The sequence below is a fragment of the Geotrypetes seraphini genome, chromosome 8 (genome assembly GCF_902459505.1).
Source record: "Geotrypetes seraphini chromosome 8, aGeoSer1.1, whole genome shotgun sequence".
In the NCBI taxonomy this organism is placed as follows: domain Eukaryota; kingdom Metazoa; phylum Chordata; class Amphibia; order Gymnophiona; family Dermophiidae; genus Geotrypetes; species Geotrypetes seraphini.
The window spans coordinates 155,761,623-155,823,371 of record NC_047091.1 but is presented as its reverse complement, the minus strand read 5'-3'; the positions used below and the strand labels follow the sequence as shown (position 1 = coordinate 155,823,371).

Here is a 61,749-nt window from a genome sequence, read left to right as displayed (position 1 = left end):
TTCCTAATCCTCAGGCTTCCCTGCTTGTCAACGGGACCCGCTCAGACTCTTTCCCTATTCTTCATGGTACCCAACAGGGTTGCCCTCTTTCCCCTCTTCTGTTTCTTCTTTCTTTGGAACCCCTGTTATGCACTCTTAGGGGGTTTGCGGAGGTCAGAGGTCTCTCGGTTGGCGACTTTGAACTTAAGACTCTGGCGTAAGCGGATGACATGTTTTTAATTCTTACCCGGCCTGAAGACTCTCTCCCAGCAGCTCTGGATCTCATTTCTGAATTTGGTTTTTATTCGGGGCTATCTCTTAATTTAGATAAATCATTGGCCTTACCTTTTCCACCAGATTTACGAACTTCGTGGAGGGGGGCTTTTCCTCTTCGTTGGGCTGACTCCGCTTTACGGTACCTGGGGGTTACCATTCCGCTGGATCTATCTAGTTTGTACCGGTTAAATGTAACGCCGCTGTTTCAGGCTCTGCAAAATAAGTTACACCTTTGGGAAACTCTTCCTTTTTCGCTTCTGGGTCGAGTACACTTGTATAACATGCTACTAGTTCCCTGTTGGCTTTATGTTTTTCAGGTCCTTCCACTTTATTTGACTGTTCGTGATGAGCGCAGACTAGAGCGCCTGGTCCAGAAATTTCTTTGGGCTGGGAAGAGACCCCGTTTGTCGTATAAGCGGGTGGCGACTCCCTGGTATAGAGGTAGTTTGGGCTTATTGAATCTCCGTTATTTGACAGTTGGTTGTGGCATGCGGCATATTAATGATCTCTTTAGGGGTACTTCAGCGTTCACTAACACTTCTCTCGAACTTTCCTGTTTTCATTCTACTCACTTTAGTGCCTATCTTCATTCTATCCCTTCTCTTGCACCTGAGTCTCTTTCTATGAAAGTATTACATCGACCCTTGCGGAAGGTTTGGCGTTGGGTCTGTAAATTTCATACTCTTTTTTTCTCTGTCTCTCCCTTTCTACCTCTTCGCTTTAATGGTTCTTTTCTGCCTGGGATTGATGGGCCGAGTTTTGTTCGGTGAGAAACGAAGGGCATTCATTACCTGTTTCACTTGGTTAATGATGATGGTACCCCTAAATCCTTTGCTCATTTGCAAACAGAATTTGATCTTCCCCCTACTGACTCGTTTGCTTACATGCAAATCCGACATTACCTTTCTTTCTTATCTCCTAGCTCATTGCAGGCCTCCTGCCAAGAGTCGTTGTCCACGGCTTTTACCATTGGTTCACAAGAATCGGTCCCCCTCAAGTTCCATCATCGCCACTTGAAGGATGAATGCCCTTTGTTTGACCATTCTAGGCTGCGAGATGCTTGGTCTTGTGATCTTGCTGTGGACTTGCCTTCGGACATACTTCTTCAGGCTGTCCGCCGTCTGCCAGCATTTCATAAATATACAACCTTTTGGGAACAACATTTTAAATTGATTTTTCGTTTATATATATCTCCTAAAAGGGCTTATTTATCCCACTTCCGTCTTGACGCAGCCTGTCTTCGTTGCCAGGCTCCGGAAGCCGGTTTGGGACACATGTTTTGGACTTGTCCAAAGGTACAACTTTTTTGGACTACTATCTTTGCTTTTGTGGAGAATCTTTGGCATGTTACCATTCGCAGCTCCCCATTGCTCTTGTTTGGGACTGTTCCTCACTACTTTCCACGTTCTAAAGGAGTTGCTGCCTTCCTTAAGTGGACTGTCCAAATTGCTCTGAAATGCATCCTGCTGAAATGGCTTGAGGCTGAGGCTCCGGACTATCCCCTTTGAAGATGCCGCATGATTTCTCTTTTGATGTGGGAGCGGAGGGATGTGACTGATTTGTCTTCTCGCCAGGGCTGCCTTTTCCAGTCCACTTGGGAACCTTTTTGGAACACTTTGACCCCTCTGGCTCGTAGCCGGATACTTAATTAATGATCCTGTTTGTATTTAGCTTATGGCTTCATTTGGTGTATTCTTATTTTGTTCAGTTTTGTTCCTATGTATTTGGAAGGAGGACCCTGGGGTGGGATTGCGGGTGGGTTGTTTTGGTTGGGGTTTGAGGGGGGAATTTCTTTTGGGGTTATTTCATACTCTACTGAGCTGGTTCTGTATTTGGTTGTATTACCTGTTTCTTTTCTGATTGCTCAATAAAAATATCTTTAACATAAAATGACAATTGTCAGAGGAGAAGCTTCCGCCCACACACGCGCGACTACAGGGCGGCATAGGCAAGCTTCGCCAGCATCAGTTTCTTTTCTAAAGCGCCATGAAGGTAAGGGGGAGGGAGGGAGATAGATTTGGCCGGAGGTAGGGAAGGGGCTGCGCGTTCGATCGGTGACTGCACACCTTCCCTCCCTTAAATTTCTTTATGTTACGAAGGTAAGGGGAGGAAAGGAGATTCTCGGGCCACTGAAGGGCGGTGAGGTGGCGAAAGGGAAGGGTGGATGCTGCGGGGACAGGGCGGTGAAGAGGACAGTGGGTTCAGGGACGGCGGGGATAGGGCGGTGAAGGGGACGATGGTCCGATGACAGGGCAGTAACGGGGACAGAGTTTGTTTCCCCCCCGTGTCATTCTCTAATTCAAAAGACAAAGGTCTTTTATACTGGGTGTCGACATCTAGTATAAAAGACCTTTTGTCTTTTGAATGTTCTGCCGGGTCTAATGTACACAAGCAACTTGCTGTTGTGATACTTCTGTGGATGCTGTGGCGTCGTCTTAGATTCTGACCTCATTTTTTTTTTTTTCAATAATTTTCATAACTAATACACACAGGAATCATTAAAGGCTCCTTTCTCAAAGGTGCGCTAGCATTTTTAACGCATGCACTGGATTAGCGTGTGCTAGCCGAAAAACAATGCCTGCTCAAGAGGAGGCGGTAGCGGCTAGCACGTGCAGCATTTTAGCACGAACTATTCCGCATGTTAAGGCCCTAACGCGCCTTTATAAAAGGAGCCCTAAATGTACAAAAAATTCAGTTCAAAACAAACCATTTGTTGCAAAATCCAGTATCTCCCCCCCCTTCCTCGCATCCATATTTTCCAAAAAAAGTATATTCCCTCCATTGAATATATATATCCCATACTTTATGAAAATCTGGCATGCTTCCCTTCCTGTGCACCAGACATCAGACATACAGTACATCAGACATACAGTACATAATCCATCTTAGACTACAATAAAGCCATATCAGGAGCCTCTGGTGTCTTCTACCCCTTGGCATTTACCATCCTGACAGCCGTAAACACATGTATTGGCAGGCAATAGGTCTCTCTTGGAATCCATCTTAGAATACATTAAAGCCATATCAGGAGCCTCTGGTGTCTTCCACCTCTTGGCATTTACCATCCTGGCAGCCGTAAACACATGTATTGGCAGGCAATAGATCTCTCTTGGAATCCATCTTAGAATACAATAAAGCCATATCAGGAGCCTCTGGTGTCTTCCACCCCTTGGCATTTACCATCCTGGCAGCCGTAAACACATGTATTGGCAGGCAATAGATCTCTCTTGGAATACCCTGAACAGGGAAGTTCAATAAACAATGCTCCGCTCTTTTAGGATAAAAGAGGGAAGTACACAGCTGAAGATTTATCAGAACCTTAGTCCAAAAAGCAGAAATTTTGGGACAGTCCCACCAGATATGTATGAAAGAACCCGGCTGCCCACAGTTATACCAACATTTTCCATCCCCAGATTTAAACATTTTGCGTAATTTCAGAGGTGTATAATGCCATTGGTATAAAAGTTTATAACAATTCTCTACCAAAGGAGTGGAAATAGTCAGGTTTAGCAATCCTTTATAGGATCTCCCCAGATTGGCTTCCCAGCGAGCAATATATTTAGAGAGATAGGGTTAGAATATATTAAAGCCAAATACAGGCGAGAAATCCCACCCATTCTCATACCAGTCAAGAAAGCTGTTTCAAGAGGATGTTCCTCCAACCCAAGATCTTGCCTTACGACTCAAAAAATCTGTAAGCTGTTGATATTGAAAGAAGGAGTTATTTTAAATACCAAACTTCCTGCAGCTCAGCAAAGGAACAAATCTTTCCCTTCTGCCAGACTTGTCCCAAAGCACATAGCAAATTAGTAGCTCATATTTTATAAGTATTATCCCTGGGTCCTAGCTCAAAACCTGGAGCAAATTGGATTGGCGTGAACTGAAAGTATTGTCTCCCAGGGAAAATCCGAACTCTCCATTTCATCCATTCTTCCAAATGACATTGCACATACCTATTCATATGAGGTGTGGTTTGATGTAATTTGGACGTGGATAACCAGCGAATCATCCACAAGGGAAGAGTCCCCGCCCAGGACTGTAACATAGGCAACCATGGTTTATTTTCTCTATGCCACCAATATGAAATCCCCTGTAACAGAGCGGCCTAATGATTATAGCTGAAAATTTGGCATTCCCATTCCCCCACAGTCTTAGATTGATATAACGTACTTCTATCCACCCAGGAAGGTTTACGTTTCCAAATGAACGCAAAAGCTTTCCTAGTCAGGGTATGGAAATAACTATGGGGCAAAGCCATCGGAATTGCCATATATAAGTATAACAATTTGAGCAATATTACCATCTTAAGAGCCTGTACTCGGCCCACCCAGGACATATGAAGGGGTTCCCACCAATCAAGCTCCTGTAGTAAAGTGCACAATTGGGCCCCAAAGTTAAACTTATAAAGAGATTCCTTATAATCGACTCAGTTGCCCACCTAAAGGGAAACGCCTACTGAATCAGGGAGCAAACCCTTTTGGCCACATTAACACCCAAAATTTCAGATTTCCCCAGATTTAAGCGGAATCCAGAAACCGCTCCATAGGCTGTTAAAATGTGCTGTACCCCCGCAAGAGAAATTTGTGGCCGGGGTCAAGGATAGCAGGCTATCGTCCGCAAAGAGCATCACCCGATGTTCCATCCCACCCCCAGAAATTCCCGAAATTTGAGGATCAGTCCATAACAACTGTGCCAGAGGCTCAATTGTAAGCGCAAACAATAAGGGGGACAGGGCACACCCCTGCCTCGTTCCCTGAAACAGTTCCATTGTCTCAGAATAGCCACCATTGATCTTTAAGGTAGCCAAAGGCTGTCTATACAAGCCATAATCTGATGCAGAGAGGGCCCCGACAGTCCAACTTTCTGCAACACTGCCATAAGAAAAGGCCAATATACCTGCTCAAAGGCCCTCTCTGCATCCAAGGAGACCAGAAGAGCAGCCTCACCCCCCTGTTTAGCTTGTTCCAGCAAATAAAGTGCTTGCTTAGTATTATCAAATATGTGGCACCCTTGTATAAACCCAGATTGATCCTCATGCACTAACCGGGGAAGAACCTGTTGGAGGCGGGCCGCCAGCAATTTAGTAGTTAAATGTATTTTATTGAGCTCAACAAGTAGAAAAACAAAGGTACAACGAAATATAGAACAAGCTCACATTATTATTGTCAGAAGAAAAATCCTCCCTCCCCCATCAAATCTGCAACCCCAACCTCAACACCAAATTCCCTGAAAGTCCCATGACCAGGTGCCCCAAAGGAGCAGACCAGGAACAAGAAAGGAGAATACAGTCCAACAGTGAAGACAAGCTCATGAGTAAAGCAATACTAATCAACTCCCACCCCAGTGCTAAACCCCCCACCACCGGTCCTCCTTAAAGTCCACCCCAAGATACCAAACGGGTTGGAAATACAAAAAATCCCAAAGAAAGCAACAGGTGCAAGCAGCAGCCCCAGACAATAGAGCAATGGATCAACAGTTCAATAAGCGACTACGAGCCCTTGGGGTCAGGGTGTTCCAAAAAGGCTCCCAGGTCCGTTGAAATATACGTCCAAGTAGGGAAGAAAAGTCAGTTATGTCTCTTTGTTCCCACTGCAACAGGGTGATCAGGCGACAGCGCCAAAGAGAATAATCAGGACTCTCTGCCTCTATCCATTTAAGCAAGATGCACTGTAAGGCTATCGTTACTGTCCACCGGAGGAAAGCTGCAGTTCCTGGTCGTCGAGGAGAAAAGTGAAGAGGAACCCCCAAATAGGAGTAAAGGGGAATGGTGGATGCGTATCTGCCTGATCCGTTCCACAAATAGAAAAAATGGCTTCCCAAAAAGCCTGAATATCAGGACAGGACCAAAACATATGACCCAAGCCTGCTTTAGGAGCAGCACAGTGGAGACAGGCAGCAGATACTCTAAACCCAGAGAGGTAAGCCCTTTTAGGGGAGATATACAGTCTTAAGACCAATTTGTAATGTTGTTCCCAATAAGTAGTATATTTACAGAAAACAGGTTAACTTTTTGACAGCACTAAGAATAACATCATCAGGCAACTGTATGGAAAGATCACGAGCCCACACTGCTCGCAATCGGAGGTGATCTAGCAACGGGGATTCATCCTTAAAGTGCCTATGGTGAAATTTGAGAGGAACAAGGAGCTGGGAGCCAATAGTGAAGGCCATGGACAACAGTTCCCGGCGAGCAGCTGTGAGATGGCAAGGGGGTAGGGAAACAATATAATGATGAAGTTGCATATAAGCAAAGCCATCAGTACGGGGAAGATAAAATTCTGCACACAACAGATCAAAGGATTTGATCTTCCCAGCATCATCCACCAATTGGAACAATTTGCCATCCAGCGAGCAAAACTGGCCCCATCCACCCTTGGGAGAAAGTTCCCATTGAAACGCTGAGGCAAAAAGGGGGAAATAGTTGAACTGATAGTGAAATTTACAGACCCAGCGCCAAACAAGTAATTTAATCAAGTTTGCAGACGACACAAAACTATGTAGGGCAGTTGGGTCACAAAAGGACAGAGAAAAACTCCAGAGAGATTTGAACCAGCTAGAGAAATGGGCAGAAAAATGGCAGATGAAGTTTAACATAGAAAAATGCAAAGTGATGCACCTGGGTAAGAAAAACAAGGAACATGAATATAAAATGTTAGGTGTAACATTGGGCAAGAGCAAACAAGAAAGAGACCTGGGGGTACTGATAGACAGGACCCTGAAGCTGTCGGCACAATGCGCAGCGGCAGCAAAGAAAGCAAACAGGATGTTGGGCATGATAAAGAAGGGAATCACGAGTAGATCGGAGGACATCATAATACTGCTTTACAGAGCAATGGTCAAACCACACTTGGAATACTGTGTCCAACACTGGTCTCCCTACCTAAAGAAGGATATAACCCTGCTGGAGAGGGTGCAAAGACGAGCCTCGAAGCTAGTTAAAGGTATCAAGAACTTGAGCTACAAAGAATGCCTCGGAAAACTGGGATTGTTCACCCTCGAGAAGAGAAGACTGCGAGGGGACATGATAGAGACTTTTAAAATACTAAAAGGATTCGACAAAATAGAGCAAGAAACATCGTTATTCACATTGTCCAATGTGACTCGGACAAGAGGTCATGGACTAAAGCTGAGGGGCACCAGGCCCAGGACAAATATCAGGAAATTCTACTTCACACAACGAGTGGTGGACGCTTGGAACGCACTCCCGGAGGAGGTCGTGATGGAGACCACCATTCCGGGATTCAAGGGCAAGTTGGATGCACACCTTCTCGCAAATCACATTGAGGGATACGAGTAAACAAGGTTTCTCAACAGGGAACACCTGGCTTGGCCTCCGAGTGTGGGTCGCCGTACTGGATGGACCTAGGGTCTGATCCGACGAAGCCATTTCTTATGTTCTTATGTAAACGTTCCTCAAGGGTCCATGTAAAACCGTGAGAGGGAGAGGCTCAGGGAAAGCAGAAGGAACAGAATGAAAATAGGCACTAAAGTGAGTCATAGAAAAGCAAGAAAGTTCAAGGGAGGTATTAGTAAAAATAGCCATACCCCGATAGAAATCATTAATATGACGCATTCTCCTCAAAACAATGAGCAATGAACTGTAATATTTTTGCAGACGAGTAAAGACAATGGACAAACTGAGTAGACCACAGTATCCTTTCAGCTTTGTAGAACAAGTTGTCCTGGGTGTGATGATTGCTGGGTATTAAATTCCACAGTGCTTAAGGACAAAGAAGTTCCTTTTTTCTGAGTTCCAAGGGGTGTTTTTGCTGTAAATACATTTTATAAAAGGGCTCAAAGCGAGTGGGCTAGAAAACATTTTTCTGACTATAAAGGTAACTATTACAAGGTTGTTTAGTTTTTTTTAAGCAATCTCGTGTCAAATAAGTAGATTTGTATGTTTTGATTTCATTAGGTTTGACTTTTCAAGTCTGCAGCTAAGATTTGTTTTAGGTCCTGATGGGAATTTTGTAGGATTCTCAAAGACCACTAGACAAGTCTTAGGGCTATCTGCAGGAGTGTGATATGCAGCAGACATGTGCACGCACTGACTTGATTATATGCATGTGTGTACAGCTTATATGTTCATTATAAACACCCTACAAACCAGAAGAATAGTTTAAATATGTTTGAAAGCATTTTTTAGTAGTGGTCAGTTTGAGCAAAGTTGTTGAGAATGCTTGATATATTTTCTGTGACCAGTCCAGGCGACATGGTGATAACAACATAGACTCAGTAAGTTTGTCCATGGAGTACAATGATTAAGGGAAGGTTTGTTTGTCCTTAATATTCAGTCTCTCATAAAGCAAGAATTTAGTATAGTTTTGCTCATTGTCAGTAGAGTACATTTTTAACTCTAAAAGGTAATAAAACAAACATAAAATATACTTTTTTTATTGGATTAACTTAGTTTATGATTAGCTTTCGAAGGTAACCCTTTCTTCCTCAGATCAGAAATCTGAAAGAAAACTTAAGTCTCAAATTTGGGTGGATTAGGCTCAGTGGCCTTTTATTCTGCAAAATTGGGAGGTATGTTAAGATTTCTTGAGGGGGGGGAGATGCGTAAAGGGTGCTCAATATAGTACACCTTCCAGTACACCAGTCCAGACTCGGGGATTGAGTCCTAGATCTAGAGCTGCCAAAATCTATCTAGGTAAACAGGACGTTTGCTGGAAAAAGCCAAACCATTCAAGGTTATTCAAGTGTTCCATCTTTTCCCAATGTCCTTGACTGTATCTCTCGATCTCGAAGATAAACCAGCTTAAATTCAACTTTAGGCCATTGATCGTGTACATATAATGCAGGTATTAATATACAGACCTTGTCTAACCATTTCCTTCTCTTCTCCAGGGCTTTTCAAGAATATGACCACAAATACTAAGTATGAATTTTATTATTTGACTTTTGCATGTGAGAATCTTAGTCAATATCCAAAGTTTGTGTTTCTTTTAAATTTGAAAAAAAAGTTTGGAAAGGTATCTCTGATACTTGACTGTGTAATGCATATTAAATGTATGTCATGTTCTTCAGACACACAAGACAATCCTGCTCCCAGGAGCTTACATTGTGGTGAAGAGAGAGAGACCCCCAAAAATGCCAAGTCAGACCCTTAATTGTACAATAGGGGCTTCAAGCTCTCTTTGTACTCTAGACAGACTAAGCCTCTAGTAATACTCGGGTTGTGCAGTAGGGAATGACACAGGGACAAACTTTTTTTTTTTTCCCGTCCCGGCGAGTTCCTGACCCATTCTTTCAAGCTCTGCCCTCATCTGCACAAGCCTCAAACCCTTTAAAATCATAAGTAGCAACATTCTAGAGCTCAGATTGTGATGTCATAATGCCTCATTCCACCAATGCCTAAGCTCTGTCCTCATCTGCACAAGCCTCAAACCCTTTAAAATCATAAGTAACAACATTCTAGAGTTCAGATTGTGATGTCATAATGCCTCATTCCACCAATGCCTAAGCTCCGTCCTCATCTGCACAAGCCTCAAACCCTTTAAAATCACAAGTAGCAACATTCTAGAGCTCAGATTGTGATGTCATAATGCCTCATTCCACCAATGCCTAAGCTCTGTCCTCATCTGCACAAGCCTCAAACCCTTTAAAATCACAAGTAGCAACATTCTAGAGCTCAGATTGTGATGTCATAATGCCTCATTCCACCAATGCCTAAGCTCTGTCCTCATCTGCACAAGCCTCAAACCCTTTAAAATCATAAGTGTTTGAGGCTTGTGCAGTTAAGGCAGAGCTTATAGGCATGGGACAGGGACAAAACTCGCGGGGATGGGATGAGTTAAAATTTGTCCCTGTGGCACTCTATTGTGCAGTAAACAGACCCTTTCCAAGGAAATGAAGCATTAGAATTAAGAGAGATGCTCCTGAGTCTACCTCTTTGCAATTTCACATCAACACTAGGAGATTTGTTTCTACAGAGAGCATGGTGGAAACAAAACAGTGATAGAATTCAACAAGTGGGAAATTGTGCAGTGCATGGCTCGTGAGATTTCTTTCCAGCCTGTGTGTGCATATCTTGGTTGTGTGTTCTGCATGTGCATTGCATGTGTTTTCTGAGGGGCATTAGCTGAGAATGGTAGTGCAGTTTGAGGAGGTTGGGGCTAGTTTATGGGTTGTTGAGGCAATTGCAGGTGCTATGGGGGGGAAGGCCTTTGATGGAGCAATTGGGGTTAAGCAGTATTTTTTGGTGTGGGGTCTGTGTGTAGGATGGTGAGTCAATTACATCCCCAAAATCTACCTCCTGCAGTTTGGGATGATGTGGTGGGGGCTGTTTTTTTTCAGAGTTTGGGGCAAGTTTCAGGGGATAGTTTTGGGGTAGAGGTAGTTATCAGGGTGGTGGATAATGGCACAGTGACTCTTACCTAGGGGGAAAAAATCAACTGGTTCCCGCAGGTATGGGGACAAGGCCATTCATCCTACTCTCTCCTCTCTTTATGACCAGTTTTCCTCTTTCTTCCTTTTCCCATGTTCATGCCCCCTCCCTTCCATCTGTGTCAGGTTTGTGCCCCCCTCCCTGTATGTAAGTAGCTGCCCATCCAAAGAAGCCGTCACTGCCTCTGGGGATCCTGCCTTCCTACCTGCCACAGATCCCTCCCACCCTGCCCGCCTGTCCCCCAAAGCAGACCCAGTTCTTGTTCAAGCCACACTTGCTACTTCAGTCTTCAGCAGCATCTCCTTGCAGGGATGGTGCAGGCAGCGATTCACACGCATTTGGCTGACCCACAAGCCTTCCCTCCGACATCGGAGAGGTTTCCAGGTCGGGTACTTACGTGCAGCATGGAAATCGCTGTCTGCGCCGGAGTGAGTGCAGCTTGAACAAGAACTGGGTCTGCTTCGGGGGGGGGGCAGGGAGGGAGGATCCCCAGCAGCAGGCAGGAAGGTAAGACCCCATCGACTTCTATGGACGGGCAGGAATATCCTCCGCAGTGGCCAAGCTGCATACCCTGTTTTGAGAAACACTGCCTTAAGTCATAATCCAACTTTATTTCAGATAGCTAGCCACAGTTGTGGAGTACATTAATTATGTAAGAATGTTTTTTGCGATATATGAAATACTAGATTAGAAATTGAGCTGTTCTTTTGTTTATCATGCAGGAGCTGAGGAACACTCAAGTAGTGGAAATGTTTCCACGGATGGTAATGCTGGCATTTTATCTTCTCTCACTTATGTTGTTTTCATGGGTCTTATTCATACGACAAGACACCAAGCCTTTAATGAATTCCAAAGAAATGAAAGCACCAGAGCTGAGACTCAGGTTTTGGACGTCTAATAAAACATCCAAATGCCTGCCCAATAATACCACACTTGCCAATCCAGCTGCAAATCTCCCTGAATTGCATCGTGTGTTTTTGCTCTACAAGCACTGTCGAAACTTTAGAACTCTGCTGAAGCCCAAGAGATGTGAAAGTGACATATTTTTGCTCTTGGCAGTCAAGTCCTCGCCTATCAATATAGATCGCAGGATAGCAATAAGGAATACCTGGGGCAAAGAACAAATCACAAGAGGCAAAAAGATTAAACTTGTTTTCTTGTTAGGGCAAACAGAGGTGAAGGGTCAGGTTCAGTCTCTCCACCAGTTGCTGGACTATGAAAGTAACGAATTTGGTGATCTCATCCAGTGGGACTTTGTGGATACATTTTTTAACCTGACTCTAAAGGAAATTCATTTTCTCAGGTGGTTCAAAAAAGATTGCCCTCAGGCTAAATTTGTGCTCAAAGGAGATGACGATGTTTTTGTTAATACGCACAATATAATTGAGTTTCTTCATGAGCTTAACCCAGAAGGAGATCTTTTTGTCGGGGATGTGATCAGGAGGGCCCTTCCCATTAGAAACACAAAAGTGAAGTATTTCATTCCCAAATCTATGTATGCCAATAATTATTATCCTATGTATGCTGGGGGAGGTGGCTACTTGATGTCTAGAAAGACCGTGGAGCGCCTTAAAGACGCTGCTGAAGAAGTGGAACTTTTTCCAATCGATGATGTGTTTGTTGGAATGTGTATGGAAAAAATGAACGTGACCCCAGTGAATCATGCTGGTTTCAAAACCTTTGGGATCCAGAAGCCTTTTAATGCCTTTGATCCATGTCTGTACAAAGGGCTAATGTTGGTGCACAAGCTAGAGCCCACACAGATGTGGGTCATGTGGAGCTTGATAAAGGATGATGGCCTCAAGTGTGCAGCATCATTGGCTAGATGAAGGCTCTTCCAATGCTTATTCCATCAGTACAGCAATATTAAAAACAGACCAGGAAGCGAGCATTTACTCTTGATACAGGAACTTCTTGATGTAGTTCATAAGAGACACCTTTATTTTCGATGACGGGTCAAAAGTGCGCGGACAACTGAGCGCAGGGCTTAATCACGCTGAAGAAAACCCGTATTTTAAAGGGCTCTGACGGGGGGTGTGTGTGGGGGAATCCCCCACACTGCTTAATAGGGATCGCGCTGCCATGTTGGGGTGTTGGGGGTGTAATCCCCCACATTATACTGAAAACTTCCCTTTTTTCCTAAAAAATAGGGAAAAAGTTAAGTTTCCAGTATAATGAGGGGGGGTTACAACCCCCCACAACGCCAGCACGATCTCTATTAAGTAAAGTGGGGGGGGGTTCCCCACCAACACCCCCGTCGGAGCCCTTTAAAATACGTTTTTTCTTCGGCGCGATGAAGTCCTGCGCTCGGTTGTCGGCGCGCCTTTGTCCTTGCGCACTTTAGACTATGAACCTTTTTTCTTTTCAGTGACAGATGCCACAAAACCAATATTCCCCATTTATGTTCAGTGCGCTCATCTTAAGTTCTGTTTCCTGTATGTTAGATTATCTGGGGGAGGGGGGGGTCATAATTTGTACTTTTTGCACCATATTTTCAGGGGACTTCTAGTATGGATGCTAAAGTGTGTTTTTAAAAGCAAATGTTTTTTGTATTATGGGAGTAGAAGACTATAATCCAATCCAGCCAGCAGTCATCCTTAAAGAGAAATATTCCAGATGCTTAAGCATCTTGAGCTGTCTAGCCCAGGGTTAACATCCCGCCTCTGTTAATACTGTGAGACTGAGCTCACTGCACAACTAAGCTCTTAGGATACGAATATTGTGCACCTACAGTATAATTTAGCTGTGGAAACGGTGGTAAATAAATCAGTGAAAGACTTTTTTTTTAATATCGGCTAAAATACATGAGTATAGGAGGGGGATTTGAGTAAATATGCTGCTATTGATCATATGGTTCCAATATATGTCAACTAGAAGAGTATATGTGCCCTCATGTGTGATGCTGTTTACTTTTAAATTTTACCAGAAGCTGATGCTACACATTCATGTTTCTGTAAGATTCAAGCATGGCTTAACACACGCTGGTTTGGCTGACTCTCTTTTTTGTTACTATAATTTCTGATGGGGTTTTAGGAGACCATTCTAACATAGGTTTTTAAAATATGCCTTGCTGAGCTTTACAATGGGCAGGCCAAGAACAGAAGGTTGTGCCAAGCAAAGTTGCTAGTCTGACCAGTAAGGCTCTCTAACTGGCAAATACCCTCACTGTTAATAAGTTAACTGGTTAAAAAAAAAAAAAACAACAAAAAAACCAACCCAAAACACACTTGACTATGGTGCCAGTTTAAATAGTAATTTTCAATTTGTATGTTTGATTTTACATTTTGGTAAAATATCTTCTAAACTGGAACTTATGCCTAAGTGTTAGAGCTTGATTTGAAAAGAACATGGGAAATTTACTGTTAAATAAAAAGTTAAACAAACATTTTTGCTTGATTTTTTTTTAATTGCAGGGCAGAGCATGTTTAGACTTGCTTAGTGGCATGGTAGCCATTGTTGTGTTGAAAAGGAAGTATCCTTTCTTTGTTTAAAGATAGGGGGGGAGGGAAGGCTTTAGAGCAGTAAACTGGTCCTGGGAAACACAAACCTGTTGGGTTTTCAAGATATGATTATACATGAGAGATATTTGCATATCTACCACATCCATGTCATGCATAATCATTATTGTTCTATTTAAGGTCCTCAGCGGGCCACCACACACTCAAATCATTTCATTGTGTGGGGCTTTATGCTCCCATTCGTCATTGGACCCGTATATATAACATCAGTTTTTGTGGAAAAAATTTTTTTGTAGAAATACTAAAAGTACTTAGCTTATAGATTTGACGCTAGCCGGGAGGGTAGAAACATCAGCCACCAACATGTTTCGCCCATACAACTCTAGGGCTTTATCAAGGCACCCTCCCCCTATACAAAAGTAAAAAGACATACCTAAGTATCACTACTACCATAAAGCATATAATCAATCAAAACTAAGTGCAAACTCTTACCGTTCATAACCGGTTTACTCCCACCATCGCGTCGTAGACGAAATGGCGGTCACGCTCGTTATCAGCTGATTTATACGTGACCCGGACGCCAACGTCCCAAGTGATCAGGGACGTCAGGGTCTGACGTCAACACTTACAATAGCCAAATCAACATTAACTTTATATCACGTACATTGGTTAACATAGGATGATAAACAGAAATTCCCAAGACCCAGCCTCATATTAAGGAAGCCCACTCCAACTCGTTATTAAGTCCATATGGGACCACCGTGTTAAGACGACAGATCCAGCGTTGTTCAATATGATTAAGTCTACCCTCCCAATCCCCTTCTAGTTCTTTCTCAAGTATATGGTCAATAACCCTCCATTTAATGTGTTCTATCCCATGGCCCTTATCCAGCCAGTGTTGGACTATGGGGGCTTGTACTGCCCCAGTATTGATACGAGATTTATGCTCGTTCAAACGCACACTGATAGCTCTTTTAGTGCGCCCCACATATACAAGATTACACGGGCACACAATTATATATACCACCCTCATAGTTTTACAAGTTGTATCGGCCCTAGATCTCACCAGGTAGCCTAATTGGGGGTCAGTCCATTGTGGCCCTTCCAACGTTAATTCGCACCATTGGCAATGATGACATTTAGTGTGTCCAGAACCAGTCATGCTATCATACTGGTTATCCAGTTTTCTAAGGGCCTGATCAATGGTTTTACCCCTACGATATGAAAATAGGGGAAGCTCAGTAAAGCCCTGGTGAAGGTTCAGTATATGCCAGTGTTGTTTGATATAAGAAATCAATACCCCTGATGCTCTTGAAAAAGGGAGGACCCATACAAGTCGCCCTTCCTCCTGTACCCTGGGATTATCCATAAGGAGCAGTTCCCGTTGCGCATAACGAGCCCTTAGATAGGCCTGTTTAATAGAACTTTTAGGATAACCCCGCTCTTGGAAACGCCCCTCCAACTCCCTAGCTACCTTTTTAAACTCAACTAACGTGGAGCAGACCCTCCTGGCTCTCAGGTATTGGCTAATGGGAAGGCTGTACTTAAGATGGTAAGGGTGAAAGCTGTCAAAATGTAAGAGGGTGTTGCGAGCCACCTCCTTTCTATATAAAGTTGTTTCAAATATCATATGGTGCCTGCTTATGAGTATGTCCAAAAATTCGATCTTGTCAATACTATAATGGGGGACAAACTGCAGATTAGGGTTCTTAGTGTTGATCCAACCAAAAAAGACCTGCAAATCTTCCTCAGTTCCTTCCCATATGAAGAAAATATCGTCCAAATAGCGTTTCCATAGGGGGATGTTTTTAAAGAATTCTGAGGGATATATAAATTCCATCTCAAATTTACCCATATAAAGGGTGGCTATAGAGGGAGCCAAAGTGGCCCCCATAGCTACACCCTCTACTTGTTGAAAAAAGCTCCCATTATATTCAAAAAAACTGTTCTTCAAAACCCACTGAGCTAATTTATTCAAGAAAGAGTTAGGTATTCTGAGATGTTTGACTCTATCATTCATTACCCCTTCAATAATAGTTAAAGCCTCATCCCCCCTCAGGATGAGGCTTTAACTATTATTGAAGGGGTAATGAATGATAGAGTCAAACATCTCAGAATACCTAACTCTTTCTTGAATAAATTAGCTCAGTGGGTTTTGAAGAACAGTTTTTTTGAATATAATGGGAGCTTTTTTCAACAAGTAGAGGGTGTAGCTATGGGGGCCACTTTGGCTCCCTCTATAGCCACCCTTTATATGGGTAAATTTGAGATGGAATTTATATATCCCTCAGAATTCTTTAAAAACATCCCCCTATGGAAACGCTATTTGGACGATATTTTCTTCATATGGGAAGGAACTGAGGAAGATTTGCAGGTCTTTTTTGGTTGGATCAACACTAAGAACCCTAATCTGCAGTTTGTCCCCCATTATAGTATTGACAAGATCGAATTTTTGGACATACTCATAAGCAGGCACCATATGATATTTGAAACAACTTTATATAGAAAGGAGGTGGCTCGCAACACCCTCTTACATTTTGACAGCTTTCACCGTTACCATCTTAAGTACAGCCTTCCCATTAGCCAATACCTGAGAGCCAGGAGGGTCTGCTCCACGTTAGTTGAGTTTAAAAAGGTAGCTAGGGAGTTGGAGGGGCGTTTCCAAGAGCGGGGTTATCCTAAAAGTTCTATTAAACTGGCCTATCTAAGGGCTCGTTATGCGCAACGGGAACTGCTCCTTATGGATAATCCCAGGGTACAGGAGGAAGGGCGACTTGTATGGGTCCTCCCTTTTTCAAGAGCATCAGGGGTATTGATTTCTTATATCAAACAACACTGGCATATACTGAACCTTCACCAGGGCTTTACTGAGCTTCCCCTATTTTCATATCGTAGGGGTAAAACAATTGGTCAGGCCCTTAGAAAACTGGATAACCAGTATGATAGCATGACTGGTTCTGGACACACTAAATGTCATCATTGCCAATGGTGCGAATTAACGTTGGAAGGGCCACAATGGACTGACCCCCAATTAGGCTACCTGGTGAGATCTAGGGCCGATACAACTTGTAAAACTATGAGGGTGGTATATATAATTGTGTGCCCGTGTAATCTTGTATATGTGGGGCGCACTAAAAGAGCTATCAGTGTGCGTTTGAACGAGCATAAATCTCGTATCAATACTGGGGCAGTACAAGCCCCCATAGTCCAACACTGGCTGGATAAGGGCCATGGGATAGAACACATTAAATGGAGGGTTATTGACCATATACTTGAGAAAGAACTAGAAGGGGATTGGGAGGGTAGACTTAATCATATTGAACAACGCTGGATCTGTCGTCTTAACACGGTGGTCCCATATGGACTTAATAACGAGTTGGAGTGGGCTTCCTTAATATGAGGCTGGGTCTTGGGAATTTCTGTTTATCATCCTATGTTAACCAATGTACGTGATATAAAGTTAATGTTGATTTGGCTATTGTAAGTGTTGACGTCAGACCCTGACGTCCCTGATCACTTGGGACGTTGGCGTCCGGGTCACGTATAAATCAGCTGATAACGAGCGTGACCGCCATTTCGTCTACGACGCGATGGTGGGAGTAAACCGGTTATGAACGGTAAGAGTTTGCACTTAGTTTTGATTGATTATATGCTTTATGGTAGTAGTGATACTTAGGTATGTCTTTTTACTTTTGTATAGGGGGAGGGTGCCTTGATAAAGCCCTAGAGTTGTATGGGCGAAACATGTTGGTGGCTGATGGTTTCTACCCTCCCGGCTAGCGTCAAATCTATAAGCTAAGTACTTTTAGTATTTCTACAAAAAAATTTTTTCCACAAAAACTGATGTTATATATACGGGTCCAATGACGAATGGGAGCATAAAGCCCCACACAATGAAATGATTTGAGTGTGTGGTGGCCCGCTGAGGACCTTAAATAGAACAATGAAGTTATTATGAAAGAAGTTTTGTAAGCAGTGGGATAACCTCTTACTGTTGTTGGTTGCTATATGTGAATGTTCTTCTTTCAAAAGTGATTATTAGTGTGCCTAGAGTTTCATGCATAATCATTAGACACATCTTGAAAACCCAATTGATCACTAGTCCCTTAGGCCAGATATGAGAAGCATTTGTTTAAACTATTTGTAGTGGTTTAGTGTTGATTTTAAGCACCAGCAAGACATTAAGGCCCTGATTCTACAAAGTGTGTCCCAATTTTAGGCAGCTGTAGGCGTCCTACAGCTGTCTAATCAGCCAATCGGGATGCACGTTTTTAAAAAAAATGCTCCCCCGGGAGCCTAGGGAGGCCCGCAAGACGCCTAAGCTCCCCTAAGGGCCTTAGGCGAACCTAGGCGTCTCCCTAGTAGAGGAAGAGACGCTTACAATGTAGGCCAGCAAAATGCTGGTCTACATTGCAAGGGATCTCTCTGCCGCTATAAGTATAGCGGTCGTCTTTCTGATCACCGGCAGGAGGGTGCCGAACCGCTTCTGCCAGAATACACCCCCCCCAAACTCGTAACCGCTGGCAGGAAGGTGCCCAACTCCTCCTGCTGGAACTACAGAACCCTCTCCCCCCCCAAACTCGTAATCGCCAGCAGGAGGGTGCCCAACTCCTCCTGCTGGAACCCCCTCCCCCCAAAAACTCATAATCGCTGGCAGGGGGGTGCCCAACTCCTCCTGCTGGAAAGCCGTACCCCTTCCGAACCCCCCAACTTGGTCAGCTGGACGCGTTTTGCTGCCTTCCAGCCGACAGGCCCACCTCATCGAAATGAGACGGGCCCGCCCCTTCCCGGCCCATCCCCTTTAAGTCTAAAGCCCGATTGGCCCAGGCTCTAGAAGCCTGGACCAATCAGGCCATAGGCATAGCGGGTCTGCCCATCCCCACTAATCCTAAGGCCTGATTGGCCCAGGTGCCTATGTGCAAATGATATGCATGCTTAATTCATACTAGTAAACAAAGCAGAGGGAGGAATGTGTCTGGCACATTTGCATTGTTTTACAGTAAACATGGCTCTTGTGTGTATGCTGAGACAGAAAACCAGAAATGTAAGTATGTAGCAGCAGCTCTGTGCCTATAAATGAGCCTTTTCAAAAATTGATTTGCACTTAATGTTTGAAAGGCTCTGCCAAGACGTTTTTGGTTTTTTTTAACTTTCACTTTTGGCTTTGCTTAAACTTGCACACATTTGTCTCACTAGGGCAGTTAAACTTGTTTAGGTTTCCTTCCCCTTGCAAAAGAGGTGAACAAACTCAGAATTTTAAAGTGCGCTCAAATTTAGGCACTGGGAAAAAGCACTATTCTCTACAGCAGTTTATCACAAACTATATGTGCCCCGAGATGCTGGCAAGGAGGAGAGGTGCTAGCGCACCGCTTACAGGACTTGTCTCTCATAGTGAGAGGTAGTGCTGCCCGATTCAAATCAGGTGAATCGATTTGTTTTTTGCTATAAACCGGACTCACCCATTCAGCTGCAAGACGATTTTCACGCCGCCAGCCGCTGGACTCTACCCATCTAATGTAACTTCCGGTTTTGCAAAACCGGAAGTTACATCGGAAGAAACAAAAGTAGTGGGAGAGTCAATCGGCGAGCGAGCGGACCTCGTGCAGCAGACACCGGCAGCAGCAAATTCTATATTTGACTGGCTTTCCCTGCATTTCTCTCTGCCCTGCGATTTAATATCCAGTCCAGTAAGTAAATGAATCGGAATGGGGGCTGGTGAGTATTAGGGGCTGGATGGAAGCTGAAATCGGCAGGGGGGCTGGGGATGGAAACTGAGATTTGGAATGGGGGCTTGTGAGTCTTGAGGCCTGGGGATGGAAGCTGAAATCGGCAGGGGGGTTGGTGAGTCTTGGGGCTGGAAGCTGAAATTGACAGGGGGCTGGTGAGTATTAGGGGCTGGGGATGGAAGCTCAGAATGGGCGGGGGCTGGAAACTGAGAATCGGAATGGGGGCTGGGGATAGAAGCTGAAATCGGCAGGGGGGTTTGTGAGTCTTGGGGCCTGGGGATGGAAGCTGAAATCGACAGGAGGGCTGGTGAATCTTGGGGGCTGGGGATAGAAGCTCAGAATAGGCAGGGGGACTGGGGATGGAAACTGAGAATTGGAATGGGGGCTTGTGAGTCTTGGGGCCTGAGGATGGAAGCTGAAATTGGCAGGGGGGTTGGTGAATCTCGGGGCCTGGGGATGGAAGCTGAAATTGACGGGGGCTGGTGAGTATTGGGGGCTGGGGATGGAAGCTCAGATTAGGTGGGGGGGGGGGGTTTGGGTTGGAAACTGAGAATTGGAATGGGGGCTGGGGATGGAAACTGAAATCAGCAGGGGGCTGGGGATGGAAACTGAGAATCGGAATGGGGGCTTGTGAGTCTTGGGGCCTGGGGATGGAAGCTGAAATCGACAGGAGGGCAGGTGAATCTTGGCTGGGGATGGAAGCTCAGAATAGGCAGGGGGGCTGGGGTTGGAAACTGAGAATCGGAATGGGGGCTGGTGAGTCTTGGGGGCTGGGGATGAAAGCTGAGAATCATTTCTGTAGGCTATCAGAAATTTGCTTGATTATCTACTCACACAGAAAAGCAGTAAAAGTCAATAGGATTTCTGAATGGGAACAACCAGTTTGATCTTGCACTCGTGTGATTGACCAATTGTATATCGCTGTTTAATTTATCACATTGATTAATTTTTTAGCACACGTGAGGTGTCCTATGATGGTGTCAGGCAGAGGGTGATTAACCTGTGTCTTATTGTGTAAAGCGCTGGAGAATTCTCTCCCCTAGCTTACCTCTCTCGCTGAGGACACTGCTTCAGTATAATCATTTATATGATTTATCTTATAAACATTATTACATGGTCTTTCCCTCAAGTGCTGAGACATCAGGTTGTTCCCACTCGGAGAACCTATTGACTTTTACAGTGAATCGAATCGAAAAATCAATTCAACAGGATGAATCAAATCGAAATATTTTTCTCTGAATCGGGCAGCACTAGCGAGAGGCACATCTTGTAGTTAGTCAACCAATGCCTGTGCCTCTGCTCCTGCTTCTTCTCACCTCAACTTCTGCAGCCCCTCCTGGCAATAATAGGAGGCTCGGGGCCACAGCTGGAGGACATCTGCGCATGTGCGTGCAGTGACTTGATGACACGCATGTGTGTGACATTCATGTATTCAGCTACAGCCCTGAGAGTTGTGTGCTGCAGCTTAAAGTTTGTGATACACTGCTCTAGAGGTGCTCTGGGTTGAGTGCCCTTTGTAGAATAGCACTTAAGAGTGGATTCCCAGGCCTGGTATACATCTTAATGCACGTTGGGTGCATAACCCTGATTATAACACTGCCTAAAAGTTTGCCCATACCTCTCTCCTTTTGGGTTGTATATTGTTTACTTATTGAACGCTACTAATGAGTGGGGAGTCAATTCAGAATGGTTTACATCCCTTTTGTAAGGGTGTTCAAAATACCTGAGAAAAGTTTGTTTCTGTGATGGGTTACCATATAAGAATATCTGTAGTAGTATTACAGTACAGATTGAGTGTTTCTGTGATGTTTTCAATACCGTATATACATGCTATCTTCAGGGCCACATTTTGGATTTGTAGCTACTTGGAGGGCCTCAGAAAAAAAGCAGGCAGCATATTCTTAACGTATGGGTGACGTCACTGACGGAGCCCCGGTACGGACCTTTTTAACTAGAAAGTTCTAATTGGCCGCACCGCGCATGCGCGAGTGCCTTCCCGCCCGACGGAGGAGTGCGTGGTCCCCAGTTTCTTCGTTTCCGCGGAGCGAAGAAGTCGCATGTTTTTCAATGGCCGTTGAAATCATTAGTTTGCCTTCCCGCTCGCGTATTTTTTCCGAATTTCTTCCTTTTTTCCCTTTGGATTACTTTATTTTTCCTTTAAAAAAAAAAAAAACTCATCGAGTTTTCTTTATTTTTTCGAGCCGGCCCCGGCGGGGCCTGTTGTCACCATACAGGCCTCCGGCTTTGATTTTGCGGAGGCCGTGTTTCCCTTCATGCCCCCTCAACCGGGTTTTAAGAAGTGCCAGCGGTGTGCACGCCCGATCTCTCTCACAGACCCGCACAATTGGTGCCTCCAGTGCCTGGGTCCAGAGCATCGGGCTGACACCTGCACCCGCTGTGCTACGCTTAAAAAGCGCACTTTGAAAAAAGGCAGATCCAGCAAAATATTTTGTTTGGTACCGGATCTGCCATGGAACCTGCCGCGACGTCGACGGCACCCCAAAAGTCGGCACCGACGACGTCGACACCACCGGACCCTTCCTCGGGGTCGTTGGGCCCAGGTAAGCCGGCTAAGAAGCCTTCCACTTCCCTCGAGTGCCCTCCTGCCACGGTTGCGACGCCGGCCATTCCTACGCCGCACCGGCCCCGCAAACGCTCCGATCTCGGTGAGTGCCTCATCATCGGCCTCTTCATCGCCGGAGCGTAGAGCGGCACCTATGGTACCGAAGAAGAAAAAAGCGGTACCGGTGCCTCCCCTGGATGACCGCATCGCAGCCATACTCCAAACACAGTTACAGGAGCAGCTGCAACAACTGTTGCTGGCACCGCACCTTCCGGTACAGGACCGGTCCGAGCCTCGCACTGTCCCATCGGTGTCGACCCCCTCGGTACCGACTAATACCTCCATGCCAGTGCTCTTGGCCGAAACACCTACGGTGCATACCCGTGCTATTGCCAACCCTGTCCGGTCCCAGGAACGACATCGGTCTTCCTCACCCGGTACCGCCTCGGTGCGCTCAGGCAAATCTCTCTCAAAGACCCGCCATGCCGAGCCCTCCACGCCGATGTCCAAACGTACGCACCCCGACGTTAGGGACCCAGACTTGTGGGAAGACTCCCCTCACGGTACCGAAGAGGACGCTTCGTCAACCGACGAAGAACCCTCCATGACCGACACCGCCTCCAAACCAGAGCAATCCTCTTTCTCTAAATTCCTTAGGGAAATGTCAGCAGCTCTTTCCATCCCCTTAGAGTCCGACTCTAAGAAGTCTCAGGCTTTCCTCGATGCCCTAGACTTTGAGCAACCTCCCAAGGAATTTCTAAAGTTGCCCGTCCACGACATCTTACGGGAAACTTTCTATAAGAACTGGGAGACTCCCCTCACTGTTCCCGGAGCCCCTCGTAAATTGGATAGCTTGTACCGGGTTATCCCAATCCCAGGGTTTGACAAACCTCAATTGCCCCACGAGTCCCTCCTGGTGGAATCTACTTTGAAAAAATCTCAGGGTTCCAGTGTATATGCCTCCACCCCTCCTGGCAGAGAGGGAAAAACCATGGATAAATTTGGTAAGCGCCTTTTCCAAAATTCCATGCTAGCCAATAGAGCCAACAACTACACCTTCCACTTCTCCTTCTACATGAAGCATCTGGTGCAACAGCTCTCCTCCTTACAGAAATATCTTCCTGAACGTAAGGTCCCTCTGTTCCAGCAACAAATTTCCAGCCTCCTCCAACTCAGGAAATTTATGGTTCGCTCCATCTACGACTCAATTGAGCTGACCTCTCGCGCCTCTGCCATGGCGGTGGCCATGCGCCGTTTGGCATGGCTGAGAGTCTCTGACCTAGACATTAACCACCAGGACCGCCTGGCTAACGCACCTTGTCTGGGCGATGAACTCTTCAGAGAGTCCCTGGACTCAACAACCCAGAAACTCTCAGCACATGAGACCAGGTGGGACACTCTGATCAAACCTAAAAAGAAGACTCCACCTGCTCGTCCCTACAGACAACAGTCTTCTTACCAGCGTAGGTTCTCGGCCAGACCTCTCAATCCGCCTCAACAACAGTCTCGCCGTCCTCGCCACCAACATCAGACTCAGGCTCGCCCACAGACTCAACCTGCCAAACCTCCTCCTTCATCTAAGCCGTCTCAACCCTTTTGACTCTTTTCTCCAGAGCATAGCCATTCTCCCACCATCGCTGCCTCTCCCTCAACCTATCAGAGGACGTCTTCAGCTTTTCCTCAGCCGTTGGGAGGTCATCACTTCGGACCAGTGGGTCCTCAACATCATTCGCCACGGCTACTCTCTCAACTTCCAGACTCTTCCACCAGACCATCCTCCCGTAGAGTCTGCTTCTCACTCCTCCCAAACCCCCCTCCTCCTGAGGGAGGTCCAATCCCTCCTTCTCCTCAATGCCATCGAAGAGGTACCTCCGGACCAAAGGGGTCAGGGATTCTACTCCCGCTACTTCCTGGTCTCCAAAAAAACAGGAGACCTTCGTCCCATCCTCGATCTCAGGGACCTCAACAAGTGTCTAGTCAAAGAGAAGTTCAGAATGCTCTCCCTAGCCAAGCTTTACCCTCTTCTCTCCCACCACGACTGGCTATGCTCCCTAGACCTCAAGGAGGCCTACACTCACATTCCAATCCATCCGTCTTCACGTCGCTACCTACGGTTCCAGATACAGCACCATCACTATCAGTACAAAGTGCTACCCTTTGGCCTCGCATCATCGCCCAGAGTGTTCACCAAGTGCCTTATTGTGGTGGCGGCCTTCCTCAGGTCTCACGACCTTCAGGTGTTCCCCTACTTGGACGATTGGCTGGTGAAAGCACCTACGTCTCTGCTTGTACTTCAAGCCACTCATCACACCATCTCGTTCCTCCATCTCTTGGGTTTCGAGATCAACTACCCCAAGTCGCATCTGCTTCCCACACAGCGACTTCAGTTCATTGGAGCAGTTCTCGACACCACTCTAATGAGGGCATTTCTCCCCTCCGACCGCCATCGAACTCTGCTCCACCTCTGCCATCAGGTGCTCCTTCATCACTCCATTCCAGCTCGGCAGATGATGATCCTCCTGGGCCACATGGCCTCGACGGTCCATGTACTTCCTCTGGCGCGACTCCACCTCAGTGGACTCTAGCCAACTAATGGTCACAGACCACCGATCCTCTTTCTCATCCCATCTCTGTGACATCGTCTCTTCGGCAATCTCTTCAATGGTGGTTGAACTCCTCCAATCTTTCCAGGGGTCTACTCTTTCATCTACCCTCTCACTCCATGATCATAACCACAGATGCCTCCCCCTATGCATGGGGCGCTCACCTGGGAGATCTTCGCACCCAGGGACTCTGGACCCCTCAGGAGCGTCAAAATCACATCAACTTCCTCGAACTCAGGGCCATGTTCTATGCTCTCAAGGCCTTCCAGCACCTTCTCTACCCTCAAGTTCTTCTCCTGTGCACAGACAACCAAGTCGCCATGTACTACATAAACAAGCAAGGCGGCACCGGATCTCCCCTCCTCTGTCAGGAGGCCATCCGCATCTGGACCTGGGCCACGGCCCACAGTCTCTTCCTCAAGGCTGTCTATATCCAGGGCGAACAGAACTCCCTGGCCGACAATCTCAGCCGCATCCTTCAACCTCACGAGTGGACCCTGGATCCTCCCACACTCCACTCCATCTTTGCTCTCTGGGGCACTCCTCAGGTGGACCTCTTTGCAGCTCCTCACAACCATCAGCTGCCCCAGATCTGTTCCAGACTCTTATCTCCTCATCGTCTGGCCCCAGATGCATTCCTGCTCGACTGGACGGATCGGTTCCTCTATGCCTTTCCTCCCCTACCTCTGATGTTGCGGACGCTCTTCAAACTCCGCAGGGACAGAGCCACCATAATCCTCATCGCCCCTCGGTGGCCTCGCCAACACTGGTTCTCCCTCCTGCTTCAGCTCAACTCCAGGGAGCCCATTCCTCTTCCTGTGTTTCCTACTCTACTTACACAGCAGCATCAGTCTCTACTACATCCCAATCTGTCCTCGCTCCACCTGACAGCTTGGTTTCTCTCGGACTGACCTCTCCAGAGAATCTGTCTCAGCCTGTCCGTCGTATTTTGGATGCTTCCAGGAAACCGGCCACCCTCCAATGTTACCATCAGAAGTGGACCCGGTTCTCCTCTTGGTGTCTCCTTCATCATCACAATCCCACCTCACTGGCGGTGGAAACTGTACTGGACTATTTGCTCTCTCTCTCCGACGCTGGCCTCAAGTCGACCTCAATCAGAGTCCACCTCAGTGCCATCACTGCGTTTCATGAGCCTATCCTCGGAAAACCTCTTACGGCTCATCCCCTGGTTTCCCGGTTCATGAGAGGCCTCTTCAATGTCAAACCACCTCTGAAGCCTCCTCCAGTCGTCTGGGACCTGAATGTGGTTCTAACAGCCCTCATGAAACCTCCATTTGAGCCTCTTGCCACAACTTCACTCAAATTTCTTACGTGGAAGGTGCTTTTCCTCATTGCCATCACCTCTGCCAGGAGGGTTAGTGAGCTGCATGCACTGGTTGCCGACCCACCTTTCCACTGACAAGGTGGTTCTGCGTACCCATCCTAAATTTCTGCCTAAGGTGGTCTCGGACTTCCACCTCAACCAGTCCATTGTATTGCCTGTTTTCTTCCCTAAGCCCCATTCCCATCCTGGGGAACAGGCGTTACACTCGCTGGATTGTAAGCGTGCCCTTGCATACTACCTTGATCGTACCAGGGCTCACCGCTCGTCTCCTCAGCTCTTTCTGACCTTCGATCCTAACCGTCTAGGTCGTCCTGTCTCTAAACGGACACTTTCCAACTGGCTTGCTGCCTGCATTGCGTTCTGTTATGCTCGGGCCGGTCTCTCACTGGAAGGTGCTGTCACAGCCCACAGGGTCAGAGCTATGGCTGCTTCTGTGGCTTTCCTCCGCTTCACACCTATCGAGGAAATCTGCAAGGCTGCCACTTGGTCCTCAGTTCACACGTTCACTACTCACTACTGTCTGAATGCCTTCTCCAGACGGGATGGACTCTTCGGCCAATCTGTGTTACAAAATTTATTTTCCTAATGGCCAACCATCCCTCCTCCCTCTCTGTTAGCTTGGAGGTCACCCATACGTTAAGAATATGCTGCCTGCTTGTCCTGGGATAAAGCACAGTTACTTACCGTAACAGGTGTTATCCAGGGACAGCAGGCAGATATTCTTACGTCCCACCCTCCTCCCCGGGTTGGCTTCTTAGCTGGGGACCACGCACTCCTCCGTCAGGCGGGAAGGCACTCGCGCATGCGCGGTGCGGCCAACTAGAACTTTCTAGTTAAAAAGGTCCGTACCGGGGCTCCGTCGGTGACGTCACCCATACGTTAAGAATATCTGCCTGCTGTCCCTGGATAACACCTGTTACGGTAAGTAACTGTGCTTTCTTGTTAAAGAAATGACAATTTTGCATGAGGTAAAACTCTTTATGGTTTTATAAATGTTTCCTTTTGGCTAAGTCTTAATAATAATATAGTTTATAGCTAAAGAGATATATGATCAAGAAACTGTTTTATTTTACTTGTATGATTATGATAAACATACCAAAGGCTGCGCATTTGAGACCACTTGTATACACCATCCTATGTAATTATACCACAATATACTCCTCTATATACATACACACACACACTTAATTACTAGTATTGTGTACTATATTCATTCTAAAACCTACTTACTTTCATATGAAATAGCAGTATCATATATTATGTATATCAGATATATACTTCTCCCTCCATATTTGCGGTGGATGCGGGTGGAACATAGCCACGAATATGGAAAAACCATGAATAACTTTTTATGTTCATGTTTTTTATAAAAGTTAGCGTTTTAGTATTGAAACCGTGAATAACGTTTCAACAGTTATTTATGGTTTTGGGAAACAGCCACTATTATTACTATTGTAATCTCGCCTATTCCTCCCCCTCCCCCCAGCAAATGCGCCAAAGCAGTTTATGTAATTGTTTTACATCTTTTGCTTCTAGACATAATGGCAGAATCTGCAAAAAGTACAACCAAATAGAGAATATTACTATTTTATATAATCCTGTTATTCCCATGACTGATAAAAGATAGATTTGCCCACTTCTGAAAACACTGTATAATGGCCAGCAAATGAGAAACGTTCAGATTATAGATATTCCTAATATCCCCACATAAGTAAACGCCTATAGGACCGCAAAGCTCTCTTTAAAGGATAAGCGCTAAACTTTTTTTTATCGGTATAGTAAAAAAAGGAACTTTACTCGTAATGTAATTTTAGGGGGCGGAGTCAGTATGCAAAAAATCGTGAACAAGCGAAACCGTGAATACAGAGGGAGAAGTGTATACACATCGGATAATTCTAGATCTGTACTTATATTTATCATTCTCAACATTCTGGGTAAATATCTTCCAATTTTTTTCTGTTTTTTGAGTATGCAGCAGTTTAGAGTAGTATGTAGGCAGATATTTTGTGCAATTATAGTTTAGTGCTAATTAACACTAATAAGGGACTGGGATTTGTAGACCACTTTTTTGTAATTGCATATTCAAAGTGTTTTACATCTATACAGGTACTTATTTTGTACTTGGGGCAATGGACAGAAGATGCTGACGATGTCCAACTTTTACATCCCCTTGACCCCAATAATCCATCTGAAATCGGTGCTATTAATGACAAACTCAAACAGATTCATCTATGGTTGGACAACAATAGACTGTCCTTAAACATTAATAAAACCAATACATTACTCTTCCCTTGGAAAGAAAATCATAAAATATCTGTTCCTATTAATATCCAAGGAGTAACGCTCAAACAAACTAACAAAATTCGGATCTTAGGTGTCATTCTTGATGAAAACCTAACTTATCATGACCACATTAGCTATGTGGTCAAAACTTCTTTTTACAGATTACGTCAAATCCGTTCTATTTCAAAATTTCTTTGTCCCAAATCTTTAAATATACTAATTCATTCATTGATCATTGCAAAAATTGACTATTGTAACGCTTTATTCAAAGGAATGGCCCAAAAAGAAATTAGAAAATTACAGATCATACAAAATACATCTATCAAATTAATTATGGGTGCCAAAAAGTTTGATCATGTAACCCCGCTATTACAAAAAGCACATTGTCTCCCAGTGGCACACCGAATATTATACAAGTTATCTTTACTCACCTTCAAATCGTTATTATCCAAAACTCCATCTTTCATTTATAAAGTTCTAATTCCATACACCTCTCAAAAAACTTTACAATCCAATCAACAACTTTTATTGGTCATTCCCTCTCTTAAAATCATAAATACCAGAAGACAGTACATTTTCTCTGTCACAGCACCGCAAACATGGAATTCTCTCCCACTTTATTTAAGGGAGGAGAAAAACCTTGATAAATTCAAAAGCCAACTCAAGAGTTTTCTTTTTAAAGACGCTTTCAATACTTAATTGAAATGCCAATTGCTCTTCACAACTCCCTTTCACTTCAGTCAGCTATATACTTACACTATATCTAAAATATGTATTTTGTTTTCCCAGCCATTTTGTGTTTTAACCCTTATCGGTCCCTCCTTTCCTATCTTAAATTGTATTTCTTCCCCCTCATTCCCAATGTTTTCCTGTCCAAATTTGTCCAGTTTTTTTTAAAAATGATTTTTAGATTTTTATTATATTATTGTTAACATTTTATTATGTATTTTCTGTAAATGTAAATCACTTAGTAATTATGATAGGCGATTAATCAAATGTTGAATAAAACTTGAAACTTAAAACTTGAAGCAGTACAGAGATTCAATCCTACAGTGTCAGGGTGCTGGGGCAGCAGCTCTACCACTCTACCTCTCATCCAACTGTGGATAACATCTATAGAATCAGGAGCATATATGCCATAGAGCAATAGTTGGGGGGTGGGGGAAGCCTTAAATTACACACTTTGCAAATAATTAATTGTATGAAGGTGTGTGTATACAAAGCCACCTAAAATGTCTGCTACAAAGTGACAGCTAATACTGTGTTTCCCTGAAAGACTGGGTCTTATATTTATTTTTGTTCCAAAAAAATGCATTAGTGCTTATTTTCAGGGGATATCTTAATTTTTTTCTCTCCATGTACCACCAATCATCTCTCCTCTTTCCTCCCCCCACCAATCCTCTTGTACAGCAGAACCCCACTGACCCTCCTACCGTGAGACTGCCATACTGTATATCCAAGGCCTTCAAAAATGGCAGCGCTCTAAATAGGCTGCTTTGTAGTCTTTTTTCCACTGGGGCCTTCCCTTTGCTGCATCACTGATGTCTTCAGTGATGCAGCAGAGGAAAGGCCCTGGCGGGGAAAACTGCAAAGCAGTCTATTCAGAGTGCTGAGGCTTTAGAGTGAAAGAGGTATGTTAGGTCTTAGCAGGGGGGGAGGGAGGGTGTTGCTCAATCGACAAATCCAATTTTTTTGGCAAATCAGACAGGCCTAGTGTGCCATGGATAGCTTGGGGAGTGTTGGGGAACATTTGGGGGGGCTTCAGAGGTTGATCTTAACTAGGGCTTATTTTGGGGGTAGGAGCATCTTTAAAAACTAGGGCTTATTTTCAGGGAAACATGATAGTACTGCTTTAATTCTTAGATGGCACTTATCCCAGCTGTGAAGGAAAATGGGAGGTTGCATTTTGCTTTTCAAATCAAGCTAATAAGAGGCCATAATCCTCAAGTTAATACTTCCAGAGACATTATTCCAACAGGTTAGATTTTTATTAAACAATGCTGGGGAATTACATGGTGAAACCAGTGCATAGAACTTAAAAAGAAAGGTAGTAAATGACTTAACGGCAGGTGGTACTAAGTCGTGAAGGAAACAAGACCTTTAAGAACACTTTGGTGGTCATCTTCACCCCCAGCAGAACTGGCAAGAACATATATGGCTGCTCTACTTGTTTACCATCCAACTGCAAAAAACAAATAATTAAATGGGTTCGCTACAACAGATAAACTTCAGGTATTCTCTGTACCTGCTCCTCCTCTCTTTACCATTTTCTTTTCTTTGCATTTCTCAAAGCATTCAGGAAAATTCCTTGTTTAAATTTTGTATAGCAACAGCTGTCTCTTGCTTAAATAACTTTGGCATCCAGCCACTCTCCCTTAAAGGTCAGTGCAGTTTGTGTGGTACAGCTAATGTCTGGTTCCCACATTGTCAGTCTTCACGCATGTAGGCCTCGTTTTCCTCTCTTACAGTGCTTGCTGTGTTACTTTCCTTAGGCACAATCTCATCCTGCTTTGTTTTTCTGATTTCCTCCAGCTGTGCTTCTGCCAGTTTAGACTCTGCGTTCTGAGCAAGTTGGCGGGTCTCTTGCACCTGTGTCTGTACCAGTTGAATATGATGGCGGGTTGTCATGGAAGCTTGGTCTGCTCCTAGAAAAAGTGTTAAAGTAATTATCCTTTTAAGGTTACAATACTTTCCTCTCAATAATTTCTTGCTGTACTGCTGATAGCATAACAGTTTACAATGTGTTTATTTTTATCTAAAAGAGTAGGGATGCCCCTCAGCAGGGAACTATAAGTAGGCAGATGATTAAAGAGCCTTCATACTTTCATTTTGCTTTTGTTGCTTGAGTACAGATGTAGCATTTATTGAAAATAGGGCTGTACATTTTAACATGTATTAAAATTTTTAACAGATCTGTGGCCTTCCCTGGGCCAGGTATCTCTCTCCTCCCTTCCCCCCCCCCCCAGTCCAGTATTTCCCTCCCTCTTACCTGTCCAGTCCCTGCCATCCAGCTAGCTGGCTAAAAAAAGTCACTCTTTCTCTACAGCAGTCCCAGCTACACAGGCCCAGGAAGTTTCATAAGAATAGCCTTACTGGGTCAGACTAATGGTTCATCTAGCCCAGTATCTTGTCTTCAGAGGCCAATCCAGGTCACAAGTACCTGGCAAAAAAACAAAATAGTAGCAGCATTCCATGCTACTCATCCAGGGCAAGCAGTGGTTTCCCCCATGTCTATCTTGACAGCAGTATATGGACTTTTCCAAACCTTTTTTTAAAACTAGCTACATTAACTGCTCTTACCACATCCTCTGTCAACGCATTCCAGAGCTTAACTATTCTCTGAGTGGAAAAAATATTTCCTCCTAGTGGTTTCCTTGTACCTTTGAGTGTCCCTAAGTCTTTGTAATTTCTGACATAGTAAAAAAAACCTATCCACTTGTACCTGTTCTACACCCCTCAGGATTTTGTAGACTTAAATCATATCTCCCCTCAGCTGTCTCTTTTCCAAGCTGAAGAGCCCTAACCTTTTTAGTCTTTCCAAAGGAGTACCATCCCCTTTATCATCTTGTTTACTCTGCTGTAAAGAGAGAGACTCTGAAGCCAGCAGTGGATGGAAAGGGAGGGAAATAGTGGACCCAAGGAAAGGTAAGAAGAGATGCTCTGAGAGATGTGTACCAGGAAGGATAGAGGAGAAAAAAAAGAGGGGATGTGTGCTCCAGAGATTTATCCTGAGGAGGAAAGGAAAAGAAAAAAGGGAGGAAGAGATGGTGCCCATGGAATGAAGTAAAGAGGAGGGGAGATTATAAAAATAACCATATTTTCAGGTCCTTTTACAAAGCAGTGCTGTTGAGCAGCCCATTATGTTCCTATGGGCGGCTCAGAATTTAACGTTTGCTGCTTTGCAAAAGCCTACCTTTATTTTAAGTAGTGCTGTATATGCTAAACTTATTTCAACTCTTATTTGGATCATATGATTAATTGTACAATTAAAATTTTAATTGATGTACAGCCTTAGACAAAATGTTTGTTTTTTTTAGCTGGTACAAAGCTAAATTGGCATTAAGGCTACATGATTAACTTACAACAAGACCTGCAAAACCTGTTTTAGCTGCTACCTTGTTAATAAATTGCTGAACCTGGTTTAGTAACATTTAATGAATACTATGCCATAAGCAGAAGCTAGGTAGTTTTTCTTAGGTTTGCTGATTTAGAGAGAGCTTGTACTAATGCAGTCTAATACCCACCCAGAGGAACCAATCTTCCCTTAAATACCTGCATGATATGCAGCTTCTGCTGCCAGCTCAGAAAGCTTTAAAGCACTGGCCCAGCTGGATTCAAATTTTAGGTAATCTTGCCGTTTCTTATTTACCTGCAATAAAAAAAAGTTCACTATACAGGACATTTAATCATCATGCAGGGTATAACATGCTTAGATGATGGATGAGATCTGATTATATTTTAACTTTACCTTTAAAACTAACTCAAAATCTTTAGAATGTATAATTAAGGTAACAAGCAACACACAAGGCTACAATCTCTCCTACAATCCGTTAGGTGAGGAATGATCACCTAACCTGCAACACTAGCTTTGCACTCTCCAGACAAGTAGAGGTCAATCTTTATGAGTGGGTTATATACCTCATCAAGTACATAAAGGATACTTTTCCCTATTCCTGTCTACTTCAGTCTCCAGAAGGTGTGAGTGAACTGTACCTATCTCCCTTGGTAGGGCTGTTTGGAATTTGTTTAGGGTCTGCTAGTCCCTGTTTTGGCCATCCGTCTGACCTCGGGGGTGTCAAATCCGGCGGGTCTTGAGCGGGGTCCCTCCCCCCACCTCTCCAAATCAAACAATGCATATTGCTTTGAGAGCCTGTGGAGTCTGCTCTGTAAAAAAAAAATAAAAAATCCTGAAGTAGTGCCAGTCTACAGGGTTGCTTCCTTGTCGATTTGCTATATTTTTCTACTAACCGGCACTTTACATTTCAGCTAGGTTGCATATGGAGCAATTGTGTACCTCTCAGGGGGAGCGGTCAGCTGGAGGCAGTGAGGCAGCCCGGTCTTCTCTCATTGCCGCAAACAGTAGGGGTAAAAGGATTCCCTCTCGGCTGATTTTTTTTATCAGCTGTTGCCGGTTTTAGCAGCTGGGACAGTTCAAGTTTCCCAGCCACTACAGGCCCTGGAGGGGTTATTTTTGGCAAGATCTTCGCCATTTTAACAGACTGTCCCCTCCATTTTGTCTGCAGCCTCAGGTGACCTTCCCTAGCAACAACAGCAGATGAATCCAGAGACCAATGGGATAGCCCACATCTACCAGCAGGCGGAGATAGAGAAACTGATTAACAGGTGGTCCTATTGGCTGGCACTCCTCCTGTTTATCCAGTATTCTCTATCTTCCAGCAGGAAATGGTCGCTATTCAACTAGCTCCTGAATTCTGGCTGTGACTGGAACTTTATTTTCTCCTGTTGAGGTTTCTCTTCAGTGAGCTTGCAGTGCTATTTCTCCTGTTGAGATTTTCTCTTCAGTGAGACAGGGGTGTCCGGCTGAACGGTGCCGGCTTTAGGGGTTACACCTGGGCCCCCCCCCCAGATCCATGCCTCACCCTCCCTCCAGTGATAGAGGGTCTGACTGGGTCTCAATTTTTTTCTTCTTTCCCTTCTCTGTAAAAAAAAAAAAAAAAAAAAGACCACAGTTCCTCCATTCTGCTCGGTTACTGCTGATCAACCAGCTTTAACTGGCTTCAACCGGCCCTAACAAGCTTGTAAGTATGTCTGTTTGAACTTCAGGTTCTGTTTGGGAGTCTTAGTAATGTGGGTTCGGTCAACGTACGTTTAAGGCATGGATATTTTATTGAGGCTAAGTTTTATGACTAGAAATCCATGGAGGGAGCCGGGACTTCCCGCCCTTTGCATGCACGCACTTGGTTTCCTTGTTGGTTACAGCGCAGCAATAGCGGTGCGATTTCATGCTCGCACTTGTTGTCATTGTTGGGTTTCAGTATAGCAATAGTAGTCCTGTTTATTCTGAGGCTCTCTTTCATCGGTGTTTGTCACGGCCATGTGCAGCTGATTGTGCAGGTGCCGGTTTATAGCAGCATGAGATGGGACATGTTTTTTCCGGCGCTGTGAGCCGTTCTTTTGGTTATTCCCCGAGTCTGATTTTATTTTATGCAAGCCGCGGCAGGGTAAATTTTGCGGGGCTTGAATCCGACTATGTTTCTAGGAGCGTTGATGCAGCGGCCACGTGTCAGTGAGAATCAGGCGTGCGCTTGGGTCTCCGGCGATAGCGGGAGAGCTGCAGCGTTCAGGTAGTTTGTTTCCAGCTGACTTTGGTCAGGGTATGCCGGGGCTTCTCTCCTTTCTGGTTCAGACAAGTTGTATGTGTTTCACCAGCTTTGGGACAAGCTTGGGCAGCTTTATATGTCTATGTCGGTGTTCCTGCTGTACTCCCTTGTTTAATCGGACTCTGGGGTTAGCACTCAAGGGGTTTACCAGAGAGACTCTGACCTGTGCTAGGTCACCCAGTCTCGGTTTGTCTCCAGACTGGGGCGACATAAGGCAACTCACGGCACGGTGAGATCAGCAGTAAGATAGTGCCCTCTATTTCACACAGGTATCTCATTGTCTCTCTTGGGGTCCCTGCAGATTTAGCCTTTGTCTGTTGGTAACTGTCCTTATTTGGGCCTCTGTGCTGAGCTGCATGTATCTAGTAGTGGCACAGGATATATATGCCTAAAGGTAGTACAAACAGTTTCCAAGTTTGGGCTGTCTCTATGGGCATGACACTGAGCATCTTCCTGTGGCCAGGACTCTCTTTCTCTATTTCTGAGGGGGCCTGGACTTCAGATTTCCCTGCTTATCACGCAGGTTTCTCCTGTCACCATTTTCTCATGGCACATGCTAGATGGGCCCCCCGACCAGACAGGAAGGGCTGTACAGCTCCTTTTAACCAGGAGCCAGTTACCTATTCTATCAAACCCGCAGAGGATCACGCGCTATGTGGCTGTTAGCCTCATCCCTGAAGCTCTCATTAGCGATGTGAGCTTTGTCTGATACCTGTAAGGATGTTGTTGTTTTCCACAGGGCGGTAGATGCAGCATCTTGATTGAGTCTAGTACGTATTCACTTTAAAGGACATACGTATTTCGCTCATGTTGCATGGGGTTAGTACTGTTTTCATGGTTCCAGTATATTCCTCTTTACATTGTGAAACTTGATTTTTCCTAGGAGAATCTTCTTGCAGATCCTACAGTCTCATCCTGCCATTCCCTGACCTTCTGCACTTCATTCTGAGGGGATCTTGACTTCTTCCAATGACTCTTCAGGCTTTCTCATGAGGGAGAAGACACTATAATGTCAGGTCAGGGGGCTGTGATGATTTTTCAGGATGCTTGCATCTTTGCATCCTCCTCAGGTTTCCAGTTCGTTCTTGGAGTCTCTATGTTTTGTGTTTCCCTTTTCAGTGTTACTGGTCCTCAGGACAGTTCTTGTAGTTCTTTGGGAACTAAGGGACGTTGTTCCACTTACTGCATGGTGCCCGAGACGGGGGCATTTGGCACGCTGGATCCCATTCTGCTGAATTAGTTTCTCGGGGGTTACACATTTCTGCAGACAACCTGGGAGTATATTTACATTTTCTCTATGGACTCCGAATCGGCACTTGGTTTGCCTGCCTCTCTTGGAGCAGCGCTTTCGGTTTTGGCACATGCCATTTCGCCTACCCAAGGCTTCACGAACGTTTTAGGTGATGTGGGCGGTGGTACCGTTTTGGTGCTACCAGGCGATTCATCTAATTTCTTCTTGACTGCCTGCTTGATTCGGACGACTTCCAGTCGGGCCATTTGACTGACACGAAAGGGTGGTATCTTTTCCTCAGTTCTTTACAAGTGCATCTTCGAATTTGCACAGCGCTCTTTTCTCCTGTACTATTTATAGGTATATCGGGGTGATGTTTTTATTCATATAGGAGAGACATGTGTTTCTTTCCGGAGACTTGGGCATGGGTTCTCGGTCTCAGATTGGTATTCTTCTTCGCTTACCATGACCAAGAGTATGGAATTCTGTACAGTTTCTGGGATCCATATTGCTGACTCCACTGGGAACTTCGGCTTGCTTTCCCCTTCTTACGCTACAGCAGTCGCTTTTGTTCCGGTGGTTCCCGGTATCTCAGGGCTCCAATTATTTGGTATGCTCCTCCTGCATCGCTCTGTATGATTTGGTGGCTCAGCGCGATTTCTCTTTTCAAGGCATGCCTCGGTCTTTGCTGGACTAGCTCATGACCACCAATCATGTCGGGTTGGGGGGCTCGGTGGCTTCCATCCTCAGCTCCAGGAGTCTGGTCTTCAGAGGCAACTCAGTACTTGTTCATTCTTCTACTCTTGAGCAGGGTCAGGCTACCTTTCTGGAGCTTCAGATCATTCTTCCGGATTGCCGCTGAGGGTCCTTTTGGTCAGTATTAGGATGGGGGTATTTCTCTACAGCTTGGGCAGTAGGTGTTGTACTCAGTTGGCAGGTGAAGTTGTTCTGCTTCAATGGGTGGACTCTCATCTGTGTCTTCTGTTGGCAGATCCTTTTATGGATCAGGATAAGAGTTTGGATAGACTTTCTCTCCGCGGGATCTGAGCATGGCCCATTTCTTGTATGTTACAGTGTACAGCGCTGTGTACGCTCTGGAAAGTGTGCATGTTAGTAATAGTGTAATCTTCTGCATCCTGGATATTGAGATTTGTGGCTCAGGCATTCTAGCTCTTTTTATGGACGTAAGATCTCCTTGACCTAGACCTCATGGCCTCGTCTCTCAATTCTAAGCTTCCTAGCTTCTTCGGCAGGCCCAGGGAGTGGGAGTTAGAGGAGATAGCTGCATGGCTCCTTTCTCACCTCTGCCTTCTCTATTTCAGTGTTTTCCGCTGGCTGATGATGGCTTGGATTTGCCATCTCGAGCTCGCTTTCCGGGCACAGTATTTGTAGAATCTCTGGATTGGCGGCGCCATCCTTACTATGCAGATTTGATGAGTCTTTCGACAGCTGGACTAAGAGGTTTCCTGGTATCTCCGGCTTTGCTCGCCTAGGGTCCAATCAACATGGATATTTGTACTACTTTAGTATTACGACCTAGTTTTGTTTTTGTTTTTTTAAAATCTTGACTGACGAGGGTTATGCGAAGCAGGTTGTTTTTTCTCTTATCCAGGTGCTACGGACGTCTTCTCCTGTGGCTTCTGCTTCCTTTTGGAGGTTTTTCCTTTCTTGGGTGCTTCTTAACGTTTGAACCACTCCAGAGTTCCTTTTTGGCACAAGTATATTGCCGAGGGCTTAGCGTTCAATTCCCTTCAGCTTCTAGTGCCATTCTTGGCTTGTTACAAGGGCTAGGTATATTGCTCTTCGCTTACTTCTCAGCTTCGTGTAGTTCAGTTCCTAAACAGAGTGCGGTATATTCATGCGCCTCTTAGAAAGCCCGGTTTGGAGTACAATCTTCACGTACTTCTTCTCAGTTTACCGAAGGCTTCATTTCATCCTTGTCTTTTGGGACTCTAAAGGGCTGTGCCATTGAACATGGGGTTTCTTGTGGCCATGGCTTCAGCTCTGCAGTTTTCTATGTTGCAGGCCTTGTTCAACGGGGATTCCTATTTCTGATTTCCGAAATATGGGGGTATCAGTTCGGATGATACCACTATTTCTTTTTAGGGGGGTGTCATCCTTTCTTTTATGTCATGCTCGCTTTTCCTTCCTTCTTCCTGGGAGGAGAAATTGGGAGCAGTGCTTTTATTCACTGCATTTATTAATACGTACGTAGCGTTCTCCATGAGCTCGGTTTCTAACGACTTTTAGTTGTTTATATCTCCTTTTTGTATTCTTCAAGGGACGCCTCAAATGTATGGTGGCGTCCGAAGCCTCCATCGCTCGATGGGTTCAGGAGGACATTCTTTATGCTTGCTTGCTGGCAGGGAAGCGGTTGGCGAAAGAACTTCATGACCATTCCGCCGGAGCGATGGCTACTTCTTGGGCTCGGCCCAGAAGTTTTTTCCTTGGAGATTTGTCTCGCGGCTAATTGGTCTTCCGAGAGTGCTTTCTCTCCGCATTTCTGCTTGGATGTGGGGGGCGCATGCGGTAGGGGCGTTTTGTGCTTCGGTTGTTGCGGAGGCGGCGTTTGCTTCCCACCCAGATTGAGGATTGCTTTGCTACATCCCATTGGTCTCTGGATTCATCTGCTGCTGTTGCTAGGGAAGGAAAAATTATGTTCTTACCTGTTAAATTTTCTTTCCCTTAGACACAGCAGATGAATCCAGAGCCCCACCCTTTCTGGATATTGTCTCTCGTTTTTTTCTTTTGCAACTTTCGCAGGTTGTTTTCTGTATTATTGCATTATGAGATTTGTTATGGGAAAGAAGTTTTTTACATGCTATGCCTATTGATGGTTACGGATGCTTGGGCAAGGAGCTATACTGGATAAACAGGAGGAGTGCCAGCCAATAGGACCACCTGTTAATCAGTTTCTCTATCTCCGCCTGCTGGTAGATGTGGGCTATCCCATTGGTCTCTGGATTCATCTGCTGCGTCTAAGGGAAAGAAAATTAACAGGTAAGAACATAATTTTTCCTTCCCCCTATATTGCAAACACAGGGGCAGGTTTCAGCAGGGATCCTCGATTTAATTTTTTTTCTGTGGGTAGAGCCTATTTTCAGGCAGTTGGGGGTCTCGCATGCGCCCGGGGGTTTTCGGGGGGGGGGGAATCTCTCTGCACCCCCTGTGGCTTTGCCTCCCTCTTTTCATTTGGCATCCCCTCTTCCGCCTCCTTCATCCAAGCACCCGTGAGGGGTTTGTATTATAGATTGGTAGTCGGAGGAGCAAGTTGGTATGGGTGAGGACCTGGACGTTTTGGAGGACTTCCAGGATCCTCTAAAGGGAATGGCCGCTGGCAGTGGGGTGTCAGGTTTCCCGCCTTCCAGCACGGAGGCGTCTGTGGTGTGCCTTTTTTCAGAGGCATGAGCTTTTCGACCTGATTTAGCTGGTCTCCTTGGTGCTGCGTTTTTGAAGATGTGCCACTGGAGACCCGCATCTGGGGAACCCTCTACTTCAGGGGGTCCGTCCTGTTTCCAGCTCTTTTCCTATGCATCAGGATTTTTGGGATCTCGTACTGGTGCAGTGGAATACGCTGGGGGGGGGCATCGTTTCGGTTGGCACGCACCATGGCTCATGGGTATCCCATCCCGGAAGGGGATAGGACTACATTCATTTCACCAGTGGTGGACGTGGTGGTCTTGGTGATTGCTCAGTGGCAAACCGTGCCTGTCTAGGGCAGTTCTGCCCTTAGGGACTCTGAGGAGCTTAAGTTAGTCACTTCTTAAGCAGAGTTTTTGACATCTCTGCCCTGGTGGCTCGCACCGTGTTTCGGTGGGCTGAGCATGTCCTGGATCGTGAGTCTGATCACTGATCCTTAGTGGATCAGAAGGTGGCGAAGATTGAGCTGGCTGCCTCGTTCCTCTCGGATGCTCTTTAACTTGGTGCAGACTTCGGCTAAGTCTGTGGCTTTTGGTGTGGCTTCGCACCGTACCTTGTGGCTTTGCGCTGGGTCAGCGGATGCCACATCCAAAACTTAACTTACAAAATTTCCCTTTCGGGGGTCGTTTTTGTTTGGAGAGGACTTAGATAAGTTGGTTCAGACTCTGATGGACTCTAAGGTGCCCCGTCTGCCTGAGGACCATGCCCATCCAGCATCTCGGTGTGGCACTGCTTGGGGCATCTGCGGGAATTTCGCAAGTATCGCCCTGGCCGTGGGGCTGTTTCTTTCCAGGCTTCCGTTTTTCCCTGGGGTCAATTTGCTCAGCGCATGCAGTCCTTTCAGAGGGCCCATTGGGGGGCTGGTAATCCTGCACAATGGCTCTTTGCTGGCGCCCCCCTTTGGTTCTGGTGGGTGCCCAGCTGTGCGACTTGTTTCCCAAGTGGGTCGAGGTCACATCCGATCAGTGGGTCCTGGAGGTGGTGCGGGACAGTCACACTCTGGAATTTGCCCTCTCTCGGCCAGATCTTTTTCTAGCCTCTCCTGGTCAAGCGGCATGGAAGACGCAGGCTTTTCACCAGACCCTTCAACATTTGCTAGATCTCAAAGCAGTTGTTCTGGTGCCCCCTCAGGAGTGCGGTGCAGGGAGGTACTCAAATTACTTTGTGGTACTCAATAAGGAAGGGACTTTTCAGCCCATCCTAGATTTGAAGGGGGTCAACAGGGCTCTTAGGATTCCCTCTTTTCGCGTGGAAACTGCCGTCTCATTCTGGCGGTTCAGCCAGGGAGTTCCTCACTTCTATTGATCTGACGGAAGCCTCTTTGCATTTCCCATTCATGCCTCCCATCAGCACTTCCTTCGCTTGGCAATCTTGGGTCAGCACTATCGGTTCTGTGCGCTTCCCTTTGGCCTGGCCGCAGCAGCCTTGCAGTCCAAGGGCATTCTAGTGCATCCCTACCTGGATGACTGGTTGATTCGGGCAAAGTCGTTGCAGGAGGGCACCCGGGTTACGGCTCAGGTGGTGGAGTTTCTCCGGTCTCTGGGTTGGGTGGTCACCCTTTCCAAGAGTCAGTTGGTCCCATCTCAGCATCTGGAGTACCTTGGGGTTCTGTTCGACACCTCCTTGGGGGAAGGTTCTCCTTCCAGAGGCCCGGGTAAGCAAATTGCAATCTCAGTTTCGCCTGCTTATGGCATCCTGGTGTCTCCAGGTGCAGGATTTCCTCCAAGTCTTGGGTTCGATGGCAGTTTCCCTGGATGTAGTGAGGTGGGCGCAGGCCCGGGCCCACACGTGTCCTCCTCAGTATGCTCTGCTCCAGACCGTGCATCTTGTTCAGGGGACAAATCTGGGTCAACCTCAGTGGATGTTGCTTCTCACGGATGCCAGTCTCCTTGGATGGGGAGCTCAGTGTCCAGATCACTCAGCTCGGGGCACCTGGTTGATCAATGTGTTGGAGACCAGAGCCAGACATCTGGTGCTGCTAGCCTTCCGCTCCCTCTTAGCGGACCAGTCAGTCGGAGTTCTGTCGGACAATGTCTTGGCTTCCACATAACTGGCGTGGGGAATGTTCAGACGGACTTCCTCAGTCGTCGCATATTAGATCCCGGAGAGTGGTGTCTAAGTCCCGTGGCTTTTCAGTGGATAGTGCAGTCTTGGGGTCAGCCCCTGATGGACCTGATGGCCCCGAGTGGCAATGCCCATCTGCCCCGCTTCTTCAGTCGTTGCAGAGATGGTCGGGCCGAGGGCCTGGATGCTCTGGTTCAACCATGGCCAACGGAAAGGCTGTTGTATGGGTTCCCTCCGTGACCATTAGGGGGCAGAGTTCTTCTCCGCATCTTTCGTCATACGGGTCTTGTGGTTCTGGTGGCTCCGGATTGGCCTCGATGTCCGTGGTACGAAGGAGTATTCAGATAAGTGATGTCAACTCTTTTGGGGTCCTGGAGGCTTTCCACCTCTTGGGCTTATGTGAGGGTTGGGCGTCTGTTTGCGGACTGGTGTGAGGCGCGTGGAGTGGTCTCTTTTCACGCTTCCCTGCCTCACATCTTAGAGTTCTTGCAGGATGGCCTGGATAGGGGACTGGCTTGGTCTTCTCTCCGGGTTCAGCTTGTGGCCTTGTCAGCCTTTCAGGGGTTAGTGAAAGGTCAGCATCTGACTGCCATTCCTGCTTTGATCCAATTCTTGCAGGCGACCAAGTTGCTCAGGCCTCCCGTGCGGTCCTCTGTTCCGTCTTAGGATCTCCATCTGGTTCTGTCCATTCTGGTGCGCCTGCCTTTTGAACCATTGGGCGGCTGCTCTTTGAAGGAACTTACTCTGAAGGCGGTCTTTTTGGTGGCCATTACTTCAGCTAGACTGTTTCTGAGCTGCAGGCTTTCTCTTGTAGGGCTCCCTTCTTGGAGTTTTCTAGGTAGGGGTTGTCTTGAGCCCTGTTCCTTCCTTTCCGCCAAAAGTAGTTTCTCCTTTTCATGTCGATCAATATGTAGTCCTTCGGGTGTTGGATATTCGGGAGGGCTCTTCTGAGCAAAGACAGCTGCGCAAGTTGGATGTCGGTCGGGTCCTTCGCTCTTATGTGCAGCGGACCCAGGAGATCAGATCTCTTTGTCCTTCTGGCAGGTCCTCGTAGGGGGGCTGGTGCTTCAAAGGCTACTATTGCGCGCTGGATCAAGGAGACTATTGCTTCCGCTTATCTTCTTCTGAATAAAGCCTGTTCCGGAGTTTCTTGGGGCTCGTTTCACTAGGGGTCAGGCAGCTTCTTGGGCTGTGTCTTCGCTCGTGCCTCCAGTGGACATTTGTAAGGCAGCAGTTTGGTCTTCCTTGCTTCTCTTGTCAGACACTACCAAGTAGATGTTCAGGTGCATCAGGACACGGTGTTCTGTGAGCGTGTTCTGGTGTCAGCCCTTCTGGGGTCCCACCCGAGATGGGGACTGCTTTGGTACGTCCCACTCAAAGATTAACCTCTACTGGTCTGGAGAGTGCTACACAAGGAGAAATTAGGTTCTTACCTGCTAATTTACTTTCTTTTAGCTTCTCCAGACACGTAGAGGTCCCCACCCTGTCTGTTGTTGTGGCTATTGTGCAGGCAGTTTTGGTTTTTTGCTGCGGGTTCTAGTATTTTTCTAGGGCTGCGAGAGAATTGAAGAACAGCGGCTGTGGCTCGGCTGGTGAGCTGTGGGGACATTTCTCTTACTGGTGTCTCTCCTCTGCATTTTCCAACAGCATTTGGTTATGTTAGTTATTACTCCTGTTCGGAGTATTGTTTATTTCTGTTACCAGTTCTTTGGTCTGCTTGGCTATTCAGCAGACTGCTAGGAATAGGGGAAGGTATCCTTTATGTACTATTCTACAGTTTTGGTTCAGTCTCCACCTGCTGGTCATGATGAGTTATATAACCCACTTGTAAAGATTAACCTCTACTGGTCTGGAGAAGCTAAAAAAAAGTAAATTAGCAGGTAATTTCTCCTTATGCTTTAATTACCAGTATTCCAAATTCTTGTTGTTTATGTGAACATGTATGATTATGCTCATACTAGGAGCATGCTAGCATTTATTCAGAATTTGGGACATGTTAAGTTTAAGAACTTTTTTTTTCCCCAGGTTAACTACTGCTTTCACACTCTCTCATTGTTCTTTTATAGTTCCTACAATTTCATTCTGCCATAAAGCAGAACACTCATTATGCATTAAGAAAAAAACATTAGGAATATACTGTAGCAACCAAGCAGAAATGCTTGAGCTATTCCTTACCTCAGCACGAGCGCCAATGATCACCTGCCAAACTGCATCTTCTTCTTTAGGATTCCTCTTTTCAAGAAGAGCAGTGTATCGCTGGTGGAGAGAAATTAACACATATAATGCCTGCAACACACAAAGGATGGTGAAAAGATGAGCATTATTCAACAACTTAGAGTAGGGTACTTCAACAAGAATGTCAAGTGCCAAGCAGCTTAAAGACCCCCACCTTTATTCTGCTTAAACAAGGCAGTACTAGCCCTGACTTCTCATATTAAACTTCTCCCAAGCTGAATCTTTCTTCATTTATTATTTCTTACACATTATTGGACTAAGATGTCCACTTGATAGCCATAGCCTGGTGTTTCAAATAACTCCACTTGCCAGCATCAGGCTATACATATATGCCAGTTAAATAGCTATCTATGGCTCTAAATAAACAAATATTTGGTTTTTTTAATAACCTATTAAAAATTAGCACTAATTGCCTTTTTTGAGAAACTTATCTTACCTTTGTATATTCTGTTAAAGCATCAATTAGTGCATAGGTAGCCTGTGAAAGGTAGGTATAGGTACTGTCTGTTACCAAAGACACTGCCCTTCTGATTAAGGCATCATTCGACAGTTCCAATTCTGATTTCTGCGAGAGACAGAAACATGTCATATCATATTTCCTGAGAAACCTCAAACCTTTGTGAAACACACTAAATCCTTAAAAGATAGGCTAAAGCACAAGACAAAAATCCAAACTGGATATAATGGAGAAATTTTTAAGGATCTCAAGCGCTCACAGCTAAAAGCCTGATATATCTTACAAGCTAATAACCATAGGGTGAGCTTTCATTGGTCCTTTAAGTTCTCCAATTTTCTTAATTTTTATCAAAAACACTTTTTTCATTTTTTGTTATTTTAGATATTTTAAACGTGTTAAATATTATGCAAATCTTGTTTTTCTTCATACAGTTACTTTGCAATCTTTTTTTATTTTGTATACTGGCTTTCGATTAACAACCAGTACTCTTATATTCAACCATATGAGTTATAGAGTACTTAACTTCGTGAAAATTGGAGAACTTAAAGGACCAATGATAGCTCACCCTATGGTTATTAGCTTGTAAGATATCAGGCTTTTAGCTGTGAGCGCTTGAGATCCTTAAAAATTTCTCCATTATATCAAGTTTGGATTTTTGTCTTGTGCTTTAGGATATCATATTTCCTTCCATGCTTTAAGAAAATTATGTTTTCCATTCCACAATATTACATAGCAACTTATTCAGAGTGCAAAACATGCTTATACAGTAAATGTAATGTTACATATTATCAAAACATGATGGCAGCTAAAGGCCAAATGGCCTATCCAGTCTACCCATCCACAGTAACCATTATCTCATCCTCTCTCTAAGAAATCCCACTTGCCTATCCCACACTTCCTTGAATTCAGACAGTCTCTGTCTCCACTACCTCTTCTGGGAGACTGATCCACATATTTACACCTTTTTCTGTAAAAAAAGTATTTCCTTAAATTACTCCTGAGCCTATCACCTCTTAAATTAATCTTATGCCCATTACAGAGCTTCCTTTCAAATGAAAGAGATCCCAACTCATGCGCATTTACACCACATAGGTTTTTAAACATCTCTATTACATCTCCCCTCTCCTGCCTTTCTGCCAAACTATACATATTGAGATCTTTAAGTTTGTCCCCATACGCCTTATGATGAAGACCACACACCATTTTAGTAGCCTTCCTCTGGACTGACTCCATCTTTTTTATATCTTTTTGAAGGTGTAGCCTCCAGAATTGTACATAATATTCTAAAATAAGTCTCATCAGAGTCATCAATACCTCTTCCTAGTCACATATCAGCCTGGAACATTCACTGCACCAGCTATGCTATAAAGCTCAGTGCTGTATATAGAATAAAATAGAGACTATTCATGGTACATGGGCTTGTGTGCATATGAAAAGCTGAAAACTATGCTGTCAGTAGTTTCACTATTAGCAGGGCTTCCTAAGGCAGACAGGTTTCAGTGGAGATATCAGACTAATGATGTACCACTCATTTGGGCAGTGTTGGAGAAGGAGGCTCTTGTTTGATGTGATAATATTGCGCAGAAGGTCCAGCAAACTACTTCTGCATTCTGCCACGAAAACTTGATGATGATCATCAAGTCGCTAGGACTCAAACACGAGCCAATGGCACCTAACATTCAGATTGCAACAGAGAAAAAAGTACCATATACTATTTAATTCATATACCACTTGAAACAGAGTATCTTTTTGAAAGCTAGACATTAGCTAAAGCTCAAATGTCTTTCCACAGACTACGCCAATGATTGCAGTCACTAATGACTACCCTATACTCTCCTATGCACACTTCTTTAAAAACTGATGTTATGCAAAAATAAATACGCATAAAAACAAGAAGGTAGGTTGTATAAGTCATTTTTTAGATATCAGCCATGGAACTTGAAGAGGCATTTCAATATATTCTACTAAAGTATTATTCGGCTTGGATGTCTGATAAGGGTCTATGGTTCTAAAATGGGCCCATTTCATATTACAGTAAAAGTCTTTTTTTTCTCTCATTAGTTGGGGGTTTGTTCTTGTGTCCTGAGCATAGACTGTCTTTACAAAATCATGGTAGGAACACAGTAATCCTTGACATAGGCCTGCACAGACCTAGAACAATAGGTAACAATAAGGACATCTTTTTGACACATACCAGTCCTTGAACTACTAAGAAAATAAATTAACTTGAAAGTTCTATCTCTTTTTGGTTTTACATTTGCTCAAGGACCACTTCAGCACTGTCAACTTTGACACAGAAATTAGAATGTCTCTGGTCCGTTTCTTTTCATCTCCTAAGTCAGGGGTAGGGAACTCTGGTCCTCGAGAGCCGTATTCCAGTCGGGTTTTCAGGATTTCCCCAATGAATATGCATGAGATCTATGTGCATGCACTGCTTGCAATGCATATTCATTGGGGGAATCCTGAAAACCCGACTGGAATACGGCTCTCGAGGACCGGAATTCCCTACCCCTGTCCTAAGTGGATCAGAACTGGTCTCTACAAGGTGCTAAGGTCTTCATTGTTTATTCTTGTCTAAGATCCTTCCCACTACACAAGCTCCATTTCATCTGCAATCTAGCCCAGGGATGGGCAACCTTGATCCTTGAGGGCCACAACCCAGCTAGGTTCTCAGAATTTCTCCAGTGATTATGCATGAGATCTAGTTTCATACACTGCTTCCATTGTATGCATATAGATACCATGAATATTCATCAGAGCAATTCTAAAACCCCCAACTGAGTTGTGGCCCTTGAGTACTCTAGTCTAGCCTAACCATCACATTAACAATCCTTAGATAAAAGCCAAACCATAGAGCTCCTTCTGAAGTCTACTATCTCTGGCCATTAGATGTCACTGTTGTGATGGCTGGTTCCTCATTTCAACACCCTGCAAACACTATTTCCAGTGTACATCCAGCTCCTAAACCTGAAGAGCAAGATACTAGACTCAGAATGAGAATCAAACTATGGCAAAACATAGCATTATCTGTGAAGCAGGCCCAAAATGCTTTCTAAATAACATGCTATAAATGTAGTTTGGCACAGATTGTTACAAGGAATCAAGAACACTTAAGACGTTTTACAAGCAAATAACGTTTCCTGGTTTAACAAGCAGTTTTTCATAATTTTTTAATTGTGAATATTTTGTTTTACTAAAGTTGAGCACAGTATTACAATCCCATATTTTGCACACATCATCAGCATGATACAAAATTAATTTATTTGAACATACATCAAAAGTTCTAATCTATACTTTGATAAAATTAAATGATATCTTATTGTAAGCCTTTAATCTCTCATTACATTACCTGTGCAATAGGCACTGCACACAGAGCGGCTCCAAAACCCAGTGCTACTCTGCTCCATGGTCTTCTCAATCCCGAGATACAATGCCTTCTTCCCTCAGCCCAAGATGAATAACCCTGCCTATGAGCAACATGTAAAGAGATTACAAACATTAAAGCAGCAATTGTGATTTTGAAATAAGGTGAATCTACGATAGGCTGGATCAATGAGCATTTAGTTGTAATTCTGATTTCCCTAAGGAAACTGGACAAAGCCCAGTACAGCAAGTATCTACTGGGTGAGGTGGAAAGCCTAATTTCTGAAATATCTAATCTAATCTAAGCCCCCCCCCCCAGCAACATGCGACTTAGAAAAACTTCAGCAGGGATCCAAACGGCCAAGCAAGAATAAAGCAGAGAGAAATCAGACACTTTCACCTCAGACGAGCTGACACTACTTTTCCAACAGAGCCAGGGAAGTAAATTCAACAGCAGCATCAGTCCCGACAGAAGCCACCTGCAAGGGGATTCCAGCTGACGACCGCTTTAGGGAAGGGCCTGGCGCATTCCCTATCGATCACTTTCTGCTTCTATCACCCTGCCCTGAAGACAAGAGTCCAAATGTCCCTCAGCCTGCTGCCACCCCATAACAAGAAAAGAAAACAGAAACAGGCCATCGCCTCCCGTCCTACCTTAGGCAGGCGGAGAGCCTCCACATCAACCCTCTTCTAAGAGCCGCCATCTTGCTTCTGGCTACCGGAAATGACGTCGGCCAACGTCGCCGCCCACGTTTGGCGTAAGGCAGACGTCGCGTTGTTGGCGTCCAAAGGAGGGAGTTTCAGGGGTTGAAGTTTCGCTTTGCTTTCTATTTACGCACAATTCAGATCATTTTTTTAAATATGTGCGGGAAAGTGAACAGGTTACTTAAAACCCAGCTCATATTTTCATGGTTGCAGCAACCAAGTGAATAGCTGGAGCCAAGATAGTACACAATTATGTGACAATATTACGCTCTCCCTCCATAGTATGATAATAACAAGCTCCTTCTTAATACTGTATTCTCCAAGAGGTTTTGAAGGTCTACTGAAGAGTGAATACATGACTCCGGATTAGCTTGCTTGCTTTTTCATTTATTTTGATCTCCCCCCCCCCCCCCCCTTACAGGTAATACAATTTGTATTTGGAAAAAATATAGAATAAATTTGCTGAAAAATATAATGACGGTGACATCTGCCAGGTTTGGGAGGGGCAGCTGTGTCAGTCTAGCAGCAAAAACAAGGAAGAGGCTGATGGCATCGAGGACCATACTGAGCTGAAACTGCTTTGTGCAACACACTCCTTACCATCACGGCCAAGCCCAGTAGGGTTACTGTCCATTAAGATTACCAGCCTTCCGCCCGGACATGTCCTTTTTTTAGAGGACGGTCCAGGTGTCCAGTAGTGCTGCCCGATTCAAGGAAAAAAAAAAATATTTGATTCGATTTGGACTATTGAATTGATTTTTGATCCAATTCGATTCACTTTTCCTGCCCAATCGAGCGGTTTGTTTTTTCAAACGGGCTGGTAGATTTATTTTTGTAGCCTCTTCATCCTCCCCTCCTTTGCCCTCTCCAAACCTTTGGTGTAAACAAATCAAAAAAGACTTTAGTTCATGCTTGCTGTCTAACACCAGCTCTGGCAGGATACACATTTCAAACTGACATATTGTAATCACAAAACAGAAAATAAAATTATTTTTCTACCTTGTGTGGTCATTTGTAGGGTTAAGAGATAATTTATAGCTAATAACCTAATCCTAAACACTCTTATGTAAGTCAAAGATAGGTAATTAAAGCAGATGAAAAAGAATCTCAGTAACCCCACGAACCATCCACCAAGGATAATCTAGGTCCGTATGTATACAGGGTTCCGGTGTTTATCATTGACTCCAAAACCCTCCGATGGGGATTGATTAAACAGTCATAATTGCAGAGTAAGATAAGGCCCAGTTTTTTCAGTAACTTGCACAACAAAAAGTTTTATAAGAAAAATGACAATAAGCATATTTATTGATAAAACAAAGTTAAAATACCAAAATAAAAATTATATGTTAAAAATAGAGAATTACTCGAAGGTTTGAGTCAGTGATAGACACCGGAACCCCGTATACATAAGGACCTAGATTATCCTTGGTGGATGGTTCATGGGGTTACTGAGACTTTTTCCTCTGCTTTAATTATCTATCTTTGACTTACATAAGAGTGTTTAGGATTAGGTCATTTGTAGGGTTGCCAGATTTTTTATTTTTTTTTTACATTAGTAAAATCCGGACCCTCTAGGCCCGCTCGTTTCCACCCATCCCCACCCAGTTATGCCCCAGTCCTACCCCCTGCTGCCTGTTCACATGCACATGATGGCATCCATGGATGCCCAACGCGATGTGGAGGAAGCTTTTCAAAACCCAGACAAAGTGCCGGGTTTTGAAAAGCCATCCGGACCCCCGGACATGGCCTCGAAAAGGAGGACATGTCCGGGGAAATCCGGACAACTGATAACCCTAGACATTATATTATTCAAATCACGTTGGTCCCAGGCTCTGGTTTCTGCTTGTCTTCTGTTAACTCGCTCGCCAAGATCTCCTGTCCATTCAGTGGGTAGTGAAGGGGGGGGCGACGGGACCCCTCCTCTCTGTCCTCCTTTCCACTCCTCCCCCTGCTGCGCCCACGCCCCCTTCCCCATACCTTTTTAACTGCAACACGAGCAGCGAAGAACTTGCTGCCTGTGTCAGCTTCTGTGTTTTCTCTGATGTCATTTCTGGGAGGAAGTGAAGTTAGAGAGAGAGCTCTGAAGCTGACATAGGCAGCAAGTTCTTCTTTGCTGCTCACATCGAATTAAAAAAGGTACGGGGAAGGGGGGCGCTTGCACAGCAAGGGGACTAGAGAAGAGGGCGGAAGAGGGGCACCAGTCACCCTTGCTACACCACTGTGTCCATTTGACATTTTCTTCTTTGTGCTCACCATTCATCTTCCATCTCTGTACCTTACTTTCCACTGCCATATCCAACATTTCTGTTTCTTTCCCACTGTCTACCATCTCTCTTTCTCCCTGCCTTGTCCCCTGGGTCAAACCTTTCTATTCCTTTCCATGTAGCATCTCTACCTTACTCCCCTCCATTATCATATGCAACATTTCTTTCTCTCTTCCCATTCACCATCTCTCCCTACCTACCACCCTATGCCCAGTATTTCTCTCTCTCCTCCATGCAATGTCTTCCTCCCCTCCACCATATGCAAGATTTCTTCCTTACCCCTTTCTACCTCTTTGTTGCATCTCTCCCTTCATCTCCTCCATCCTATGTCCAACAATTCTTCCTATATCCTCTCTCCCCCTATGTGCAGCAGCTTTCCATCCCTCCTATCCCTGTGTAGTAGGTTTCCAACCCTCTCTTCCATCCACCTGAGTAGCAGCTTTCCATCCCTCCCTCCCATCCCTCTGTGCAGCAGCATTCCATCCCACCTGTCCCCTTGTGCAGCACTTCCTGATCGACATCCCACATGAGATCTAACTTTCAGGCCTCCCAAAGCAGCAGCAGCAGAGGTGAACAGGCTACTTGCAGCCTGCCCTCCAGGGCTTCCATCTGCCTTGTCATCAGTGATGTCATCAGTGACATGGCAGAGGGCAGGCCAGGAGCAGCCTGTTCAGAGCACTGCTTCTGCCCACTGGACATAACCGTTGCTGCTGCTGCAGTAGGAAGCCCGGAGGTGTCAGGACTCACTGAATTGGCGAGTCTGATTTTTCCAGCAAACGAATCAGTTCACCAAAGTGAATTGGTGAATCGATTCAAATCGATGAATCGAGCAGCATTAGTGTCAGGAGGGATTTCCAAAACCCAGCAGTTTGTCTGGGTTTTGGTAGCCCCAACCTCAGGGCTGCATCTGGAGGGCATCTACAAATACATGCGACACCATAGCATCAATGTCCATGCATGCGCCGATGCGGACCCGAGCTCAGGGGGAGGTTTGTTTGGAGGTGGGGTGGGGTGGAGCTGGAGGTAGAATGGGTGGGGTTGGGAACACAACAGGGCAGGACTAGATGTCCTTTTTTCATAGAGGAAATCTGGCCTAGTTGCCTTATTTGTGAAGACAAAAAAATTAAGACACATGTCCCCGCCCACACTCCACCCATTTCCTTGGTCCCCCTTCCCATCTTCTGTACCCTTTTAGTGCTTCTCTCTCTCTCTCTCCCCCCAACCCTTCTCCTGCAAAGGTGTTTCTCTCTCTCCTTCAAACCCCCTCTCCTATGGGTGCTTCTTTCTCCTTCCACATCCCCCCCACATGTGCCCCTCTCCTTCCAACCTCCTCTCCTGCTGTTTTTGTCTCTCCCCCTCCCATCAAGCACTATCTTACTCCATGCTCTTTTCATCAGCCTTCCTCTCTCCCTCCATGCTGTTTCTCTCTCTCTCTTCCTCCCTCCATGCTGTTTCTCCAACCCTCCTTCCCTCCATGCTGTTTCTCAATCCCCATTCCCCCCTTCTCCAATGCTGCTTCCCCTCATGACCTCTCTACTCCTCACTCCCCCACCTACCTCCTTTCCAGGCCCGGCTGCTATAATTGAATCTTTGGGCAGCAGTAACAAGGGGAGCCTGCTGCTGTTGGCCTGTCCCAGAAGCTACCTCTGTGCAACTTCCTGTTCCAGCATTGGCGAGACTTGCAAAAAGGTGGCTTCTGGGGCAGGCTGGCAGAAGCAGTCTCCCCTCATTGCTGCTGCCAGCTGGCCAAAAATTCAATTACAGCAGCAGGGCTGGAGAGGAGGTAGATGGGGGAGTCAGGAGAGCATGCTAAACCCGGACAGACTCCCCCCTTTTAAAAAAAAAAAAAACATCCGGGTACTTGGAGAGTCCTGGAAAAAGGGACATGTCCAGGTTTTCACAAATGTCTGGTAAATAAATTCATATTGTCTGCTAATGAGTTAATTCCTCTTTATTCCTGCAATTCCACTAGCCTTTCTAATCTCTATAGCAACAGGCTCTACAGCAGTGGTCTCAAACTCAAACTCTTTGCAAGGCCACAGAAAAAATAGTTAATGTCTTATTAAAGAAATGACAATTTTGCATGAGGTAAAACTCTTTATAGTTTAGAAATCTTTCCTTTTAGCTAAGTCTTAATAATAATATTGTAATTTATAGCTAAAGAGACATATGATCAAGAAATGTTTATTTTTTTATTTTTTTTTAAATAATTCTTTAATCCTTTTCAAAATTACAAAAAGTGTTATATATATTCAATCACATTGACAATCAATATATCACTTACATTCTATCATTGGTACGTTACATAAACTCTTATCCCTTCCCCCTTCCCACCCCTCCCTACCATATATTCCAATATCTTATATAATATGTAATAATAAAATATCCCTCCCATCATAATTAAACTGATAAATTTAAGGGAAATAATGTCAATTAATCCGTACAATATTTTGTTAATGGTTTCCACACATCCTGAAACTTCCTGAAATATCCCCGCTGTATTGCAATAAATCTTTCCATTTTATAGATATGGCATAGAGTGTTCCACCAAAAATTATAATTTAATCTTCTCCAATCCTTTCAATTATATGTAATTTGTTGAATGGCAACACCAGTCATAATAAGTAATAATTTATTGTTGTTCGCAGAAATCTGACTTTTTGCTCTCATTTCCATACCAAATATCACAGTATCATAGGATAATGCCACTGGGTTATCTAATAAATTATTAATTTGGTCCCAAATTGATTTCCAAAAATTCATAATGAATGGGAAATGAAACAGTAAATGATCTAAAGTTCCTACTTCTAGATGGCAGTGCCAACATCTATTAGACAAAGAGCTATCTAATTTTTGTAACCGAACAGGGGTCCACAATGCTCTATGCAACAAAAAAATCCAAGTTTGTCTCATAGATGCCGACACAGTACATCTCATCCTCCAAGACCAAATTCGTGGCCATTGAGATGCAGTAATTTCATGCTTAATCTCAATGCTCCAAATGTCTCTTAGAACAGTTTTTAATTTCTTTTTAGTAAATCCATTTAATACTTTATACCACTGGGCGGCCTTGTGACCCATGAAGTCTGCCTGAAAACATAGAAACTCCATACTATAATGATTATTAAGGTTTTTCCAATCAGGGAACCCCGCCTGAATGGCATGCTTCAGTTGCAACCATCTAAAATTTTCTGATTTATTAAGTCCAAATTTATGTTGCAACTGTGAAAATTCAAGCATAGCACCATTAGAAATAACATCATCCAATATATGTATTCCTGCTACCATCCAATGCTTCCAGACTAGCCTTTCTCCGCCAATTTGAATCTTGGAGTTTACCCATATAGATTGATTTGTAGATTGGAATAGTTGTTAAATTGCTTATATACCGCAATGTTTTCCATGTATCGGCTAGTATTCTGTTGTCCTTACTGTAGCTAGGCATTTTGATACTGAGCACATGGCACAGGCGCAATGTAGACATGAGTTGCCATTCTAACCACAACCAGTTTGGGAGTTTTTCCATGAGTTCTGGGAGGATCCAATACATACCTTGGGCAAAATATAGGCTTGGTGGTACCTATAAAAATTTGGAAAATTTACTCCTCCCTCTGAAATTGATCTTTGTAAGGATACCAAAGCCACTGTAGGAGTTTTACAAGAAACTGTTTTATTTTACTTTTGTGATTATGATAAACATACCAAGGGCCTCAAAATAGTACTTGGCGGGCCGCATGTGGTCCCCAGGCTGCAAGTTTGAGACCACTGCTCTACAGAGAGCATAAAGAGCTATGAGAAAAGCAGGCACCCCTGGCCAACAATTGCACTATAAGCTTATCATATGAGATTTCTATTAATTTTATTAAATCACTTTTTATTCCATATTTCTCCAAAACCTAAAACAAATAACCCCAAACTACTTTGTTATATGCTTCTTCCAAGATGGCAATTACAACATTTTCTGCGCGTCCAAGTCAGCCAACCCATCTGGTCCTCATGTATTAGATTAGGAAGAATTGATTATTTGTCTGATATAATGAACATTACAAACTTCACATCAGTTGGTTTTTTTCTTGCAGGCTGTATTTTGTTCTTGTATTAAAGCCTCTAATTATAGCACATTCTGAAATGGAACAGTACAGAGATCACGTATGAAAGTATTTTATAAAACTCTACTTCCAGTCTGTCACGGTCTGGTGCTTTAGTTACTTTGGTTCTCTTTTTGCTTCATCATAACACTCTAGATGGGTACCCTTGTGTATATCTGATGTTTTTCTTCTTCCTCCTCTTGTTTTGTGGTTAGAGCAGTAAACTGAGAGCCAAGGTTCAAATCTGCTGCTTCTTGTGACCTTGGTTGAGTTGATTAACTCTTTTTTTTTTAAATTCTTTATTCATTTTGAAAATTTACAGCAAGCGTACAGGAATATATCATTAGTAATAAGAATAACACTTGTAATTCTCATATAATTCTAAAAACATAAAAATTATATCCTGTCCCACCCACCTTCTTTCAAATATTATAATCAATATCATAAATATAATATAAACATATAATTTAGTGAAATTTCCAGAAAAACTCCCCCCCACCCCCCTATGTGTACATATATTTATCCAAGGAAAATGATGTTTACTCATTACAATATTATTCCAATGGCCTCCAGATATTTATAAAATTATTATAGTTCCCTTTCTGTATTGCAATTGCTCTTTCCATCTTAAAAATATGGCATACCGAATTCCACCAAAATGTACAATTCCATAGATCCAATTATTTTATCTGATCATGCGGGTATATGGATTGAACTTAAATTAGATCAACAAGAGTATAGTAGACCTGTTTGGAGATTTGATAATACACTGCTTGTGGAGGCTAAATTCCTTGAGGATTTTAAATCAAATATAAGTGAATTTTTTCATTTTAATTTATCAGAAGACATTTCCAAGGAAAATTTATGGGATGCCTTTAAGGCTACCATGAGAGGTTCTATTATCTCATATTCTGCTTATATTAGAAAATAATTCAAAAAGCAATATTCTGAGTTGGAAAAAAAAAAAATTGATGGGAGTTGATTAACTCTTTATTATCTCAGGTACTTGGATTGTAAACTCTCCCGGGACAGGGGATTACCAAATGTACCTGAATGTAACTCGCCTTCAGCTGATATTGAAAAAAGTGCGTTAAGTCCCATCCTTTCTCATCTGATTTAATGGAACACACAAAATGGTTATTAATCAGGCACAGTTTGTATATTCTGCATAGGTAGCCTGTGAAAGGTAGGTATAGGTACTGTCTGTTTTCGTTCCTGTTTTCAATGAGGGAAAGCTGCTGGTAAGAGAAGGCCCTAGTGTAAGTAGGCCTGTCACATCATGATCTGTTTCTAAGCTTTAAAGAACATAAGAACATAAGCAGTGCCTCCGCCGGGTCAGACCATAGGTCCATCCTGCCCGGCAGTCCTCTCCCGCGGCGGACCAAACTGGTCACGACCTGTCTGTATCACCAGAAGAGGCTCCCTTGCCACCTTGGTTTCTCATTTAAGTCCTGTCTTCCTATCGAAGTCCTAACCTTCCGGTCTTGCACATGCATGACCTGGTTTGGTTTCTATACTCATTACTTGGTTAGCTTTCTATACTTGTGTTACATCCCAGCTCCTCCCTCAGTATCCCACGATCCCTTTATCCCTCAGGAATCCGTCCAATCCCTGTTTGAATCCTTGTTTGAATTTATATGACCAATTCCTTTGAACTATCCTATCTGTGGTTTGTGTTCTACGAGTATGATTAATCATATGAATCACCCTCTACATCTTCTGTAAAGAAAGTGTATTCACAGTGCTGCATCTCCCATGAGCAGGCATGACCAGAAAACACCACATCAAGATGGATTATTTCAAGAGATTGATCACGTTATCAGTGTTCATTAGTTCACGTATTTATACATGTATTTAGTTTATATTTGTGTTTATAATCAATAAAACATTGTTTCCAAGGCTGACATGTTCAGTCCCATGCCCCATTTGGTTCTTTTTCTGGTCTGTCTGGCGTGGGGTTGTTTGACCTTGTTCTTATGTTCTCCTGAGGCATATGCCAGGCTTATGCCATAAGCAAATGGATTGGGACATTAAGTTGGAATACTGAGACAAGCGCCTATGTTTTGAAATATTGCAAGATACATGATAACTTCACTAACATTGCAGTGGCCTGAGAACCAGGAGAACTGGATTGAATTTCCACTTTAGCTCATTGGGACTCTGGGCAAGTCACGTTAATCCTCCATAGCCTCAGGTACAAAATAAGAACCTGTACAGAATATGTAAACTACTTTGATTGCAATCACAGAAAAGCACTATCTCGAATCCCACCCACTTTCCCTTTGGGAAACAGAAATTTGATCATGTACCTCCTTTGCTGGAAAGACTGCACTGGCTTCCAGTCTGTTTCAGGATTCAATGTAAATGTGCTTGTATCGTTTTTAAACTCCTGTGTGGTATTTTCACTCCTTTGGTTCCGTTAAGCTGGAACGCTCCGAGATCTTGTTTCTCGCAAAATACACAGAGATTAAAGCACTCTTTCCCTTCTTTGTAAGGGAATTAGATCTAAAGGAAAACTGATGAATTCTTACATGTTTAAATTAACGGATGTTTGGAATTCAATCCCATCTATGATAAGAGACCTGAACTCCCTTCAATTATTTCGTAAAGCACTAAAAACCTTATTATTTTCTAAGCATTTAGTAACTCGCTCTGTTTAAATTTCTTTTCTACTCGTATATTTAGGTTTATCTGATTTTTCTTTGTTTCCTTTTGTTGTTTTATCAGTACTGGCTCACTGTATGATTGTTAACCGAGTCGAGCTTCATTTTTTTGAAGATGATCTGGTCTATAAATTTAAGGTTTAGTTCAGTTTAATTTGCTGGTAACTACTATTCATCTCATTTCAATGAATATTGACATTTGTTGCTCTGTGGATTTCTTTTGAAAGCAAGTGATGGTTTTCTCAAAGGAATTTATTATTTTTCATTCATATTGAAGGCTTTTGGAATTTGATGTGCAAAGAGCATTTTCAAAATATTTTGACTCATTTAAAAGCGCTGGCCCAGATTTTCTATATGTCGCCTATAAAATCAGCACCGAGTAGTGTGGCACTAACCACAATTTATAAAATGTAGGTACGTGGCCTTAGGCATCCTAACTTTTAGGTGCACCATATTTATGCCAGGATTTTCTTAACCTAAGGGCCTGATTCTGGAAGCAGCGTCTGCCGTATGTCAGTCACTGGCAGGTGACGTATCCAGAATTGTGTCTTTTCTATAACATAGGTGCCTTAATTGTAGGTCAGCATTTTAAAGGCCTACATTTAAGGTGCCAGTCTCACGCCTAGGCAGGCACATAGGGACGCCAGAGACATCTAAGGCCACTTCTGGCGCAAACCATGCCCATGCTGACCTTAGGCATCCCTATGCACCTCTGTAGGCACAAGACAGGTGCCCAAGAATAGTGCCTGCATTAAAAAAAAAAAAAAAAAAAAGTGTCCCGATTGGTTCGTTAGATGCGTAGCACCACCTAACTTCAGGACACTATTTGGAGAATTTTGCCCTAAATATCTATGCCTAAGGTAGGTGCACAATGGCACCAAAGTCAAAAACAGACACCTAACTAAAAAACATGCCCATGACCTACCCTAACAACACCCTCTTTTAACTACGTGCTTTGGACTAGGTACCTATACTTTTGATAAAATAATGCTTTCAATTAAGTTCAATTAACAGCAATTATGAGGTGTTACATACCAATTATCATCATTGATTAAGCCTATTGAGCAATTAAGTTGGGCACCTATATCGACTAGGTAAACCAGTGTAAGTGTCTAACTTTAGGCAGCTTCTATAGAATTTGGGGGGTGTTTTTAATGATGCTCATCTCCGGTAAAACTGCAGGTGAGAAGCTACACATGGGAACACTCCTTTATACATTAAGCTGTGCTTTCTTCATTGAATTTAGAGTGACCACATAAGCATTTGTCAATTCTCTGGCTTTATTGGGGTGGAGGAAGGAGAGATTCCTTCCAGGGATGGTTTGGTATTCTTTCTTCTTTTATGCTCTACTAGCTTTATATTAAAACTAATCTTTAAGCCCGGTACATTAACGGGTGCTAGAATAGATGTGTCTATCTATCTTTCTTTCTGTCTCTCTGTCTCCTTAGCCACTGTCTGTCTGTCTTTCTGGCCCCGTCTGTTTGTCATTCTTTCTGTCTGTGTCTCTCCCTGGCCCCCTGCCTATCTCTCTCTGGCTCCCTGAGCAAACCAAGATCACTGCCTGCCCCCCCCCAGCATACCCCTCCCCCCAAGCAGCCCCTTTTCCATCTCCCCTCCACTTCTTTTTGTCTGTCTCTCTGTCTCTTTCCCTGGCCCCCTGCCTATCTCTCTCTGCCCCCCCCCCCCGAGTAAACCAAGATTGCTGCCTGCCCCCAGCACACCCCTCCCCCCCCAAAGCAGCCCCTTTTCCCTCTCCCTCTCCACTTCCCTTTGCAGCAGTAGCAGCCGGATGCCTTGCAGCACCTCGAAAGACACCTCCTGCCATTACTCTCACCGCCGCACACGCCGCAAGCCGACACACCACACGCGCCACAAGCCACAAATCAAACACGGCCACGGAGTCAGAAATCACGCTGTCAGAGATCACGGCGTTGTAAGTGCGCATCCGCGCTTAGGGTTTTTTTATAGAGGATTATTATAATTTTTCTTACTGCAGTCCTAGATTCAAATTAATTGTCTGTGCTGCAATTAAAGCTATAGTATATATAGGGCTTCTGATTAACCAATAAAATATCTCTAATGGAAAATAAATGAAATAGGCATTTACCTCCAAATTCTAAAATGCCGACTAAGGTTTGGCACCTACGTTGCCATGCCTAGCTGATGTAGGCGCTTAACCTAATTAGCAGGTGTAATCAACACTGATAATTGGCACTTAACACCTCATAATTGTTCTTAATTGGACTTAGTTGAAAGTTAGGTGCAGAACTCAAAAACACTTGGTTCTATAAAATGTAGGCACCAAGTCCAACTTGCCAACCTCAAAGTGGTTGTGGTTAGAGCAATGGTTCCCAACCCTGTCCTGGAGGAACACCAGGCCAATTGGGTTTTCAAGCTAGCCCTATTGAATATGCATGAAGCAAATTTGCATGCCTATCACTTCCATCATATGCAAATCTCTCTCATGCATATTCATTAGGGCTAGCCTGAAAACCCGATTGGCCTGGTGGTCCTCCAGGACAGGGTTGGGAATCACTGGGTTAGAGGATGCATCATGAGTGTGTTTTAGACTTAGGCACCATTCCCTAAAAGTTGGGTTGCCTAGTGACATCTGATGCTACTTAGACAGCCCGAAGCATGTTTCTATACAGTGCAACCTAACTTTTCTAAAATTGCACTCAGCGCTGCACTAGTCGGCACCAATTTTTTGGGTGACTTATATAGTTACTCAATCAAAATAATAACCTAAGTTAAACTCCTGTCATGTGTGTTGGCCTATGACAGGAGTTTAACTTGACTTATATAGTTGCCATAATGGGAGAGACCGAAAGTCCATCAAGCCCAGTATCCTGTTTCCAACAGTAGCCAACTCAGGGCCCAAGTACCTGGCAGAAACCCAAAGAGTAGCAACATTCCAGAGCTGAGATTGTGATGTCATAATGCCTCATTCCACCAATGCCTAAGAACCTAGGAATCAGTGATGTCACAATGGCTTGATTATCCTATCCTAGGCTCATATAAGAACATAAAGGTCCATCGAGCCCACTATACTGTTTCCAACAGTGGCCAACCCAGGTCACAAGTGCTGTACCTTATTGGCTAAACATAAGAACCCCCCCCCCCCCAAAAAAAAAAAAAAAAAAAACCAAAACCAAAACACCCAACAAAAACCATGTCCCTGAGTACTAGCTCACCTCTTGAATCCACCATCCTGTTTTTGTGCCTTTTTTTCACAATGAGGAATCCAGCTGCATACAAGGAAATGTGCATATTTGATTCAGCCAGAAAAGGTTTGCAACAACAGTATTTGAGCCATGAAAACACCAGTAAATATCAATTTGTCCCCAATCTCCTCAAAACAAAATTTTGGGGCAGTTACCATGTGTGAGCCCCTAGTTCACCTTTATAAAAGGGGGGTTAATTAAGTAAAAAATAAACAATTAAAAATAGAACTCCTATATTATTATACAAATAATTTAGATTTTCCATAACATTTACCCCCACACCCTTTTACAAAACCACGCAAGAGGTTTCTAGTGCCAGCCAGTGCATTGAATGCTCTGCGCTGCTCTGATGCTCATAGGGACTCTATGGCCATCGGAGCAGCGCAGAACATTCTGCGTGCCGGCCAGTGCTAAAAACATCTTGTATGGTTTTGTGAAGGGCGGGAGGAAGTTAATTAGTAACCCATTCAATTTTTAAAAGGGAAAGCAATAGTATTTAAATAGGGGGATCACATTTCACAAATGAATGAGGTGAAACAATATAAGATAGATTTGGATTTTTATAGCAACTATCCTTTCAGTTAAAGAGGACCTCAGCACATTTTACAGTTATATGTTGGCAGTATATACTAGTGCTACCCGAGTCGCCGATTTCAATCGATTTACCGTCTTCAACTGCCACAAACTCGGGCGATTTTCAAACACAAGGCAATCCGTACACATTGTGTCTGAATATCAGTTTGTTAGGCGGCTAAAAGGACGTGCATATATACTTCCAAGGTTTAAAGTACCGGTACATGATTGGCTGAAATTTATAACACAGGCTAAGTTGCGGGCCATATTTTTTTTATTAAGATACTTGGTCATAGTAGAAGTATAGAGCCTTCTTTGCCCTGAGACACCTGTGGCGCGGTCAGGCACTTGTGTGGAGCGCCCTGCTCCAACCTAGCTTTTACACTGGAACTGGGTTCTTCTGCCTGCAAATGGGTACTGAGGCAGCGCAGTGAGAAGCTTGGAGCGCCACTGGGAGTGGGGCACTGTGTTCAGGCACTTGGAGAGCCACTGGGACTG

General features: G+C 44.4%; 2 protein-coding genes across 3 annotated transcripts in view; one reads left to right on the top strand and one right to left on the bottom strand.

Moving 5' to 3' along the window:
- The window catches only part of B3GNT4 (UDP-GlcNAc:betaGal beta-1,3-N-acetylglucosaminyltransferase 4), a 25,623-nt gene extending 12,892 nt beyond the window's left edge, over positions 1-12,731 (top strand). Inside the window, exons 2-3 of the mRNA XM_033953575.1 lie at positions 9,106-9,136; positions 11,368-12,731. Coding sequence (XP_033809466.1) covers positions 11,395-12,474 — 1,080 coding nt within the window. The 5' untranslated portion in view covers positions 9,106-9,136; positions 11,368-11,394 and the 3' untranslated portion in view covers positions 12,475-12,731. The remainder of the gene's footprint in view (positions 1-9,105; positions 9,137-11,367) is intronic.
- A 16,156-nt stretch (positions 12,732-28,887) lies between these two features.
- DIABLO (diablo IAP-binding mitochondrial protein) lies at positions 28,888-48,537 on the bottom strand. 2 transcript variants are annotated; one of them, XM_033957253.1, is made up of 6 exons: positions 48,389-48,537; positions 47,721-47,838; positions 44,351-44,479; positions 43,855-43,935; positions 32,896-32,992; positions 28,888-31,268 (listed from the first exon to the last, which is right to left on the bottom strand). In XM_033957253.1, the coding sequence occupies exons 1-6, from the start codon at positions 48,436-48,438 to the stop codon at positions 31,051-31,053; spliced, it is 693 nt and encodes a 230-aa protein (XP_033813144.1). In that variant the 5' UTR covers positions 48,439-48,537; the 3' UTR covers positions 28,888-31,050. The 2 variants fall into 2 exon arrangements, with proteins under 2 accessions (XP_033813144.1, XP_033813143.1); XM_033957252.1 differs by having other exon boundaries at positions 28,889-31,268; positions 43,855-43,965.
- Between the last annotated feature and the right edge of the window lie 13,212 nt (positions 48,538-61,749).

Coding starts and splice junctions, on each gene's coding strand:
- DIABLO (XM_033957252.1), bottom strand. CDS start 48,438: ATGGCGGCTCTTAGAAGAGGGTTGATGTGGAGGCTCTCCGCCTGCCTA. Junction 47,839..48,388: donor AGGCTCTCCGCCTGCCTAAG/GTAGGACGGGAG, acceptor TGTTGCTCATAG/GCAGGGTTATTCATCTTGGG. Junction 44,480..47,720: donor GTGCAGTGCCTATTGCACAG/GTAATGTAATGA, acceptor TGTCTCTCGCAG/AAATCAGAATTGGAACTGTC.